At 40.2% G+C, this 72,089-nt stretch overlaps 1 protein-coding gene across 4 annotated transcripts; it reads right to left on the reverse strand.

The window, feature by feature from the left end:
• Positions 1-7,784: 7,784 nt before the first annotated feature.
• BTC (betacellulin) lies at positions 7,785-57,356 on the reverse strand. Of its 4 annotated transcripts, XM_040237075.1 has the most exons (7): positions 56,965-57,338; positions 30,999-31,097; positions 20,523-20,640; positions 14,322-14,468; positions 12,186-12,296; positions 10,123-10,160; positions 7,785-8,089 (listed from the first exon to the last, which is right to left on the reverse strand). In XM_040237075.1, the coding sequence occupies exons 1-5, from the start codon at positions 57,026-57,028 to the stop codon at positions 12,188-12,190; spliced, it is 537 nt and encodes a 178-aa protein (XP_040093009.1). In that variant the 5' UTR covers positions 57,029-57,338; the 3' UTR covers positions 7,785-8,089; positions 10,123-10,160; positions 12,186-12,187. The 4 variants fall into 4 exon arrangements, with proteins under 4 accessions (XP_040093009.1, XP_040093008.1, XP_040093011.1 ...); XM_040237074.1 differs by having other exon boundaries at positions 7,857-10,160; positions 56,965-57,356; XM_040237077.1 differs by lacking the exon at positions 14,322-14,468 and having other exon boundaries at positions 7,857-10,160; positions 56,965-57,339.
• Positions 57,357-72,089: the final 14,733 nt, after the last annotated feature.

Raw genomic sequence — 72,089 nt, forward strand, 5'->3', positions numbered from 1 at the left:
TACTTGATAGTATACATGTTTCAATGCCATTCTCCCAAATCATCCCACCCTCTCCCTCTCCCTCAGAGTCCAAAAGTCCACTCTACACATCTGTGTCTCTTTTGCTGTCTCATATACAGGGTCATCATTACCATCTTTCTATATTCCATATATACTTCCCAGAATTCTGGAAATAAAAGCAAAAATAAACAAATGGGATCTAATTAAAATTAAAAGCTTCTGCACCACAAAGGAAAATATAAGCAAGGTGAAAAGACAGCCTTCTCAATGGGAGAAAATAATAGCAAATGAAGCAACTGACAAACAACTAATCTCAAAAATATATGAGCAACTTATGCAGCTCAATTCTAGAAAAATAAACGACCCAATCAAAAAATGGGCCAAAGAACTAAATAGACATTTCTCCAAAGAAGACATATGGATGGCTAACAAACACATGAAAAGATGCTCAACATCACTCATTATGAGAGAAATGCAAATCAAGACCACAATGAGGTACCACTTCACACCAGTCAGAATGGCTGTGATCCAAAAGTCTGCAAGCAATAAATGCTGGAGAGGGTGTGGAGAAAAGGGAACCCTCTTGCATTGTTGGTGGGAATACAAACTAGTACAGCCACTATGGAGAACAGTGTGGAGATTCCTTAAAAAATTGCAAATAGAACTGCCTTATGACCCAGCAATCCCACTGCTGGGCATACACACTGAGGAAACCAGAATTGAAAGGGACACATGTACCCCAATGTTCATCGCAGCCCTGTTTATAATAGCCTGGACATGGAAACAACCTAGATATCCATCAGCAGATGAATGGATAAGAAAGCTGTGGTACATATACACAATGGAGTATTACTCAGCTATTAAAAAGAACACATTTGAATCAGTTCTAATGAGATGGATGAAACTGGAGCTGATTATACAGAGTGAAGTAAGCCAGAAAGAAAAACAGTTGTTTGTTTATGAAAAGTTGCATGGAGAACTGCTGATTTTAGTTCCTTCTTCCTTTTGTCAAGAACCAGCTCTGGGATTAGGGTGAGGGGAGTGAGCCTGACACTTGCTCTAGACCAAATTTAAAGGAGGTGCCAATGAACAGAGGATTGAAGATAAATAATGTGCAATGTGATTTTTTTTAATCAAAATTCACGCAAAAAAAAAAAAATCCACGATGAATAAACTATTTAAATTACAATTAAAGACCAACCAACAGTGGTTATTTATTTTACAACCTTGCAATATTATGCAACAGAAACACTCTGCCTCAGTCCGCCTGCAGTTCCAGGCCTGCTGCCATCAGGTCCCCAGCAGGACAAGTTTATGAGGACTGAGGAGAGCCTGTGAACAGAGCAGACAATGCAGACCTTTATCGACTAGTCATGTATATTCACATGTATAGTCATGCTTTGTTATTACAGAGTTTTCATTATATATTTTTTCTTGATTCAAAATGTAAAAGGATGTTTTGATAAGTGTACATAAGGACTCACATTTTTCTTTTTGCCCCAGGCCCCTGTATGTCACTGTCAAATAATCTAGTATATCACTGCTGAAAACTCATTGTACTCTTGACAATGTACACAGTGCCTTTGATTTGTGGTATACTCCATATGGTATGAAATGGGTACCACACACCCATTGACCATAGACATCCTAAACAACATTTGGCCCATTGGGAAGCATACATTCCATTTGGAAGCAGATATTCCTTTTGGTTGGATGTACACTTGTCCTGTTCATCACCATCATCCATACAAACATTATGTCAGAGCATTTAAAGAAGCATATTCTCCCCTCCTTAATCAATCATGGATTCCCTGACCCTCTCATCTGTACTAAGCCAGGCACTCAAATTTCTGTCTTCTGCATCCCACTCATTCTTCCAGCCCTAGATAAATACCACCTCTTCTGAGAAGTCTTCCCTAATCTCTAAATCCCTAGTCCATACTGGCAAGGAATTTTTTGTATGTATAAAACTTTCCTCCTTGCTGCTAGAGAGTAAAATTCTATAGGATGGGGCTAAGTCTAATTCCTTCTTTTATCCTGATCTCTTGGCACCATGCTGTGCATATAACTGTGCGAATATTCACTGGATGAATAACTAGAACTTATTTGGCTTTTTATTATAACTTTGTGAATATGTCTTTTCTCCTATTTGAAAGAAATACAGTGTATGTTGTTCTCCTTTCTACTCTCCCTGCACTTAACAACACTTTTATGCACATTCCTGTTGTCAGCTTCTGGTAATATTCAACCAGTTGGATTAGGATATGAAGGTAGTTTATAAAAATGACAAGTTTGATTTTAAACATGTACTGATGTCACATGAGGTGATGATATTACTATGAAAAAAAGTTTTGCTGCTGAAATAACATTTTCAATGTACTGGAAGGGTTTATAACATTGACATCTACTGAATGTTGTTTTAAAAATACTATTTCTTCATTTTATTGAAGGTAAATATCTGCCTAGTCCATGCTTAATCAGTGACAAATTCTAGATGGGTTTAAATTAATTAAGTTCCATTGATTCAAAGCACTTGAGCAATGTGGAATCAATTTGGGGTATTAGAAAAATGTTTTTAAATTAAAACTATTTGTATTATACTTCATTATTTGCAAAAGCTTCTGGACTAGGCAAATACTTTGCAAGCTCTTTATTTCCTCATATCTTTTGTGGCTCATAGAATTATTTTATCCTATCAAATTAAGTACTCTCCAGTAAGAGTGTTATGTGCATGCCTTGAGTTAGTATGCACGCCCTGTTGCTCAACCTATCTGTGTTTTAGTCAATGTCCTTTCTTATTTCCAGATATTTTAACAGGTTTAAGAAAAGTCAGCTAAGCCTGTTTAACCTGGCTGAGATGCTGAATTTTAAAAATAAATAAACATTTTCAGCTGGTTGTTGCAGAACCCTCTTATTTTATTCCTGTTCAGTTTTTGCTTTTTAAAACGTCTCAAAGTTTTGTCAGTCACATAGTCTTAGGGGGAATTTATTGAGCTAATTGGTGGACTCTAGAACAAATTTCTGTTTCTTTCCTTTTGGAAGGTAGATAATTTCAGTTGTACTTTTATTGCAGAGTCTGAGATACCAAGATAGTGCCAGCAAAATGTTTAGTCTAGAGACTGGAATAGTTTAAGCATTCTCTAGGTAAAGGTTCAGGTTTCCCTGGTGGCTCGGTGATAAAGAATCCTTCTGCAACGCAGGAGCCTTAGGAGACATGGGTTCAGTAACTGGATTGGGAAAATCCCCTGGAGGAGGGTATGGCAACCCACTTCAGTATTCTTGCCTGGAGAATTTCATGGACAGAGGAGCCTGTCAGGCTATAGTCCATAGATTCTCAAGAGCTGGACATGACTGAAGCAATTTAGCACACACACATACAGGTAAAATTTCAAGTAATACTAGTTATTATTAGAAAGATCAATAATATTAAGGATTATAGTGGTGATGATTCTGGTGTTTTCTGACCACTCTTATGGAAAGCAAGGAATATACCTAAGAAGCAAGTGACAATGATTTACTAGTAATATGGTCTGGCAGGGGACTAAAGCTTCCTGAGCCTTAAGTTCATACTTGCATAAATGTGCATGATAATTCTTACTGTGCAAGAACATGGTGAATAATCAATAGAAGAGGTTATTCCCAGGCCCAGGCTCAAACTATACTCAATTCAAGTAATGTTGAGCTTACAAGTGGTAAAAGTCCAACCCCAGTTCCAAAAATAACAAGCTTAACTCAGTATAGTTTAAAAATTATTAGCCCTTTTCATTACTTTCAATAGCATTGTAATAATTCTTCTTTAATTCTTCTTCTCATTGGGTACTTTCAAGGAAGAAACAGGGAAGGGAGAGAGGAAGAATACAGGGAGAGAAATGAGCAGGTACATAGGGCCAGTCACTGAGCTGGAATCTTTACCTAAACATGGCGTGTTCAGACAAGAGTAGATTGACATTCCTGGGGATCATGAATTCTTAAAAACACAGAGAGCTTTTACTGTATCAGTGCAGCAATTTAAGTTCAGAAAAGAATTCCTTGTTTTCCATAAGGGTGATTAGAGAACATCAGTATCATCACCACCATCATCCTTAGTATTATTGATCTTTCTAATAATAACTAATATTATTTGAACCTTTACCTAGAGAATACTAAAAATATTCCAAGTGCTAGGCTAAGCATGTTACTGGCACGGTCTCATCTAATTCTCTCAGCCCACCATATTTATTATTGTTTTTCACTTTGCTGATGAAAACATTAGTAAAGTTATGTAACTTGCCCAGGGGTTCATAGTAATTTACCTGGGATTGAAGCCCAAATCTGTCTGAATTATGATCTTGTGCTCAGAACCTTTATGGACCTTCTGAACTATAATAGTTCAGAAGCAAGTTTCTCCCAACCCTATGCTATTTACAGAATGATCAGGACCACTGACTGATTAGAGTTCAGATACTTTGGTGTGCAGTTGAAGCTGAGACAGAGGGGTGACTATACACAATGCAAGACCAGGTTATCTTCAGGAGTAAAACAAGACCAACCAACAAACAGAAAGCACTGTGCAAATTATTTTTTTAGAGTTGCTAGTTCTGGATCATTGAGTAAACCAATGTTCCTAGGGTATTAAAAAAAGAATATGCTAGAAACAGCTTTATTAAAATTAGTTTACACATGACAGTAATATAAAAATGGTTTTATAGAGCAAGTCAGAAAAAGGTTCTCTCTCACTTCTTTCTAAAACCAGCATATGAAAAAGTTTTCATCCAGCTTGGATCACAGAGCTTCAAAATATTTTATATTCTGCACACACCATACAAGAATAATTACACTTTCTGCAGCAAGTAACACTGAGTTCTGTATCTGTGAAGATCTGTTGTTGTTTTTTTTTTTACTTAAATAAGCTGAAAAAGGAGAAAAGGGAAAACACCTACTGAAGTACTTCTGTTGCACTTTTTTCCTGGTAGCTGAAAGTCAAGTAAGAATAAGAAAAAGTGGAAGAAAATGTCCTCGGAAACACATTTAACTAACATTTCCTTTATAATACAAGTACTGGCTGTAATTGTTGTATAAATGTTCCTAGATATCCACATTTTGAAATTTCCAATAGCGCAAACATAATTTATCTCTTGAAAAATAATTGCTGATTTTGTTTTTAGAGTTATATCATTTATTTAGCTTTCTAATACAGAATTTCAGACTACTTCAGACACCAAAAGCTGACAGTCCCAAGGTTGAATGGACTTGCAAAAGTGCAAACTAGATGTTATTATAAGATACACACTCTCAGAATCCAGTCACATTAGCAAAGAGACAGGAATAGACTATTCACAAGTTATGTTCCAGTGTCAGTGCTCAAATGCCAAAGCAGGTCACATGGGAACAGGTTTCTTTGCAGAAAAATACTTGGAGGCATAGAAGAGTCTTTGAAGAACAGATGTCCGAATGTAGCATCCATATTCATCAATCATAACAAAAAAGATTGTATAAACCAAGATTCTTGCACCGAAGAAACATAAACTTTTTTTTTCTTTTGCTCCTGATAGTTATTATTAAAATATGTAAATTACTTGGGGGTGGAAAGAAAACTGTTTCTCTCACCATATACTGAGTTCTGGGAATGCTCATCTTGAGTTTCATGCTCCAAGACAGTGGTACAGTTTGAAAGTCTGACCGTGTCCTCTGGATAACATAACTTCTTGGAAAAGCCCTGTTTTAAATTCAGTGCTGTGAAGGATTATATCCACTACAACATAAGCTAGTGACCCTGAGGACACTATTTGTCCACTGATGAGGTCCCAGGACCCAAGGTACTTGGCACTTAGTAGGTACTTAACAAATATTTTTGAGTGAATGAATGACAGCAATGCCCCAATATATTTAGGTTCTCATAATGTAGTGTATGGACTTCCCTGGTGGCTCAGAGGTTAAAGCGTCTGCCTGCAATGCGGGAGACCTGGGTTCGATCCCTGGGTCAGGAAGATCCCCTGGAGAAGGAAATGGCAAGCCACTCCAGTATTCATGCCTGGAGAATCCCATGGACGGAGGAGCCTGGTGGGCTACAGTCCACGGGGTCACAATGAGTCAGACACGACTGAGCGAGCGACTTAACTTAATGTAGTGTATGCAAACTATATTAAAATGAAGGTTTCATTAAGGCAATAGCTTGGTCTTAAAACCATGGGCACTAAAATGTGTCCTAGACTTCCTTCATAAAATTTGGCACAAACCTGGGCTTTTTCCAAATAATAGGTTATTTGACTCAGAACATTTTACTGTACTCTCTCTGTAACACCATGGGCAATAATATAGAGTAGAAATAATTCACTTCAGGAAGCAAATCAAAAGCTCTCTATCTCAGCTCATTGCTATAACAGTATTGGAAGCAGAAACATCTTAGCTCATATGCCCATATACTTTACCCTGTCATTTACAGGACATTCTGAAACAAGGCATCAAGCCTTCATTCTTTCTCTTCTCATATTCTCTCATAGTAATACCCACTAGTCCCTCCACTGCTAAGGCTTTCCAAGAAATTCTGTAGAATTTGTTAAGGATCCAAGAACTATCTGGCCTTACCTGGGATATGGGGTAAAGACTTTTATTCTCAGAGCCAGGCATTAGCTCAGATGTAATTTCCCTCCAGAATCTTCCATGATTCCTTCTCAACTGGCTAAGTCATCCTCCTCTCTGATCCCATAATACCTGAGCCTCTCTTATACCACCAAATTGTATTGAAATTATCACTGAGTAGCTATTTCCTCCCAGTAAATTGTAGACTGTCCAAGGGACCAAGTCCTATTCCTTCTTAGCATTTGTCACAGTGGGTGGTACAGTGCCTAGAATTACAGGAGATGCCCAATCAGTGCTTGCTGGACGGTCTACTCAATCTCCACGCTCCCCTACAATCGTTATCCTGAATGACTATACAGTGATCAATGGAATATCGTTGCTAGAAATGCTCCTCTAATTGAAGGCATTATTTGATAGTACTGTTTCATAAAGGATGTCATGTCTGCTTTAAGAAACTGTCATCCACAATCTCATAATACACTGGAGTTAATCAAGATCTTGGTTCCAAGTCATAGAAATTCAAATAGAACTAGCTTAAGCCAAAGGAGGAATTCATTATAAAGATACTGACAGGTCTCATGGAGGCTACACACAGGAATTGAATGAAGCTAAACTCTGAGATTGCACAGGACAGGAATTCAGACTGTCAGGAAATTCATCTCTCACCTTGGTTCCTCATTCACCAGTTTCTTAGCTTTACTGGTCCTCATGGAACAAAACATGACTGTCAATAGCTTTGAACTGCACATCTGTATACTCCAAGAACCCAAAGAAGGATAACTTTATTTCAAGTTACCAATTTCCCAGGAAATGACTCCAATTGGCCCAATTTCGTTAATTGCCCACCTTAGACCAACCAAATACAGCTGGTGCTCATGCTCAGTTGTGACCTACTCTTTGCAACCCCATGGACTATAGCCCACCAGGATGCCCTGTCCATGAGATTCTCCAGGCAAGGATACTGGAGTGGGCTGCCATTCCCTTTTCCAGGGGATTTCCCAAACCAGGGCTCAAACCCACATCTCTTGTGTCTCCTGAATTGGCAGAAGGGTTCTTTACCACTGGCACCATGGAGTGAGGTTGAAAAATAAGGCCAGGCTGCTGAGTAGCCAGTCTCATAAGTATCTATCACATTTTCACATTATTTAGTTTCCAAGGAAAATTTATGGTCAGAGTAAACTATTTCAAAGGTATTCATGATAGTTGCTATAAAACACAAGGTTTTGTAAGGCAATAATGTTCAAATTTATTTCTATTAATAATGTGTGGTAACAATAGAAAATTCCTAAGCAAATATATATTTGCTTTGTTTTAAAAATAAATTTATTTTATTACATGATAATACTGACAGTTTACATAAATGAGGTCATTCAGTATAGGCAAAAAAAATTATAAAATACATTTTAAAAACATAGAAAAATCTTTGAAGCTCTTTTTTCGTAGTTCAGATCTACCAAATTTCAAGAGACACATGTTAGCATCAAAACAAAATTTCCAAGCTTGAATTGCCTTGAGAGATTCCATTGGTCAACCAACCTTGGGTAAGGAAAGAAGAAACATTTATAGCATTTTTAAAAATTTTAAATGCTCTAATGAACGTTTGTTTCAAGCACTCTTAGTATCAGTAAAGACTGAGAGAAAGCATGAAGAAACTCAGAGGAAGCTTTTGCAAAGAGTGTATACAACATGAATCAGGTGAAATTGACTATTTCAAGGATGGTCATTGTTAGACTTAGTTCTTACTAACACTTGAGCTATTTCTGTGTTATACTTAAGCATAGCCTCATTCTCACTTGAAATATGGTGTGTGATTAAAAAGCAATACACAACTTCACCTTTTCTCTGAATTCTCTGCTTCATTTCAGGCATGGAGTCTACACTGCAAATTAGAATTTGCAAAGATTCTGGAAAAGCTCCTTTGCTGATACGCACAACAGCCAAACTGTAGTAATTTGAGGACATCTGCCATTAGTTTTTATAAATGATCCACATAGCCAATATAGGAAATTCCATATTTTATGGAATTTTGGCTAAATGTGCATTCTGCTTTTTCAGATTTAAAAAGAATCTTCATTAAATGTAATATGGAGTTGGAGGAGCACTGGCAAGATGGTCCCAAGTAACAGGTGACTATGGTCATAATTTGATTGCACTAAAATTCATCTGAGAGCAATCACAGGTACTGTTTTCTTGTGTCCTAAGTCACTTCAGTTGTGTCCGACTCTTTATGACCCTATGGACCATAGCCCACAAGGCTCCTCTGTCCATGGGACTCTCTAGGAAAGAGTGCTAGAATAGGTTGCCATGCCCTCCTCCAGGGCATCTTCCCAACCCAGGGATTGAACTTGTGTCTCTTAAGTATCCTGCATTAGCAGGTGGGTTCTTTACCACTAACGCCACCGGGGAAGCCCCAGAAGAACAAAAATGAGGATATATGCCTTATACATCCTGCCTAGGCTCTTCTGTGCTGTCCCTGACCATTTACCCCAGGATAAATAGCCTCTTCCAGTGCTTTATCTGTCCTTTAGCAAGCATAAACATTTATCTGGAGCTTAAAGATGATCATCATGCAGTTACTTTCCATCTCTGTCATTTTCCTAACTGTGGGACAAATCTGTTTGCTTTAGAAATGTAAGAATGCATGTATATCACTGAGAATTTACAAAGGAGCAAAGAAACATAATTAAAGTCAAGCCTATAGAAAGCATGATGGAACAGTTAACATATATCCAGGACTCTGCAATCTGAGTTTCTGCAGGAAAATGTACCAGTGCCTCAGTCATTACAAACACAGTTTAGTGTAAAGTCTTGGGTTATATTGTGCACTAGGTTGCAACAAATCCAGTGAACAAAAATGATGGTTAAGAGCAAACTTTGAACTTGGCTAAATATTGGTTCCAATTTCAGCTCCACCAACTCCTAACTCTAAAAATCTGGTTATATTATTTAACTTCTTGCATTGTGTCCACCTCTTTGCCACCCCATGGACTGTAGCCTGCTAGGCTTTTCTGTCCATGGGATTCTCCAGGTAAAGAATACTGGAGTGGGTTGCCATTCCCTTCTCCCGGATATCTTCAAGACCCAGGGATCAAATCCAGGTCTCCTGCATTGCAGGCAGATTCTTTACCATCTGAGCCACCAGGGAATGTCCTTTAGTTTCTTAGGGCCTGTTTCTATACATGAGAAATGAGAATCATAGGTTTTTGAAAGAATTAAAGGAAATAATGTATTTCAAACTCTTAGCACATAGTAAGTGTTGGATAAATGGTAGTTTTATTATTAATGCAATTCCTAAGATCTAAACTCCTTCCTACTCTTCTTTTTTGTTTGACTAGTAATTTTGGTGACAAAACTTAACTGGAAGTTTATTAAAATGTCCCTGCTTACCTGGGTGCTTTTCCCAAATACTATATAATAATAAAATTATTTATTATTATTACAAAAACAATAGTAAACAACACAAATCAACATTATGGACAAAAAGTAAATACATTATTTAAAATTCATTTTGCTAGCTGTTTCCTGAGATACATTCTGTCCATTTTCAAATGAGTAAGAAGATACTTTGTAACTTGCCATCAACCTGGAGTAATCTTCATAGACTGTAGGAAAAAGGAAAGAAAAAAAAAAAGAGCAAGCCATTAAAAAGAAACTTATTATGTAATTACAAAAAAAAAAAAACACACAAAACCCAACAGGAAACTGTGGGTACTCTGTGGGTATCTCTGTCAAGTTTATTATTAACCTCTCTATCTGAACCTTTATTCCTTTTCTTCTTCAAAACTCGTTCTCCTCAAGATTGAGGAATATATAAGGAAAGGGGGGAATTGCAACCGAGCAAGACACTATGGGGCCTTCCTGAGACCTGCCTTCACCCATATCCTCTGCTTTATGTACTCTCTCAAGTACCGAATTAATAGTATTTGATGCAAATTTCCTGACTTATTTTGCCAATGGGAAAACCTCCCACCAAATGGAAGAAGTTACCTACCTGATGACCCTGAACACGTAGCCCCAAGTTTCTCCTGGGGCCTAAAAACTGATAATGTTAATCCCTATGACACCACCATGCTGCCTCATCATCAGCCACTCAGAGAACTGTGCACAAGCTGATCATGTACCCAGCCATCCCACCTCCCACCTGCCCTTTAAAAAGGCTTTGCCAAAACCCTTGGGGAGCTCCAAGTTTTTTAGGACATGAGCCACGTATTCTCCTTGCAATCTCATAAAACACACACCAAAAACAAAAACCTCGAGTCAGCATTTTTGTCTTCAATTCATTCATGTCATTCTGATAATAAGCTAGAAGAACATTATAATTTCTTGACAATCATTTACTGTTTCTATTGTTCAGTTGAGCATTTCTGGAAGAGGAGATTTTGTTGGGCAAGCTATGGAAAGCCACCACTTTCTCCTGCTGGATGAACAAGGCAGTGTGTGGCTATGGTTGCTGCTAGCTTCTTCTATGACCTAAGAGGACTTAGCCAAGGATGAAGCCAACTCTTGGAATGGTAAGCAGAAAGGCAGAAATAATACTTCTCTGCATAAGAACTCTGGTACAAGCAGAATGTTCTCTTTCCTCTGGACTGCCAGTGCATGTGAGGCAATACATTTCCTTTATTTTAAACCAGCTTGGTGGAGTTTGATGCCATTATAGACCAAATTGCCCTGCCTGACTCAGCCAGCTATGCTTCATCTGCCCCCTGGAGCCTTCCTCTGCTCAGTACTCCAGGAGGAGCCCAGATTGCAGCCTGACCTATGGACTGCTTCACATGGGCTCCCCTGCCCCCTGAGTTCCTGTTGGGTTTGGCTAGTGAAAGGTACCTGCTGAAGATCTGAAGGCAAGAGGACAGAGGTTTGGGGATATTCTTCTCCCGCTTCTGCCTCCTTCCTTGTTTGGGTGCTGACCATGGCTATTCCCATCCATAGCTACAGCTTCTGCCTGGTGGCCCCTAGAGCACAGCCAGCTTCTCAGTGGCAAGGTAAGTGTTTTTCTGTCCTTTCAGGCACAGGTGGGGGACAGCCTCCAGCAGTTGCTAGACTCTGGGAGCCTCAATATTCCTATAGGTCCCTTCAACCCTGCCCTCCCAGCCCCTTCATCAAAATGTCTTTGTTGGGTCATCTGAGAGAATTTGTGATTCCTGCTGGGATCTCAAATGATGGAACATTTAAAAGGAGCCTTGAACAGTGCTTGGAATGTGATACATACTCTGTAAATGTGGTTATTATCAAAACACTGCTTTTGCTATTTCCTTTCAATGTGAGATGTCTAAACTAAAATCTTTCTTATTTGTGTCCCCAGATGAAAAATATAACAAATATCTTATAATATTTTATAAGAATATAAAATAACCACCACAACCACGCAGAACTAGAAACCAGACTGATCTAAGTGCACCAGAAAAACTGTGTAAAAGTCTATTCTATCACTGGTACCATGCAAAAGAAAGATATGATAAAGTCTTTTATCTGGCTTCAGATTCAATGGAAAAATTGTCAATTTATTTTTAGATGTTTTTAAACATAATCAAATTCCAATCAATGATTTAGTGGATGCAATTAAACCCTACTTCACCAGGCAAATGTCACCTGAAGAGCTCCCCATCTACTGAGTTTATCATACTTACCATTAAGCAATACTAGTCTCTTGAATATCATCATTTATAGGAGTTATATCTTTACCCAGAGTTTCCATTTCTTCTTCCTTCTTTCTTCTTTTCCGACGTTTCCGAAGAGGACTTGGAAAACAAAGTGTTAGAAATTAGAGTGGTCTTTTTAGTTAATGCAGTCACAAAATTAAACATCAAGAAAGCCTATGATCTTATTTCCAGACTGGTAAAAATGTACAGGTTCATTCAAAAAAATTTTTTTCGGTCTGTCTTAACCCATCCTTTTCTCTAGGCTCAAACAGCTACAATAGAAAAGCACAGAGAGAATGTAGTTATAGCTACATAGGAGGAATATAGAACTTGATTGTGTTTAGAGCTTATTAAGCACAGGAAAACTTTTCAGGTCAAGCCATTTTACAAAATAGACTGATAAGCATTATTTAGTATGTAAATAAAAGATAGTACAAAATGGAAACCGACATAAAACTAAGAAAATGAGGGTAATCTCTGAATATGTTAATTGTTTCTAGATAAATTAACTAAGAAATGTATTAGATATTCTGTAGTGCAGCCCAGTTTTCTTAAAATATGATACAAAATGAGTGTAGTAAAATAGAGCATTTCCCAGCTCTGCTCCAAACTTGGCATTCTAAAATTCCTTTTGCCATAAAGGAAGTAAAATGTTACAAATATCTATCAATTTTATAGCTAGAAGGAATCCTACAGATTATTTGTAAATGAGAGTTTAATCTTCTCATTTTACAGAAAATAAAATTAAAGTTTAAAGAGATTAAGAAGTTTGTCCAGGTTCTCAAATGTGTTTGATGGCACAGCTGGGACAAAAATCTCTCTAAACAGCTGGTAGCTGTGTTAACGCTTTTCTACCAAGAATGCTGTAAAGAAAGGAATCATGTAACACCTTCCTGTAATGAGAAACACAGTCTAAAGTACAGTTTAGGAGGCTTCTCAAGACATGAAGGTAGCATTTTAAGAAAATGCTTTTTTAGCATGCTGTGTGGGAGTCCTGGCCTGATAAAAAATTTGATGAGTTTCCAAAACTAAAGCATTGTACTAAGCCATTCTGTCTCAGAGAAAAAACAAGGATTTTCTTGATTAATAAGGTTGAGGTATATAATGAAAAATAAAGACAGTGCAGGCATCTTTTTAAATAAAATTCATTATTTTAATGTGACGAATAAAAAATACTTTTATTTCTATATTTCAAAGTTTTTGTGTAGTGTGTAGTTTAAGAAAAATATTGTTTAAACTATTAACAAACTTACATAATATGTGATGGACTCTAGGGCTAAATAATTGACTTTTTAAAATTTCCTTGGACTACAAAGGGATTAAACCTGTCAATCCTAAAGGAAATCAATCCTGAATATTCATTGGAAGGACTGATGCTGAAGCTGAAGTTTCAATCCTTTGGCCACCTGATGTGAAAAGCTGATTCACTGGAAAAGACCCTGATGCTGGAAAAGATTGAAGGAAGGAGGAAAAGGGGACGACAGCTCAAACTCAAGGAGACAGTGAAGGACCAGGAGGCCTGGTGTGCAGCAGTTCATGGGGTTGCAGAGAGTTGGACACGACTTAGCAACTGAACAACAAAACTGACTTTTTAAATTGATATATAATTGATGTATAACATTTTATTCATTTCAGGTATGATTTGATATTTGTTTATATTGAAAATGATCACCACAATAAGTTTAGTATTTAATATCCATCTCTACACTTACAAAATTTTTCATTCTTGTGATGAGAACTTTCCAGATCTCCTCTCTAAGAAACTTTCAAATATTCCAGACTGTATTATTAACTATAATCACTATGTGTACATTACATCCCATGACCTGTTTATCTGATAACTAGAAGTTTATATATTTGGGTCACCTTCATCCATTTTGCCCACTTCCTCTTTCTCAGAGTATTTATATAAATTTTATTTTAATTATAATAATTATGCTTAGAAAAATGACAAAAATCATGTCATGTGTGCTTCAGAATAAATGATGGTGAACTGTAAAAAGTAATTTAAATTAAAAAAGGGGGGAAGAGAAAAGGCAGGAAGGAGGAAAGGAAGGAAAGAAGATAGGAAAGGAAAGATAAAAGTTTTTAGACTTCCTTAAAATTAAATTTAAAAATACTTACTGACAGCATGTGCAGATACTGACCACCAAAATGATAAAAATTACCATAACTGCTATCAAACAAATCACCAAAATCTGCCCTCTGTCTCCTCTTAGGTAAAACAAGTCAACTCTCTCACATCTGGCCCCAGCATAGCCTTCATCACAGCTATAAAAATAGAACAAAAACAGGGAAACAAGTTCAAAAAGTAAAAGAGTTTTAAGAATCTCTACTATTTCTTTGTTGAAGAAATTAACACTTTTTTCATTACTTGGAATTAACAAAGGGTACAGTTCCTTTAAACAAAATGTGTTTAAGCTGTACAATCACTGTGTTTATGAGAAATTTCATTCTTTGCTTAAAAACCTGTCATCCTTTGAACATCATTAATAATATGTCTAAGATAAATAAACGGGGAGGGCAACACTAAAATCTACCTTGAAATTTTAGATTCTGAGTTTGAAAGGGAGGGGGTGATAAAAATCTCCTATACAGCACTCTCAAGTGTTTAAATAACCCCAGACAGGGAATTCAAAAATCCCCAGGATTTCCCATTTCATCAGAGGGCGATACAAAGAGTTTCAGTGTGCCTGAGTTCTCCTATTATAAATTCGATTTAAAGTATATGGTTTTATATGATCAAACATGGAACGTACACAAAGCTCTGTAAATGTTATTTTATGGGATTCCTCTCCACACACCTTCCCCCACCCCCTGGCCTCTCTTTTGATCTTCCACACATCAGTTCTGGTTCTAATGCTTGCAGAAGTCGCAGATTAGGTAAGTCTCTTCCATTCACCACCTCCCCGACTGCATCCCCTCAAAACACAAAAGATGTCCTGTCCAGTTCCTTTATCTGATCCTCTAAAGCCACAGTTTCAGATCCGTGCACCATTCCCTGTGTGCTTATTAGCTTGCTCGTGTTTGACTCTTTGGGGACACCATGGACTGTAGCCCATCAGGCTCCTCTGTCCATAGGATTTTTTCAGGCAAGAATACTGGTGTGGGTTGTCATTTCCTCCTCCAGGGGATCTTCCCCACCCAAGGATCAAACCTGTGCCTACTGCATTGCAGGGAGATTCTTTACCCTCTGAGTCATTGGGAAGCCCCACCTATCCCTCGCTCTCTAAAGGCCCCTTTGCTGCATGGCCATGGTAAAGGGAAGCAATCTGAAATCAGCAAGCTCTCCAAATGTCCCAATTCCCCTCTCATCCTCTCATCAACTTCATCAATACAGTCCTGAGTTGACCTCAACTTAGTGGATGCCCCCTGTCTGAAGTTACAGTTACAGAGACATTTGACCAAGCAGCACTCAACCACCTAAAATTCAGTAATCTGAGGACTGTCCATTGCAGTCTCTGACTTGTGTCAGATGCCTAAAGGATGCATAAAAAGTTTGTCTGAAGATATTTGAAAACCAAAATGATATGTTGTAACATCACTACTTTTGGCTAAAAAATATCTTTTCTTTTTTTCTCCTCAGACTCATGCCAAACACAAAGAGATACTGGTCATATACATAATTATTTAAATCTCAGAAAGATGAAGCTCTGCTTCTTAGAAAGATGACTGTGTAATTTCATGTTTTGTTGCTATTGTTTGTTTAAGAAGATATCTATTGCCAGGTCATTCTAGAGTCTATGTCTGACAAAAAGCCAAGGTAGTTAGTTCCCACAAAGCCTTATTTCTCAAGTAAGGAGGTCCCTGACTGAAGATATTGTAGCTGCTACAATGATTAAAAAAAAAAAAAGAAAAACTAGCTCAGTCACAGCCATCAGTTGAAAGATGAGGCTGTATGCAAGCAAAGGAGAAAAAAACCACCTAAGGCCATCTATTGCAAAATGACCCCAGGATGTATGAGGGAAAATTGCTTCCTGCAAGATAGCTAGACTCTTCATCACAAGGTCAAAATAACAGGAAGAGAGCTTAGAAATATCTGAAATATCAAAAAATCTCTTGTACATAGAACTGGAAATGGGGGGGAGAATCACTTTTAATGGCAAGTGTGGGAGGGAGGCTTTAATGGGTTTTTTTAAGGTTATAATTAAAATCTACAAATATAGTCTCTTCTAATTAGCTGGAATGTTTCTCTAACAAATTTACTAAATACTTCATTTTTAAACAACTTTGCCCATAAAGTACATGGAAATTACTTGCTACTCTTTTAGAATGTTTTCCTAATTATAAGCTTTGGTTTCAGTTACTCACCCATGCTTTAAATGAATGTCTCAGTAAGCAGTCCTTCCTATTAGTTATAACCCAGTGAAGCTATGTAGAAGGTCAAACCCTTACACAGCTAGTTACAATGACTCATGTTATTTCACTGCTCATCTAATTAATAATGTATCAGCTAATGGTCATTTCAGTGGGAAAGGAAGAGGAAAGGGTGAAAGATGCTAGCAAATGTTTAATAAATGCTGAGCAAATGAATGAGTTTTTATTTAATAAACATCTCATAAGCTAAAAATAACATTTAAAGATGCTATGATCCTTGAGGACTTTGGGATCTTTGTCCTAAAATAATCACTAGGCACTATTGTAAGAACTTTATAAGTATTAACTAATTGATCCTTATAACAACCTTTGAAGTAGTACTATTGACCCCTTTTGGAAGATGGAGAAACTGAGATATAGAGAAAGTAGGTGGGTGGAGCTAGGATTCAAATGCAGGAAGTCTGGCTCCCAAGTTGTCCAACCACATGTAACACTGCCCAGGGATCAAACCCTCATCTCCTGAGGCTCCTGCCTGGCAGGCAGATTCTTTACCGGATGAGCCATTGGGCTTCCAAGGTAGCTCAGGGATACAGAATTTGCCTGTCTCCTGCAAGAGACTTGGGTTCAAGGGTTCAGTCCCAGGGTTGGGAAGATCCCCTGGAGAAGGAAATGGCAATCCACTCCAGTGTTCTTATCTAGGAAATCCCATGGACAGAGGAGCCTGGCTGGCTACAGTCTATGGGGTGGCAAAGAATCGGACATGACTTAATGACTAAACAATAACAAGTGAGCTATGCCATCTAAAATAAAAGTTATGTATCTGGAAACAAATCATCCCTGTTCCTGGCGCCCCCCCCCCCCCCCCCAAAAAAAAATACTGAGAAGATTAAGAAGGGATTGAGTTATTTGAAACACACACTTTGTTTTTTTTTTTTTTAAATTTATTTATTTATTTTTGGTTTTTTATATAAAGACAGGAGTCCACAAACTCCTATGATCCCAAGCAAAAGGAGAAATTTCTGGTTTCCCAAAATGGCATAATCGCCCGTGGCAAGACAGTTTTTCCTGAATCTGTGCTACACCAAATCACCTAAAAGGTGAAGCCTAGTTGAATAGCTCCCATTCAATTCAATAGTACATTTATGGAATATTTACTCTGTGCTGGGTACCACAATAAATATTTTTGCTTGATGTATTATTTTGCTTAATTTTCAACACTTGACAGAAGGATATTATTATCTTCTTTTAGAGATAATTAAATGGCAACCCACTCCAGTGTTCTTGCCTGGAGAATCCCAGGGACGGGGGAGCCTGGTGGGCTGCTGTCTCTGGGGTCGCACAGAGTCGGACACGACTGAACCGACTTAGCAGCAGCAGCAAACACCCAGGAAAGGTAACCAACTCATTGTTAACGCTGCTCATAGTTGGTTGAACCAAAATCTTAGGTGTATTTTACTCCAAAGGCTCCAGTGTTCTTCCTCCACATCACCCCACTGCCCTCCTTGGTCTTGTACCATATCACCACTAAGTAGGTGTTCCTGGTTCAGATTAAAGCCTTGGATTTATTTGATATTCAGCACAGCACTAGATCAAACCTGGATCTCTTGCTTTGCAGGCAAATTCTTTACTTCTTTATTGTCTGAGCCACCAGGGAAGCCCCCAGCGGTAAAGAATCCGTCTGTCAGTGCAGGAGATATAGGAGACACCATTTCGATCCCTGGGTCTGGAAGATCCCCTGGAAGAGGAGATGGCAACCCCACTCAGTATTCTTGCTGGGAGAATCCCATGGACAGAAGAGCCTGGCAGACTGCAGTCTATAGGGTCTCACAGAGTGGGACACAACTGAAATGACTTAGCAGGCACGCAGGCACAGCACTAGATGAACTGTGACAGAGGGACTTGTTCATTTATTCATCAGACATTTCTTGAGCACCTAGCAAATTCTAGGCACTGTGCTCGGCACTGGAATATGAGAACGAATAAGCCATCATCCCTGCCTTCTAGGAGCTCACAGTCACAGAAGGGAGGTTCAGAGAAACCAACAGTGATACTCCAGGGGGAAAGAGCTTTTCATTGAAATGTGACTAGATCACTGAGGAAAGACATCCAACTCAAGTCAGTGCAGGGATCCAGGGCGAGCTGATGTTTGAGCTGTATCTTAAAGCTTCAATAAGAATAAACTTTCCAGACTATGAGAATAGCTTGTCTAATAAACCCTTCAAAAGAATGTAGGATTTCATAAGGACATTTGAGAATGTGGTGAGAGAAATGGCTGGAAAGTCAAGCCATTCAACTATACTTCAGTGAAAACATAGATAGATAGATAGATAGATAGATAGATAGATATAGATATAGATAGATAGATAGATAATCAAAAAGGTCAGTGAGAGGAGTGACTCAAGCTGATATTAGAGAGGAGACTAGAGATCAGATCTGCTGAGAAGCTATGATTATTCTGGAAACAAGAAGAGACATTTATGGTTCAAAGTATGATCATGACTTCCCTTACATATAGAGATGTCAGCTCTCCCTGAATTAGTTTGTAAATGCAATATAATCCTAATAAAAGAAAAACAAAATAAAACAACTGAAAAAGAAAGTTAAGGCAGCATTAGAGGAGCTCTGGACGAAATGGGTTTTAACCTCTGACTGAGGGAGACAGGCTGGGTAATTTTGTTGTTGTTTAGTTGCTAAGCCATGTCCAACTCTTTGTAACCCATAGGCTGCCAGGCTCCTCTGTCCATGGAATTTTCCAGGCAAGAATACTGGAATGGGTTGCCATTTCCTCCTCTAGGGGATCTTCCCAACCCAGGGATTGAACCCTTGTCTCCTGCACTGCAGGTAGATTCTCTACCACTGAGCCACTTGGGAAAACCAGGCAGGTAGATTACAGCTGTGGTTTTCATTCTCGAAGGCATCGATATTAAAGAACAATACATGTACAGACATAGGGACCAGTAAGAGAAATGTACTGGGTTAAGAGGCATTAATCTTTTAAAGATTCATTATATTCTCCCAAGCCAGTAAGCAATTAAATGAAATTTGAAAAAATCAACTCTATCTTTCCCAACACATGTAAGCACATTTTCCTTATTTCCTTACATTAGGCCTTTTTCTCATTCCCCTCTAAGTATTACCTATTTATATTGTTTTTTAATTAAATTAAATTATAATCTAACTTTGAAGAAGTCCTCAACGCTTCAATTTTCCACTATATCAGGGCTTGGAATCACTGTCCTGAGATACTTGTGGGGAAGGTGGGGGTGGGGAGAAGAATACTGGGGCGACTACACAGAAGAACATAAATATTCTATGAACTTTAGATTAAAATTATATTTTTAAAAAATCACCTTGTTCCTCTATGAGGTAAGGTCTCAGCACTTTAGCAAGACATCTTTAGCAGAAAATAAATATTTAAGATATGCAAAAAATTTGTTTGTGCCTGAGTAAAATTAAACTTGGACTCAATCTACCAAGAGTTGGAACGAGAACTCTCCTCCCAGTTCCCTGCTGCACTAAACAGGCTTTATGAATCTCTAAAAATAGGACTGATTTCCATGCACTTAATTGACACCTGCAAAAGTAGCTTTGAATTTGGCAGAAATTTCCTTCATATTTACATTCACAATGAACTACCTAACAAATGCCAGAAGAATGTGTTCGAGTTTGAACCACACCAGAGTTTATTTGAGCTGAAAAGCATCCTTAACACTAGACAGAAACAGTTTTGCTTGCTCAAGACAGCAGAGGAACCTACCCCCTCCCCGCCCCCAAGGCGATCTGGACTCTCACATGCTCAGATTTCAGCAAGAAAGTGTGCGTCAGTTTCTCCATAAGTCACTGCCCCTAAACAAATGGGGGGGGGGGGGGGGTGGGGGTGGGTACAACCAGGAAAACTGCACCCGACAGATGGCTGGGTGAGCTCAGACTTTCCACTCCTGTCACCCCGCCACCCCAAGCCAGCGCCAGTCTGTACCCCTTGGCTTGTAGACTCCATGCTCCACTTACACGCAGGAGGGCGTCTGCTCGGCCACCACGAAGCGACATCTCCCTTTAATGCAGTAATGCTTGTACTGCTTGGGGCACCGAGAGAAGTGGCCTCTTCGCTTTGGTTGTGTGGTGCTAACTGAAGAAGGAGAAATGACTCAGTAAATCAACTCACTTTAAATGCACATTTGTAAATATAATAGAATTATATTCCTACCAGTGTTTCCAGTGTTTCTATAGAATATACTCCAATTTCTCATTGTTTCTTCTCTCCACACTGGGATATGTCAGACTTTGGGGATCAGAAACTGGCCCTAGAGATTGGCTATTGGGGAATGTTATAGGAACGTTTCAGATTTTAACTCAGATTTCTGTTTAAATGACCTCTCAGAAATGTCAGGGCTGTTTAAAGGGTAAACATAATTGTGATAAAAGAGAAGATTGGAAAGATTGTCAGAGGTGTGGGGCTGATGGCATTGAAAAGAGAGGAGGGTTTTTGTTTGTTTGTTTGTTCGTTTGTTTTTGCTTTCTTCTTTTCCTTTTTTAAAACTTAAACACAGTACTTAATGCCAGATGCTGGTCACTATGCTTTATATAGAGAGTCACCCCTCAATATCTGAGGAGACTGATTCCAGGACCCCAGCTGATACCAAAATCCACAAATGCTGAAGACCCTTATATAAAATGGTGTTTACAGTCAGCCTTTGGTATTGCTTGGTTGGATCTCTGGTTGCCTGAATCTGAGGATGCTAACTGTAACCTGCAGATTGGGAGAGAGGGCTGTATTAGCTCATTTAATACTCATAACAGCCTTGTGAGGGAAGCACCATTCTAACTCCTACTTATGGATGAGCACAGCACAACACTGGGAAAGACTGAAGGCAGGAGGAGAAGGGGACAACAGAGGACAAGAGGGTTGGATTGCATCACCGACTCAATGGACATGAGTTTGAGCAAGCTCCGGGAGATGGTGAAGGACAGCGAGGCCTGGAGTGCTGCAGTGACTGAACAAGAACAAAGCACAACACATCGAGGATAAGTTACTTTCCCGCATCTCGCAGCGCGTATGTGGCAGAGCTGGGACGCAGACCCAGGCAGTCCATGCATTTGACTGCTCCACTCTGTTAGGCAGGTAGCTGCTCCCTGCCTGAGGCACCCACAGGTCCTGCTCCTCTGAGTTGAGATTACCCTACTCATTGGATCCCTGGAGGGCTTTTCCTGCTCTGAACGAAGAAAAGACTGGAAGCTTCATATCCAGGATTTTGTTCCCTATACTGACTTTTTTCTTACCTTTTAGAATCTTAATTGCCTAATTTTTCAATTAGGGGAATGGGGGGATAATATGGAGCAATTTCTCCATCATTTACCTGTAAAAAGTTTCAATAAACAAGGGCTGTCAAGACAAACACTAAAAAAAAAAAATGCTAACTAGCTATTTCATGGGTTGATTCATAATAAACACCTACCCACACCCAGAGAAAACAGCTAACTAGCCAGCTGACCCAGAGTCAGACTTTCCATTGTCATGGTATGACCAACAGCTTGCAAGACTCAGACACCTGTGAAATCAGAAAGCCCACAGTGGTCACCGCAGAAGAGCATTTCACACTAGGTTTGGTATGGCATCTGGCACCCCAATGACGTTAAACAATCCTTTTAGAGACAGCAATGACCACTAAACTTTTAATTAATATTATGAAATGAGTAAATATATAGCTTAGAGATAGCAATGACCACTAAACTTTTAATTAATATTATGAAATGAGTAAATATATAGCTGCCCAGGGTCACCACAAAGGACACTCGCAAAGAACTCTGGATGATCGATACAGAGGAAATTCCTAGGATGCCAAGTCACAGAGTTTCAGAGGGTGGAAGAACGTTGCAGAGGAACTGGCTGACCTGGTTTTGGTCGGTGACTTGATTACCAGTTATGCTGACTGCTTGTGCGTGCCAGACATTTGCTCCCATGCCTGCCAGTCAATGGGACTCTGATTGAAATTTCTCCCATAAATAACTGCAAAGCATCTCAAAGGCAAAGATCTGTGTATTTTGGCAAATAAATTGATTGAATGAAAATCAACTTCCATTCATTGAGTATATCCTCTTTCCAGAGGCCAATAGTAAGCATTAGAAAACATCAAAGAAATAAGAGATACCCTATCTAACTAGCTACATTGGCATGATAGAACAAATTTAATTCAATAATAAGCAACAAACCAGTAAAAACAACCATAGTAACCACATAAACAGTGTGATACACTGGAATCAGTGGAAAAAACACTGGCTTAAAAGGAAGGAAATCAGTGTTTCATTTTCAGCTCTGCTTTACAAGAGCCATATGGGTCCAGGCAAGCTAATTAAGCTGTCTGAGCCTCAGTTCCATCATCTGGAAATTGAAGATGATAACATCTACCTTAAAGGGCTGTTGAGAGGCTCAAGTAAAAAAATACATGTGGAAATTCTTAACTTCCCAGGTGGCGCTATTGGTAAAGAAGCTGCCTGCAATGCAGGAGACCCAGGTTTGATCCCTGCCTTGGGAAGATCCCCTGGAGAAGGAAATGACAACCCACTCCAGTATTCTTGCCTGGAGAATTCCAGGGACAGAGGAGGCTTGTGGGCTCCAGTTCATGGGGTTGCAAAGAGTCAGACATGACTGAGCAACTTTCACTTCGCTTCATGTGCAAATTCCTAGCAAAGTGCATGGGACAATAAAGTCCTTGGTAAATGAGTTGATTCTAGAATCTTGAAAATCTTGACAATTCTAAGAGAAGTCTTGCAGCAGTACAAAGAGGGCTTATCTAATTAAAAAATAAATTCTGGACAATGCAGATTTTTTTAAGAGATGCAAGCATGCGTGCTCAGTCATGTCGGACTTTTTGTGACCCATGGGCTACAGCCAGGCTCCTCTGCCCATGGGATTCTCCAGGCAAGACTACTGGAGTGGGTTGCCATTTCCTCCTCAAGGGCATCTTCCTGACCCAGGGATTGAGCCAGAGTCGCCTGCATCCCCTGCATTGGCAGGCAGATTCTTTACCATTGAGCCACCTGGGAAACACTTTTAGGAGATGGTGAGCATGCAACAGAGTTGTGGAGAATTTCAAGAGTGAAAACTTAGCCTTCAGGAATATGCCAGCCTTATGCAGGAGGAGGGAGGCAGATTTAATAGACGTGGAAGAGACCTGAAGGAGAGCAGCCAAGGATGGCTGTGAATGGAAGTCAGAGACCTCAGATGTCAGCAGGCTGAAGTTTTACCCTTGAATGAGGTGGGAGAGAGTAGAAGAAGGTTCTTACAGGTTAAATTAAATGGTATGTGTGAAAACTAAACCGTGAAGCATTTTGCCAATGTATTAGACAATAAAGCACAGAATGGATTAAAGTAAGAAGATGCCAAGGGGGAAAGGAGGAAACTAAGGCATATCTGAGCCACGCAGACATACATGATACAGGCCGGGGGCAGGGGAATGGAGGGCAAGGAGATGAATAAAAGAATAGAGAATCATCAGTACCATTTCCATCATAAAATACAGAAAATTTAAAACATGATTGATACAATAAAAGAAAAGAACAGGTAAGAACGAGGACCTACTGTATAGCTCAGGGAACTCTACTCAATACTGCATAATAACCTATATGGGAAATGAATCTGAAAAAGAATATGTATATGTATAACTTCATCACTTTGCTGTACAACTAAAACTAATACAGCACTGTAAATCAACTACACGCCAATAAAGAAGCAGTGAGACTTACTGACTGATCTGCTGGGCTCCAGAAAGGTCTTCTCTACTTTGTAAAGCACACCTGACTTTAAATATAAGCTATATGGCTCTGTATCCTGAACTTCACTAATTCCTCTGGCTGCCATGCCCTGCTAAACATAGCCAGCCTTTTTAATAAACACCATACAGAGCAAGATACCAAAGAGCGCCTTAACCAGCAGCTGCTGGATGCAGTGATTTGATCAGCCTCGGTTCATCCAAGCAACACAAATCCATGCCAGCAAAAGGGTTGCCAAGTCCTGTTTTGATTGCTCACAGAGTTCTCTCCTTTGCCAAATAAGCATGCCCTTAAATATTCCCAGCATTATTTGGATTTAAAAACCCTTCCATGTCACCAAGCAGAAAACGTCCTATGATTTCTCTATGGAACTTTAAAACCTGGAAGAAAAATTAATCATACATAGTGCCCTTCCCACTCCACACTCCCCCGCAAAAAAGCTAAATGGGAGCCTCTCTCTCTTGCATGGAAATGAGAAGGCTTATCAGCATTTCCTCCTTTGAAATGCACCTAAAATTCCAGTTGCTTTCATCTAATATTCGTCAAGGTCACATTTTCTGAAAATTGAACAGCTGTGAAATCCAACATTTTCGCCTATCATGAGACCTGATGACATACGGAAGGGGACAGTAAAGCCTATCCTTCCATTCCAGAGATATTTATCAAGAAAAAGGAAAAGTTAATCTTATGACAAAAGAATGACTAGTCCTACGTATTGTGTTTCTATTGACAAGTGAATGGCATGGTCTTAAAAAATGTAACAGTTATAAAGATTCCTCTGATACTGAGGTTTGTTTGCTGTTATTTAGTCACTAAGTTGTGTCTGATTCTTTTTCAACTCCATGGACTGTAGCCTGCCAGGTTCCTCTGTCCATGGGATTTCCCAGGCAAGAATACTGGAGTGAGGTGCCATTTCCTATTCCAAATACTAGGGGTGGTGGAACTTAATTGCTCTTTTTCCCTCCTACTTGCTCTTTTCCAACTCACACTCCCCAAACCAAATCATTTCTCTGGGAATGAGTTTGTTCCACAAAATTACATGGGAAACTTGTATGTACCAGATCACAGCACAATCGTTTAAGTGGATGGGCACGGCAGGTAACATATCACACAAACTCTTCATGAGAAACAGTATTCCGAAGATTCTACAGCCAATTAAATAAGAAACCACCAGGGCTACTGGAGGTCAATGATGTCAAGATTTGATTCCAAGAGTTAGTAGAAGGGATCAGAAGTAAGAATATCTTTCTTTGACAGTATGGGCAGGTAGATAAGAAGTGGTCAAATTTTCGGGGTCATAAGAATCATTAGAAGAGACGTGATGGATTCTCTTGGGCCAAACTAAAGTGGAGGAATACAGCAGACACCCAGATAACCTAGATTAAACATAGAATTTTCCTCATTTTGATAGATGCTTTGATCAAACAGTATGGTTCTTTAGTCTTTCTGTGTGTATGTGCTAAGTTGCTGCAGTCGTGTCTAACTCCTTGTAACACTATGGACTGTAGCACCCCAGAATCCTCTGTCCATGGAATTCTTCAGTCAAGAATACCAGAATGGGTTGCCATGCCCTTCTCCAGGGGACCTTCCAAACCCAGGGATCAAACCCGTGTCTCTTACGTCTCCTGCACTGGCAGGCAGGTTCTTTTCTACTAGCCCCTCCTGGGAAGCCCTAGTCTTTCTGTACTTGATTCTTATTCTCCAGCCAAGCAGGCTTTGTCATGACTTTGTGATTAAAACTCTTCACAATTAATACATTAGGCTTATTTTCATAAAATCGTCCCTTACCTATTCTGATAAGGCTCATGAAAAATCTATTTAATGATTTTTCAAATGATATCAATATCAGCAACTCTTCTGAAATCAATTACTGGGATAATGCTTTTTTGGTAAATTTCATTACAGTATTTATAACCTCTTGTATCTCTAAACCTTTAGTTAAATACATAGTTAAATCTCTATGTAAGAGATTTAAAAGAGGGGAACTAAATTCAGGCTTCCCTGGTGGCTCAGATGGTAAAGAATCTGCCTGTAATGCAGGGGACCCAGATTCGATCACTGGGTCAGGAAGATATCATGGAGAAGAGAATGGCTACCTACTCCCATATTCTTGCCTGAAGAAATCCACGGACCGAGAACCCTAGCAAGCCAAAGTCCATGGAGTCACAAAGAGTCGAACACAATTGAGCAACTAACACTTTAAACTTCTCAACTTTTTAAATTTTGAGATAGAAGTCCCACAAATGTTAACAAAGAGAGAGAGGAAGAAAAAAATCATTATAAATTGACCTTCCTACACAGATATCTGACCTAAAAAGAGGGGGAAACAATCAGTGCACTGAACAGTTCAAACGGTCACAGCAGAATCTGGAGAAAAGTTTCCTCTTAGACTATGAAGTACAGCCTGAGACTTTAATATTTTAGACATCTTCCCAGTAGGGACTTCTTCATTTTACAACCTTCTTAAACCAAGAGGGGAGGAAGAAGGTTTTATATTTTTTAAGTTAATTTTTCTTCTTATCTTGATAACTATCTCCATAGGACAGAGGAGTGTAAATTCAGGATGCTCTTGAAAAAGTGCAACATCAGAAAATGTATTGTAATTGAGGATTCCCATTTGTCTTACATTCAATGCCGTTTTTTGTCAAAATGTGAATTGGTCTATTTCTCCAGGAAAAGAAAAATAAATCTCACAGATGTACTTGTTACCCTCCTGAGCTTCTAGGATATGCTTATACAGAGGGCCATCAGGCCTCATCAGCAAGTCTTTTACCCAGAAGGACTGTGTCAACCATTTGTGAGCTTACAGGAGTGGACATTCACTTATAGCTGCACTTTTCATTCTAGCCCTTTTAAAGGAAGAAGAAAGAATTCAGTGTTGAGATTTGAGTATATTTCATATATGTAAAATTATTCTTGGCTAGGAGGTAAATAAGAATGGACAGGAAAAAAACTGCATTTCTTTTTGTTTTTCAAGAGTGTATGTGATGCCTCCTTTGCTCATTCTCCCTGGCTGGTTTGACTTCAACTCCCTCAGCTCCTAAATTTTGCAATGCATGGAGGTGCAACACTTTCTCAGCTTTTCTCCTTGCTCCTCTTCCTCTCTGGGGGTTTCCTGGCTTCAAACAGCTTAATGATAACAATGCCCAAATTTATTTCCATCCCAGATCTCTTCCTCCCATGCTAACATGTCTAACTGGCATTTCAACTTAACACTTCCAAAATGGAACCTAGGATTTCCACCCCCTCAAATCTTGTCCTTCCTCATCTCAGTAAATGGCATCTACCTCTTTTTTCCTTTTATCTTTGTGACCTCATCTTTGACCATTTTGTTCACTGCTGTATCCTTGGCACTTGGAACAGGGCCTCCTGTATAGTAGGCAGCTCATAAGTACTGACAAACTGAATAAATGTTTCACTCAAGGTAGAAAATGATGGACTAAAAATGGAATGCTTAAAGACTGGGGCTGTTGGCAAGTAAAATCCTGAAATCATTTAGAAACAAGAAGGACTCTTAAAAATCATTTAATTCAGGGGTCCGCAACCTCCAGGGTGTAGACTGGTACTTCCTGTCAGATCAGCAGCATTTGAATAGAAATAAAGTGCACAATTGGCTTCCCTGGTGGCTCAGAGTAAAGAATCTGCCTACAATGCTGGAGACTTGAGTTCTGTCCCTGGGAAGATCCCTTGGAAAAGGGAATGGCAACCCACTCCAGTATTCTTGTCTGGAGAATTTCAAGGACAGAGGACTCTGGCAGGCTACAGTCCATAGGGTCACAAGAGTCAGACATGACTGACTAATACCTTCACTTTTTCACTTTCAAAGTGCACAATACAAGTAATGCAATTGAATCATCCCCAAACAACACCCCCATCCCCAGTCTGTGGAAAAATTGTCTTCTCTGAAATCCATCCCTAGTGCCAAAAAGGTTGGGGACCACTGAAATTCACTTCTTTATTTTACAGGTTCCAAATTAAGTCTTTGAAAGCTTAAGCAATGTGCTCAAGGTCACATAGTTACTCAACAGAGACAATCTGCTCCTGTTTTACATTAATTTCTCTTTCAAGAAACTACTGCCATTTGCACTTTCAAGCAATTGTTTTTTTCAGAATTTTTCTCATGTATTGAGCATTCTGGTCTTCTAAAGTGATTCTAGAATATTACCATGGAAATTAACAATACACATTCTAGAGCCAGTCTTTCCAAGTTCATGTCAGGCTGCTCTGCTTACCTGTGACCTTAAACAAACTAGGAAACCAACAATTTATAGACTGAAAGGGCAATCTACAGCCTCTATAGAAAATAGCAAGGAGTTTATTCAAAAATTTTAAGTGGAACAGCCATAGGATCCACCACTCCTGGATATTTATCCAAAAATCAGGATCTCAAAAAAGAAGCTGCACTCCCATGTTAATTGTAGCATTTTCACAATAGCCAAGATGTGGAAACAAGCAAAATATTTATCAAGAGATGAATGGATAAAAGAAATACAGTATATACAGACAATGGAATATTAATCAATCTTGAAAAAGAAGAAAATTTTGCAATATGCAGCAACATGGATGAACCTGGAGGGCATTATGCTAAGAGAAATAAACCAGTCACCAAAGGACAAGTAATACATGATTCAACTTATATGAGCATCTAAATATCCAAATCCACAGAAACAGAGTAGAATGGTGGTTGCCAGGGGTTGTGGACAGAGGCCTTGTTTGTTGTTCAAGGGCTATAAAACTTTAGTTCTGTAAGATAAATAATTTCTAGAGATCTACTATCCAACATCAGAGTCTATAGTTAATAATATATGCTAAGTCATTTCAATCGTCTTCAACTCTACAGCCCTATGGACTGTAGCCTGCTAGGTTCCTCTATCCATAGGATCTCCCAGGCAAGAATACTGGAGTGGGTTGCCATGCCTGCCTCCAGGGGATCTCTCTGACTCAGGAATCAAACCCAGGCCTCTTAGTCTCCCACATTGGCAGGGGGGTTCTGGGAAGCCCCAGTAATATTGTATTGTGCACTTAAAATGTTGTTAAAAGTTCTCATGATAATAACAAAAATTAAAAATAAATTTAGGAGGATAAGTAATATTTTTTAACCCTGTCAGTCATCAGATTACAGAATAATCTCCCAAAGGAAATGTGAAAGTGTCATTTAAGACATATGAAATCAGACTGAAGGAAAGCACACACATAAAGTAGACTTTGTCCTTCTCACTACACAGGTGACAAGACTCTCACCATCATGATCTAAGACAGCCATGGACTCCACAGCCCATGGGCACTCTCCAGACCATGCACTAATGGGAGGGAGGAAAGAGGAAAGTTGGGCTAGAACTGATGACTCACATCAGGACGACTTGCTCAGTGTGTTCCTGGCTCAGTTACAACATCCTCAGGACACTAGGAAAGGAGTATTTGCACCAGGTCACCATACTGCAGCTCAGAGAAGTTTCCAGAGGTTCTTCTCCACTCTGCCCTACTTTCAGAATTGGCCTATGTTGTGTTGTGTTTTGTTTTGAAATAAGAAACGGCCCCTGTAGAAGATCAGACCATACAATGTGTAAATGACAGACAGACCTTAGACCAGAAGTCAGTCAACTGTGACCCCAAAACCAAATCTGGTTCACAGCTTGTTCCTCTAAAAAAAAGTTTTATTGGAAGACATCCAAAGCCATTCATTTGCATACTGTCTATGGCTGAGAGTTGGACTGTGAAGAAAGCTGAGCACCGAAGAATTGATGTTTTTGAACTGTGGTGTTGAAGAAGACTCTTGAGAGTTCCTTGGACTGCAAGGAGATCCAACCAGTCCATTCTAAAGGAGATCAGCCCTGGGTGTTCTTTGGAAGAACTGATGCTGAAGCAGAAACTCCAGTACTTTGGCCACCTCATGCGACGAGTTGACTTATTGGAAAAGACTCTGATGCTGGGAGGGATTGGAGGCAGGAGGAAGAGGGGACGGCAGAAGATGAGATGGCTGGATGGCATCACCGACTCGATGGACATGAGTTTGAGTGAACTCTGGGAAATGGTGATGGACAAGGAGGCCTGGTGTGCTGCGATTCATGGGGTCACAAAGAGTCAGACATGACTGAGTGACTGAACTGAACTGAACTGATGGCTGCTTTCAGTGGTAGAGCAGAGTAGTTACAAAGAAGACCATAAGCCTCTCAAAACCTCAGTTTTTACTGTCTGACTCTACTAAAGCTGACCTCTGCCTCAGACTAATAACTTTGAGAATACTAATTCAAGCATCTGTAAGGTAAAATATGTTTTAAAAATCGATGACTTCTTCTCTTCTTTTGAGTTATAAAATAGAAAATAAAATTTGAACAGAATGTGCCAACTTTCTATGAATCTAGTCTAAGATATCACATGATGCTAGAGGCTGGAAGTCACATCTATGATAGAATGAGAAAGACCTGAGTGTGAATCCCAGAATTGCAGTATACCAGCGGTGTGACCTTTGGCAATTACATATTCTTTCTAGCTTCACCTTGAAAAAAGTAAAAAGTGTTACTAGCTCATAGAGTTCTTGCAAGGAGTAAATGCATTACTGTATGTAAAGCCCAGTGCCTGGTACATTAGCAAGTGCTCAAAAAACTATCTGGTTTTATGATTACTGTATTATCAACAACTTAAAATTTAGGGAAGTCAGCTTTCTGAGATTGAATACAAAGCTGATGAAATACAAAGACATCACTAGTTATGCATTACCTGGGCAGTTTTCTGCATGGTCTCCACAGAGAAGGCCATCATTTTCAGGACTTCTGGTTGAATTCCCATCTGCCAGAACACAGTGGAGGATCACTAGACCTTCAAGTTCAAAACAGAACCAAAACAAACATGAAACCTTGAAAACGTGCTCAAGACAAAAGAGTCTATCAAAGTCTCGACCATTTATGAAAATAACAAGCCTATGGCTCCCATTTCCAAGTTATTCTCTTGCATCATGGAAGTGTGCCAGCATGTCTCATTTTTTAAGCTCAAGGCTCAAGACAGAATTTTCAAGCCAGTATCACTTTCTGGGCTTCCCTGGTGGCTTAGACATTAAAGAATCTGCCCACAATGTGAGAGACCTGGGTTCAATCCCTGGGTTTGGGAAGATTCCCTGGAGGAGGGAATGGCAACCCACGCCAGTATTCTTGCCTGGGAAATCCCATAGACAGAGAGAGGAGCCTGGAGGGCTACAGTCCATGGGGTTGCAAAGAGTCAGACACGACTGAACAAACAACACACACACATCACTTATATCTGATGAGACCTGGCCCTATTAGTAAGAAGACTTAGCCATAGCTGTGATGGAGCCTTATCCTATAAGCAGAAGAACAAAGGGAGTTCTCAGCCACCTGATGAATATGCACTGGTGAGCTTCAGGGAGGAGGGATAATGAACCCATGTGGCAATGTATTTTCTCCACTGGTCTTCACACACCCAATGCTTCTCAAGTTTTAACTACTCAGTGTGCTTCCTTCTGGGGAGATGCAAACTAGATATTCAATTCATAGGAACTATTTTAAAATTTGAAGTCCCTCCAGCTTAGTAACTCTGTCTCTGAGAAGTACAGGCCTCATGGAAAAGCAGGGGGAGGAAAGGAACACTGTGCTGAGGTTAGGAAAGTTTAGAATACAAAGGGTAGTCCTTGCAGGGATTCTGATTCAAACAAACCAACAGTAAAAATCACAGTAAAGATAATCAGGGGAATCTGACAATCTTAGGAAATTGTTAGAGTGTCAAGTGTGATAGGAGGAGGAAATGGCAACCCACTCCAATATTCTTGCCTAGAGAATCCTGTGTACAGAGGAGCCTGGTGGGCTCCCATCCATAGGGTCGCATAGACTCGGACATGACAGAAGTGACTTAGCATGCACGCATGCATTAGAGAAGGAAATGGCAACCCACTCCAGTGTTCTTGCCTGGAGAATCCCAGGGATGGATGAGCCTGGTAGGCTGCTGTCTATGGAATCGCACAGAGTCAGACACGACTGAAGTGACTTAGCAGCAGCAAGTGTGATAATGATATTGTGGTTTAGATTTTAAAAACAGAATCTATATCTCTTAGAGATATGTATTTAAATACTTATTAAAGAAATTAATGTATCTCTGATTTGCTTTAAAATAATCCAACAAGGGAAGACAGGTGTGTGGCAGTGAGGGAAAGGCATAGGTGAAACAAGATTGTCCACATATCGATCATTGTTGAAGCTGGGTGGTATGTATGTCAAGGTTCACTCTGCTCTTGTCTCTACTTTTACATATACTTTAAAATATCTATAATAAGAAGCTGGAGAGGAGAGGGCAGAGGAGGAATGATGAAACTGCTTGGGAGCTGGATGATCCTGAGTTCATAATCTGTTTTTGCCACTTTACAGCCATGTACCATGGGCAAGTTTCATAACCTCTTGGTTTCCTCATCGGCAAGATGGAGATAATTATTATCCCTTCTTCAGAGTGCTGTCGTGAGGCTCCAACCAGCTAAGTATGCAAAGCACTTAATGCAGTGCTAACACTTAATCAGTACTCAGTTAAATTATTAAATCAGTACTCAGTACTCATTATTACACAACTCGTAGGAACAGAGTTGGAGAAGGCAATGGCAGCCCACTCCTGGAAAATCCCATGGACGGAGAAGCATGGTAGGCTGCAGTCCATGGGGTCGCTAGGAGTTGGACACAACTTAGCGACTTCACTTTCACTTTTCACTTTCATGCATTGGAGAAGGAAATGGCAACCTACTCCAGTATTCTTGCCTGGAGAATCACAGGGACTGGGGAGCCTGGTGGGCTGCCGTCTATGGGGTCGTACAGAGCTGGACATGACTGAAGCGACTTAGCATCAGGAACAGAGTAACTTGCAAGAACAAAGTACCTTGCCCACTGATTGTGTTGACAAGGTTCTAAACTCCACATGTCTTTCAAGTACAATTAAGCTCAACAAACATCCACAAGCACCCCCAAAACACACCTGTGGGCAGGAAATGCCCTATCCTCAAACTCTTCCAAAGCTGCTAAGGCAGGTAATCAGCCAACCAAGTAATCAAAACACAAAGCGATAGTATTGTACCAGATAACAATAGAATCTAGAAAGTTCAAAGGCTGAAAGAGTTTCAAAAACAGTTTTTTCAAAACAGAGAGTTTTTTCTATCTCTATTGAATTGGGGGGAAAATTTTTTTTTTTTTAAAAAAAGAGGTGGTACCTAGCATTGGAAACAGTGAAGAGAAAAAGAAACTCATATCCATTGATAACAGGCAAATTATTACTACTTTCCACAGGACTTTTAGCTTTTAGCTAAAAGCTTAAAAATTGTACAAGTGCTTAAATCCAGTAATCTCATTTCTAGCAATTTTTCCCAAGGAAATAAATTAAAATACATAAAAAGATTTCACTAAAAAATTTCTACATGTGACATGGCTTATATAAAAATTAGAAATTGGCCTAAATATCTAACAATAGAGAACTGATAAAAGATATAGGAAATACTTCCATGTAATAAAATGCTCTTCAGTCATAAAAATTTGTTTCAAACATTTAAATATATCCCTCAGTAAGAGAAGCAGTTTATAGAACAGTAATTAGTGAGATCTGAGTGTTTTTTTTCTGCATGTGTTCGTGATAAATATAAAAATATCCACATAGATAAATAGTTTTTAAAAAGATGGGTAAGTAGATAGAGTTGCCCACATGGCTAGAAGAATTTTTCCTTAATTATCCTAATTTGCACTTTCTAATTTTTCTACTTGACTATTCTGTTTGTTGAAACAAGAAAAAAGGAGCAGCCCAAATTAAAAAACAAAACAAAACACAATTTGGCACAATTTGGATACCAAATTTCTATATATTTTTCTGCCTTTAACCCTATTACCTAGCTCCTCCTTTCACACTTAGAACAAACCAGAAACAGTCATTTAAGACTTCTCAAGTACAGGAATTGTATATTTCCCAGCTCTGAAATCCTATTTAACACAGAGCATAAGGGATCTTCAACAAATGTTGATAGATGAGCGATCTTAGATTAATCTATGAACATACAAAACAAACATTAAGTTCAAAGATCCCAATGTCAATGTTCAGTGGAAAATTTTATCCTTTTTTATTATAAAACAGGTTAAAATCATTTTTAAAACCCCATATATGGGCTTTCTTCATGGGTAGAATCAGAGGCATTAATTCTTCAGTTAATCTGTTCTGATGATGGAAATTGAAAAAAAAAAAAAAACTAAATCTCATAGAGATTTACCATCTGCAAACTAAGGATGGCAATATCTTCATCTTAGGCATATTGTAAAATGTAAATTAACATAAGAAAAGATACACACAGGGCTCGGCAGATAGTGTACAACTTTTAGTCTTCTTGAGCTCCTTCCCTTATCACTTTATAATTTAACACAACATTCTTTATTCCCACATGACAGAGGGAGTCCTGATTCCATGGAAATCCTGCAGGGGCCTCCGAACAGGCTGTGCCCAGGCTGTCTTCTGTTAAGGCTCACTCCACATGCTGGCATCAGCTGGCAAAGAAATTCCACTAGGGAGGGCCCCTGGGAGGACCCCTTGGGTTAGACATTCTCAGGCTAATCAGACACCAAGTTCAAGGCTCTGGTATGAGGTACACAGTTCCTCCTACTCCCATGCAATAATCTTCATCAGCTGGTGGTCATGAACCAAATGAAGCTTGATTTTGAAGAACAATTTACTTGGGCTGCATAGTTTTTTAAAACTGAATCATGATGGTTCATATCAAGCCTGGATTTTTCTGCTTCTATTTAAAAAGTGGAAGTCTGAAACACCTTCATAGCAACAACTAGCTGGAACCTAGTAGCACGTGACCTCTTTAAATGCCACAGACTCCACCAGGCTTGCTGAGTTCATTTATTTTAACTTCCTAGACCCTGACAGGAATCTGAGCGTGTGATCCATATGGAGAGTCTCAGAAATCAGAGAAGTGCTCACAAAAGCATCTACTCAATATTGAAGGCTGCTTCAAAGAGAAAGGTTGCTCCTGTTTCATCCATAATTCAACAGATATTTATTAAACATTTTGGGTTTGGCACTGATGCAAGACACTGAATGTTCAAAGATAACAAATATTATCACTACCTTCAAGGAACTCATATTCTCATAAGGAAGATCAACACACAAATCTATAAGATATAATGTGATAAGCAGAACAAAGTTAGCATGGGAATAACACAGGGTGGAGAATCAATTTGCATACCAGCAAAACCTTCATAGAGAAGGTGAGAATTACAGTGACTTTTTAATAGGTAATAAATGCTTTTTTAAAACATCAGTAACTTCTAGAAAACAAATACTGAGTTATTAAGATAACATGATTATATTATATTGCTTCAGCAGTTGACAATATTTATGTGGTAATGATAATGTAAATACTGATGAAAGTGAAAGTCGCTCAGTCATGTCCGACTCTTTGCAACCCCATGGAATTCTCCAGCCCAGAATACTAGACTGGGTAGTCTTCTCCAGGGAACCCAGGGATTGAACCAAGGTCTCCTGCATTGCAGATGGATTCCTTACCAGCTGAACCACAAGGGAAGCCCAAGAATACTGGAGTAAGTAGCCTATCCCTTCTCCAGCGGATCCTCCTGACCCAGGAATCAAACCATGGTCTCCTGCATTGCAGGTAGATTCCTTACCAACTGGGCTATCAAATGTGTCATAAAATCAAGACCAGTAATTATCCAACGTAGACCATGTAGAGTAACTAGTTGTGCTTAATCGTTATCTATCCTTGCTCATCATTAAGTGTTTTGAGTATTACCCTTATAGTCACTATACTGGAATGAGAAGAGAAACTCAACAAGTCTAAACTTGACAACTCAAGAAATAGTATTATAAACAAATGGTTTAGCAATACAGAGGTAAATACAGAAGAAGCACCTTAAAGAGTCAAAAGTGGTTGATTCTAGCAAGGTGAAGAGCCAGGAAGGCAGGAACAAAGATCTGCTAGTCAATATTATGATCTTTTTAGCACTATTTGATTTTTTAAAATCTGTGTATGTGTATTACTTTATTAAAAACAAAATTAATTTTTAAGAAAAAGACAACTAAAATTGTAACTAACCAGGGCATTCTAAATGAAAGAGACAACTTATAAAAAGGCATGGCATGAATAATAACTTGTCCAGTTCTTTGGAGGGTGGGTGGGGATTGTGATGGAAGAAAAGATTGGAGGGCCTGTAGGTCACAAATGGCTAAGAGCCATGTTAATTACTTTGGATCTGCTTCCCTGGTGGCTCAGACAGTAAAAAAAATCTGCCTGCAATGCGGGAGACCCAGATTCCATCCCTGGGTCTGGAAGATCCCCTGGAGAAGAAAATGGCAACCCATTCCAGTATTCTTGTCTGGAAAATCCCATGGACTGAGGAGCCTGGAGGGCTACAGTCCAAGAAGTCACAAAGAGCTGGACAGGGCTGAGCAACTAACACTTTCACTTTCGTGTAGTTAAAATGGGATCATTGAAAAGTTTTAAGTGAGAACCATTGTGATCATCTGTTTTTCCACTTTGAAAAGGTTCCTTTAATACCAGTACAAGTGATTCAGACACACCTAAATGAAGGTGGTGGCAACATAACCATATGGAGAAGAAGAAATGAACATGAGAGATATTCACAAAGTGAAGTATAAACAAAAAAAGACTTGGTGACTAATAAGCTAGAGTAGGAGGTGGGGTAAAAGGAGTCTAGGATGACTCCAGAGTTTGTGACTAGAGTTACTGGCTGGATTGTGGTACCAACCACAGGTATAAGGTATACAAGGAAACAAACAGGTTGAGGATTGCTATAGACTGTTTTGTTGAAACCTAATCTTGAATGTGATATGACTAGGTCGTGAGGGTGGAGCCCTCATGTTTGGGATCAGATCTTATGAAAGACACCTCACAGAGCTACTTTGCTCCTTCTGCCATGTGAGGACACAGTAGAAAGATGGCTGGCTATGAACCAGGAAGCAGGCTCTCTCCAGACACTGAATCTGCTAGATATCTTCATCTGGGGCTTAACAGCCTCCAGAACTGTGAAAAACAAATGTTTGTTGTTTAGAAGCCACCAAGTATATGTTATTTTATTACAGCAGCCCAAACTGAATAAAATAGGCATGGAGAAAAATTCAGTTTTAGACATTCTGAATCTGACATGACTGTGTCTCATTTACAAATAGTAGATGGACATTAGATCTGGAACCCTGGAGTGAAGTCAAAGCTATAGGTTCTGAATTTTGGAGTCATGAAAAATAAACTGGTATTTAATGGCATTGATATGGATCTGTTAGAAAGAACTATGTGAAAAGAAAAAAAAAGCTGACTAAGCATACAATCCTGAAAAACAAACAAACAAACAAACAAAAAAACTCAGTATCACAGAGGAGCAGAAAGAGAAGAGCTCTCAAGGGATCAAGAAGGAACAGCCACAGAACTAAGAAGAGAAGTTTCCTAGAAGAATTTGATCAACTGTATATGGTGACTCAGCAGTAAAGAACCACCTGCAATGCAGGAGACTTTGGTTGGATCCCTGGGTCAGGAAGATTCCCTAGAGGAGGAAATAGTGACCCACTCCAGTATTCCTGCCTTAAAAATCCCATGGACAGAGGAGCCTGGCCGGCTATAGTCCCTAGGGTTGCAAAGAGTTGGACATGACTGAGCAAAAGCAGGGATAAAGGCTGATGGAGAATTAAAAATAAAAACTGAAATATATGCATTAGATTTGAAAACCAAAAAGCACTAACAATGTCTTGCTAGATAGAAATGGCATGAAATGTGTGCAAATAACTGTAGATTACTCTTCAAAGATTAGAAAGGGAAGGGTACCATTCATCAATATGTACAGAAAAGAGAATTACTTTGCTTTCATCTTTATTATGAAAGATAATTGACAGGAAGATGCCAAAGGTACAGGGGAGAGGCAAAGGATGAGTTAATAACAGAAGCAGAGAGTTTGGAAAGTTTAGCCCAAAAGGCAGGGCCACTGCAATTGCAAGGTAGTCCTTTGCCATCAAAGTTAGCAGTTCTGGAAGGTATAACTCTATTTCAAGTGAATGAAAAGTCCTTGGTGAATAAAAGCATAAAGATATCTTATATTCAATATGTCTTACCTCACTGATCAAAGAAACACACGTTCTGGTTAAAATGAGTGGGAAATATCTAATGGCTTTCTCCACTTTCACACCACTAGCATTTTGGGGCTGGGTAATTCTGTTTTAGGATACTATGCACTGTACTATGACTAGCAGTATACCTGGCTTTTGCCCACAAAATGCCAGTGTCGCCCCCCTCCCTTCCTCCATCCAACCCTAAATGTCACAATCAAAACTATCTCCAGACCTTGCCAAATGTTTCCTTGGGTGAGAAATTACATTGGTTGAGAACCACTGAAATTCTCTTCAAACCATTTTAATGTTTTTTTAATCCAAAACATAGCTTTCATTTTTAAAATACATTCCTTTAATCTAATTCAACTGCATAGCTTCAAAGGCTCAAATTTTGACTTAAAAAATTTCTTAGGGAAAATGCCATTATCTTATGGAAAGATCACCAGGCTCAGTCATTAATTCACCACTTGACCTTGAGTTAATTAACATACTATCCTGACCTTTTTCCTCAAGAAAAAGTGCAATCAAAGGCTCTCTGCCTATCCCATGATCTAGTTCACAAAAATCAAGTGAAATAATTTAACAAAAGAATTTTTAAAAGAAGACACATTATTAAAAATTATCTTTATCAGAGAACCTATGGATTTTATTTTAGAGAAAATGAAAGAAAGTATGATCCTAGATGTGGAAAACATAAGATTTCATTCAAGAGTCACAAATTATATTAAATTTTAGAATTAGTAAGAACCTCAGAGGTATTCAAATCTCCTACCAACCAACTCTCATGGCTAAATTGCCTCAGTCATGTGTGACTCTTGCAACCCTATGGACTGTAGCCTGCCAGGCTTCCCTGTCCATGAGACAGACAGGCAATACTCCAGGCAGGAATATTGGAGTGGGTTACCATGGCCTCCTCTCTGGGATCTTCCCAATCCAGGGATTGGACCCGTGTCTCTTATGTCTCCTGCATTGGCAGGTAGGTTCCCACTAGCTCCTGGAAAGCCCCCAACCAACTCTTAGCTTCTCTATAAAATATCCCCTGAGAGAGTTCATTAAGCTCACCTTTAAAATTTTGGCACAGAGACTTCACTCTCTTCTAAGGCATCCCATTTCAATGAGACCATTCATCCATTCTTTCGATCATGGTCATTCATTAAAAATAAATATTAAGCATCTATTTCTAAACCTCTGTAAATGCTTCCTTATGTTGAACTAGTTTTTTCCTTCCCATAATTTTACTCTGCTAATTGGAATCACATAGAATAAGTCTAATCTCTCTTTCTCATGACAGATCCTCACATATTTGAAGCCAGAAATCAAGCCTTCCTGAAAGAATTTCTCTTCCTCAGGCTAAACATCCTGGTGACTTCAATCATATTTTACCTAAAGTCCCCAAGACCTCTCATAAACCTTCAGTTCTGTTCAGTCGCTCAGTCATGTCTGACTCTTTGTGACCCCATGAATCCCAGCACACCAGGCCTCCCTGTCCATCGCCAGCTCCCAGAGTTCACTCAGATTCATGTCCATCGAGTCAGTGATGCCATCCAGCCATCTCATCCTCTGTCGTCCCCTTCTCCTCCTGCCCCCAGTCCCTCCCAGCATCAGGGTCTTTTCCAATGAGTGAGCTCTTCGCATGAGGTGGCCAAAGTACTGGAGTTTCAGCTTTAGCATTATTCCTTCCAAAGAAATCCCAGGCTTGCTCTCCTTCAGAATGGACTGGTTGGATCTCCTTGCAGTTCAAGGGACTCTCAAGAGTCTTCTCAAACACCACACTTCAAAAGCATCAATTCTTCGGTGTTCAGCCTTCTTCACAGTCCAACTCTCACATCCATACATGACCACTGGAAAAACCATAGCCTTGACTAGACGAACCTTAGTCTGCAAAATAATGTCTCTGCTTTTGAATATGCTGTCTAGGTTGGTCATAATTTTTCTTCCAAAGAGTAAGCGTCATTTAATTTCATGGCTGCAGTCCACCATCTGCAGTGATTTTGGAGCCCCAAAAAATAAAGTCTGACACTGTTTCCACTGTTTCCCCATCTATTTCCCATGAAGTGATGGGACCGGTTGCCATGATCTTCGTTTTCTGAATGTTGAGCTTTAAGCCAACTTTTTCACTCTCCTCTTTCACTTTCATCAAGAGGCTTTTTAGTTCCTCTTCACTTTCTGCCATAAGGGTGGTGTCATCTGCATATCTGAGGTTATTGATATTTCTCCCGGCAATCTTGATTCCAGCTTGTGTTTCTTCCAGTCCAGCGTTTCTCATGATGTACTCTCATGATGCATATAAGTTAAATAAGCAGGGTGACAATATACAGCCTTGATGCACTCCTTTCCCTATTTGGAACCAGTCTGTTGTTCCATGTCCAATTCTAACTGTTGCTTCCTGACCTGCATACAGATTTCTCAAGAGGCAGGTCAGGTGTCTGGTATTCCCATCTCTCTCAGAATTTTCCACAGTTTATTGTGATCCACACAGTCAAAGTCTTTGGCATAGTCAAGAAAGCAGAAATAGATGTTTTTTTCTCTTGCTTTTTCCATGATCCAGCGGATGTTGGCAATTTGATCTCTGGTTCCTCTGCTTTTTCTAAAACCAGCTTGAACATCAGGAAGTTCACAGTTCACATATTGCTGTAACCTGGCTTGGAGAATTTTGAGCATTACTTTACTAGCATGTGAGATGAGTGAAATTGTGCAGTAGTTAGAGAATTCTTTGGCATTGCCTTTCTTTGGAATTGGAATGAAAACTGACCTTTTCCAGTCCTGTGGCCACTGCTGAGTTTTCTGGATTTGCTGGCATATTGAGTGTAGCACTTTCACAGCATCATCTTTCAGGATTTGAAATAGCTCAACTGGAATGCCATCACCTCCACTAGCTTTGTTCGTAGTGATGCTTTCTAAGGCCCACTTGACTTCACATTCCAGGATGTCTGGCTCTAGGTGAGTGATCACACCTTTGTGATTATCTGTGTTGTGAAGATCTTTTTTGTACAGTTCTTCTGTGTATTATTGCCACATCTTCTTAATATCTTCTGCTTCTGTTAGGGCCATACCATTTCTGTCCTTTATTGAGCCCATCTTTGCATGAAATGTTCCCTTGGTATCTCTAATTTTCTTGAATAGATCTCTAGTCTTTCCCATTCTGTTCTTTTCCTCTATTTCTTTGCATTGATCGCTGAAGAAGGCTTTCTTATCTCTTCTTGCTATTCTTTGGAACTCTGCATTCAGATGCTTATATCTTTCCTTTTCTCTTTTGCTTTTCACCTCTCTTCTTTTCACAGCTATTTGTAAGGCCTCCCCAGACAGCCATTTTGTTTTTTTGCATTTCTTTTCCATGGGGATGGTCTTGATCCCTGTCTCCTGTACATCTCCTGTACAATGTCACGAACCTCATTCCATAGTTCATCAGGCACTCTATCTAGCAGATCTAGTCCCTTAAACCTATTTCTCACTTCCACTGTGTAATCATAAAGGATTTGACTTAGGCCATACCTGAATGGTCTAGCGGTTTTCCCACTTTCTTCAATTTGAGTCTGAATTTGGTAATAAGGAGTTCATGATCTGAGCCACAGTCAGCTCCTGGTCTTGTTTTTGTTGACTGTATAGAGCTTCTCCATCTTTGGCTGCAAAGAATATAATCAATCTGATTTCAGTGTTGACCATCTGGTGATGTCTGTGTGTAGACTCTTCTCTTGAACCTCATAAACCTTACATCCTCCTTAAACACAAGGTTAAAATAAAGCACTACTTTACATGGTTCGGCAAAGACAGAGTGGGGCTCTCAGCCACCACACTAAAGGCACCATAACAGCCCCATAGCATATCAGCCCTTTTAAATTATTCCATTAATTTCAGGGGTTTTATGCTGCTTAGAATAAAAAGAAACTCCTAAATTTCTTATATGCTAGAAGGCAGTGTACTGATGGATTTTTTGTTCCTTTGTTTTGTTTTGTTTCATTTCAATTTTCATCTAAACATGAATTTTCACTTGTCCCTTTATATTGCATTAAATTTTAGCTGTCATTCAAATATTTCACAATCTCTTTGTTTTCTTATTCTTTCATTCAATCTATTATCCATGTCTCCCTACTGCACATGACCTGCAGAATTCTCAGATGCATTCAAGCAATAAAAACAAAATAACACACAAAAAAGTTAAATTAGTGCACTTACTAAGTGACTAGATATTGAGTCTGTATTTCTGGGGTTGGTTTTTAAATGGTGAATCTACTCATAAAGACAAAAAGGAAAAGAAACTTAATTCTACTTTAGTGAGTCAAAGCTCCATTTACTTTTCTGCACTTTGAGATTCTCAAATTAAAAATTATGGAATGTATTAAAAGTATTATCCCCATCAGCCAGCATAGAGAATGAAGTCATTGGGAACAATACAAGCATTCAAAGAGACACAGTTTGACAAGGAGCATGACCCGTCATCTCAAAGCTACTGCTAATGCTGAGGTAAGTCAAACACCAGCTGGGTCAACTATTTAAAAAGATCAAATGTGACCAAACCAAACAGTCACATACGTTGTATTTGCCTCATCGCTGAGCTGAACTTTCCATTTTTAGACCCAAGTGCATTTTATATTTTTAAAATAAATATAACAGTATCACAAAATGTCCATATATCTATATTCTGATAATTTAGGACATCTACTTGTGTCTACTAAATCCAGTGATTTCCTGTAATATCATATCAACCTTATTTTAGGATTCAAATCAAACTCCATGTCCCATTAGGCAATCCAACTGTAAATCAACAGAATATATCAATTTACAAATACAAGCAGAAATCAGAACAATATTTCATAGTCAAATTCCCAAACGTTCATTTATATTAGAGGGATTAATAAGAAAAGGATATGTTTGGAGTCAAATGGAGCTGTATTTGAATCCTGAATGTACCTTTTATTTTACCAGCTTTGTGATATGATTAAGTTACTCAACATTGAACTACAGGGTGTCCATCTACAAATGGAGGCCCATAATACATGACTTACAAGGTAACAATTTAGCTAGCTGCTTAAAGAAACTGGAAAAAGTAAATTATCATTATTAACCTTGACAATACCTGTCACAATATAGGACTCAACAGAATAGCAGCTATGGGACCAAAAGCAAAAAATTCTTATTACTCTAGTAAAATACAGATTCTCATTCTCATTAATGGATACTGACATTTCTACATTTATGGTGTGATTTGCCTCGTGTATAAAGTATTCCTATAAAACAAACTACAAAAGATAAATAAATGTACATATACCTATTACACTTCTAAAGTGCAAGATGAAATGTGTTCAGTGAGAAAAACCTGCATGTTGGTCTTTTCACATGCTGTTTTTCTCTGGTGTTTTTTAAAAAATAATTAACATGAACACACTTCAACCAATTAATAGAAATACATCATCTTATGCATTTATGTTTCTTTATATTTTCAATACAGTCTGTCAGCGACTCAGCATGTTGTTTATGTCAGATGGGTGCTACTGATTCAGTTGGTTTGTTAAATAAGTCAATGATACAAATATAACAGATAAATTCAGATCTTAAATGATACTATTTAGCAATCAAATGTATTATATATCTAATTTTTAATTTCTGAAAAATAAAATTAATAAAGTTTTAAAATTTAAATCAATGTTAGTCAATGTTAGAATTTAGGCAGCTGGGAAATTTCCCCAATGTATCTCTATTGTTAAAAAGAAAAACAGAATCCTAAGTATGCATACTATACACAAAAAGTATTTTCTACATCCAAAAAGAGGACATGTCTAAAATGGATTTGAAAAAAATATTCAGGGGTAGAAATCCTTTTTAACACTGAGCTTGTGGGTGGCTGAGTAAAACAGTTTGAAATAGATTAAGTTTGACATTGATGTTCTCCTCCATCTTTTGGTGACTCCTTTCCTATCCTTTTTCATTGTTGTCTTTTCCCCTCCTATAAACCAGTATCCTCCTATTGCTTTAACATTTCCCCTAATAGAACATAATTTCTTCCTGCTACTGCTACTGCTGCTACGTTGCTTCAGTCGTGTCCGACTCTATGCGACCCCATGGACTGCAGCCTACCAGGCTCCTCCATCCATGGGATTTTTCTTCCTAGATTTCCCTTTCTAGATGCATTTGCTTTCAAAGCATACCTGCAAAAAAAGAAATTGTTTAACTCAACAGAAATATTCTAGAACCAAGTGCCTCAACTGGGTCTTCTGGGAGGCTGAGGTACAGATTAAGGGATTATCACTTTGTTGGGGATGTACAAGCTCTGGGTCATGAGAATGAGAAAAAAGGAAAGGAAGCCGAGAAGGAGACAATGCAACGTCGTGAGTGTACCCATCACTCTGGATGCAGCTCCAGAGTGAGTCACAAAGACAGAAACGAGTGACACGTTCGCTCATCCACGGTCTATGTAAAAAGTCTGTAAAGGAACTGCATCTTGAAGTGGCACAACAGGAGAAAGAATGCGGGAGGAATTTCTCTTCCCCAGCCACTTCCATCACCCATTTCCCACTGGATGAAATTTACCTCACTGGGTGCTGCCTGCCCCTCTCTTTGGCCCCTTGGTGAGTGAGAGGCTGGAATGCCTGCCCTGGGACATGGCCTTGTATCTAAGTCCCGAAAGAGGGGCAACCTGGTATGAATAGAGAGTAGATCAAGGGACAAGGGAGGTAGTTGAAGAGCCCTTAAGAAATGCCTGACTTTGTGTCCCAATATAGTGGAGTATTTGGTGGCATCAGAACACCTCAGAGGGAGCCTTGTTCCAGGACAAGGAGAGATTTTTCTAATATCACACCACCGGAAGGACTATGTATTCTTAAAAAAATGAAAGACACGTTCCGGATTTTCAGGGCTAGGAGAGGAGGCCTAGAAAAGGGTAGAGAAAAAAATGAGAGTCTTCACAAATAGTTTATATCCATTCAAAATAAGGAAAGTAGAATATCAACTCCTTCCTCCTTCAACACAAAATTTTATTCAAAATGGTAGAAACAATATCTCAGTGTTTAAGAAGGACTTAGAATGATGGATTGTATATATTTAACTCATAAAAGAACCCCACTATAATATTTTTAAAGCTCAGAAGGGGAAGCAATGTAACAACCTGTCATATATAAACTAACTCATATATCTGAAAACTGTCAACACAATGCCTTTGCAGTAAATCAACCTTTCTATTTTGGCCATTGACCATTATTAAATCTATGACAACAATGACTAAATTGAATAAGAACCCTATAGTAACCTCGAGTTTGTTTCTTAGAAATCATCAGTTGTCAAAACTTGACTTTTTGAATCCTATTCCTTTATGATAAGGCCAGACAAGACAGTCAGACATTGTAGCATTTTAAATGAAAAGCTCCAGGCTCACTGAGTTTCCATAATAGTTCAACAAGAGGAAGCAAAAGGAACCAAGGAAAAAGAAAAATGTGTTATCAAGGAGGATTATCTGAGTGCAAAATGAAGAGGAATAGTGAAGTTGGTCTCTCGATCGAGCGATAACACAGCCTCTGACCCATGAGGAAACAGTCATCAAACTTTAATAATGATAAAGAAAAGAACATAGGGCTTTAGAGTAGATGCTCACCCAACCTAAAAAAGTCCTAGCAGTTAGGCCCTTAAAATAAGTTATGGTAAGTTAACCCAACTTAACATTAAGCCATTATTATCTTTATTGATCAAACCATTTGCAGAGACCAGAAATATCAGTCAGTCAATATCAGACAGCATATTTATAAGTGCCAGGGCTCTCCTGGTTGGCTCAGATGGTAAAGAATCTGCCTACAATGCAGGAGTCCTGGGTTCGATCCCTGGGTCAAGAAGATCCCTTGGAGAAGGGAATGGATATCTAGTCCAGTAGACTTGCCTGGAGAATTCCATGGACTGAAGAGACTGGTAGATGACAGTCCACATTGTCACAAGGAGCTGGACACAACTGAGTGACTAACGGTAAATAACTATAAAGAAAATAAATTCTAATAGCATTCCAAAAAGAGGCAAGCTGTTGAGCTGAAGAAATCACTGGGAAGAGTTTCACAAAAGAAGTTGGAAACCAAACTGAAGCAAAGGTAATGACATAGAAAGGAGCTGAGTATGCTCTGGGGGACAATGCGTAAAGATGTCCAATCAGAGTGAAGAATTATACACAGAACTATTAAAAAACAAGGGCCTTCTTGATGTGTGTGGTGTGACTGTGAAATAATTCAATTGATTTTCTTGTGTGACCTATGAAAATAAGACTCATTAAGAAATAGTCACACCTCATATTTCTAATTGAAACTTTGCAACCTCTGTTCACCACATCCTGAATAAAGCATCTGACTGATCTAGAAAACCACTCAAGAAGTATTTAACAGGGGTGGATGCTGTTGGGTAGAAATCGGTAAGAAAGAACAGAGTGCATTTTGTTTATTATGCTTCTGTCAAGGCCAATGAAAAGTGTATTCATTTCATCTGGCATCTAAGTCACATTTTTGTCCTTCTTGCCCTCTCTTACAGGGTAATTTTCATTTACCTAAAAGTGAGTAGAGAATCTTCTCATGGAAGTTTCCTATCACAGGATGGCAATTTTATAAATGTGTCTCCTGAAATAATAACATTTGAAATTTTAGTCAACAGAATTTATCAATTATAGTTATGTCAGGGTTTTTTCCCTTCGCAATAGGATCCCAGGTGATAATTATTATCCCAACAAATGGTAAAATAGAGTCCAGAGTCTTTAGGGCAAAAACTGAGCCTACGGCATGGGATTGATACTATATCGCAGGATATACTCTCATCACATCATATGAGGGGTACATGATACTGTATTGGCATTGTTGGTTGTGTTACCCTTGATAATTATAGCTGTGGAAAGCCATGGCTGTGGAATACAGTTTGGGGCAGGGAGAGTGAGGGAACAAGTGATTTTCTTGTTCAAATTCTTTACCATTGGCCCCCAAGGTCTCCAAAGGTCCTGCCTCTTCTCCTCTCAGGGAAATCAGCCATCAGTTTCTTAGTTTGAAACTCTATCTACCAACCTCCATAGTATCCCCAAAGTGAAGTACCATCATAGTAATATCCATCATTCATAGAGACATAAGAACCCTCGGTGGTCATTTGGTCCAACTCCTACCTCACCTAGGAATCACCTCTATACAACCTTCCTAAATGCCACCCAAACCACAGACATATCTAGGCTCATGAAGCTCACCACATCCCAAGGCAGCTGATTCTATTTTTTTCAGAGCCCTACTGGGAGAAATTTTCCTAAATTAAGGTGAGAGTATCTACTATGTACAAGAATCCTCAATTCTATATTCCCTCTGTACTGGGAATATAGCTGTGAACAAATCAGATAAAAACCCCTGACATCATGAGTCCCATTTACATTCTAATGGAACTGTTGAAAACATGGTTATGAGGCAGATTTCTGCTTCATTTTTTTCCTTTGCATGCTTCCAGTGGTGAATATGATAGCAATTTCCTTTGATCAAAGTACAAACAACACTCCAATAGGCTTAATGAACACAATGATTCTATTTTTCCTTTTTAGACACATCTATGAAATAATTTAAAAGTTATCTACATATTCATAAAGTTAAGAATATTAATAAATTTTGAGCACTTTTTAGCCAATTATCTGCTAAAATCTTTTCCTGCATTATCTTATTTTATCCTCAATACACTCCCATGTCTCTAGACGGTAAGTACTACTATCATTATTGTCATTCTATAGATAAGAAAATGCAGCACAGAGAGACTAAGTAACTTTCTCAACCTTTTAAGACAATTATTATGGAACAACTTAATATTTATGCAGGGCTCTTGGCTCTTTAACATCTGAAGAAGTTATTCTGCCAAAAGAAAACTTTTCTAAAACAACCAGGTTATTTTCCATTTGTCTGACATTTAGAAATGAATTTTGACATTGCATCATCATTCATTCTTCAAAAATGACAGTTTATTCTCTTTATATAAGGTAATTATTTGCATAACTCTCAGTAAATGAGACAACCTCATTTTGATGAGATTAGAAGTATCAAAATTATCTTGTAAATATTTTATTTTTCTCTGCTAGTGAAGAATGACTTTTTATCTGATTCACCTTAAGATGCTGGGTTTGGGGGTCAATGTTGGGCAAGTGCTAGAAAGCTTCTCATTGCACAAAACTAGGATCAAAATTGGCGGTTGGAGAAGAATCCATTGAGACTTTTTATTTTTAGAAAGCAGATAAGCATTTTGCAGCACCATTTCTTACATTTGTTCCTTCCTATCAAAACCAGCCAAAATAGAACTCTTTTTGAGAATTTGTAGCTATTGCCTGTTTCATAACTAGTGGGAGGAGGAATTTGAGAAATAAAGGCAAGAAAAAGTTTTCCCACTGCTTGGTAGGTGCTGATTGTATTTTAGACCCAGAATCAAAATATCTACAATTTTTAAAATAATAATTTCATCTATGCTTTCCAATTATCCATTATAACAGCCCGTGTTAATCTAGAACTAACTATATTGCAGGCACAGCTTAAGTGCTTTATGCAGTAACTCACTCAGTCCACATAACAGTCTCAGTTCTGTTGCTGTCAGCTTCTACAGATGAAGAAATTGATGCCAAGAGGGTTTAAGAGATTTGTCCAAGATGAAGGAGTTGTTAAACCACAGCGCCAGAGGAGTCATGCCTAGATGGTCCAGCTCAGAATCTATACTTTTGCCCACAGCATCACATTGACTCAGGATATGCTCTTTTTACTCCTTCTCAGTAATAGGCCTACAGATGCAATCAGGGGGAATCTAAAGCGAGATCACCCCTCTCCATCTGCACTAAGGAGTGTTCCCCAAGGGTCACAGTGTTGCAAGCATTCCAGGAAAGTGCCAGAGTCACCCAACAGGTTCAGATTTGTTTAAGGACAGGATCAGACTAGGATGGTCAAAGTGATTTTAGGCACAGACCAAAGGAAAACACCTGGCCTGATCAATGCCAACTGTTCACTACCAGCTGGAATGGCCCGGGCCTGGGACATGAGTGGGCAGGTTTCCTGGCTGGGAGGAAGAGCCAAGAGTCCAAGAACCTGAGGCGTAGCCCGAGCCAAGGATGCCACAGATGTGCAGGTAGGCAGCAGGGAGAGCAAAGATGGTAGGAAAATAAATGCTTTTTAAATAAGAAGAACTGAGTTCCTCTTAAATACAGCGATACATATTGCGCTTTAGTGTTCTATCCTCTGCTGTCTTTCTCATTCAGCCACAGATACTTATCTACTGTGATCCAGGCATTGTCCCTTCATCATCATTGTTCAGGCTCATAAAGCCAGAACAAGTTACTTAACGCCTCTATGCCTCACATCCTTCAACATAAATGGGAATCATCATTATGTCTAGCTTGCGTGTTCAGGGGATAGTGTTACATGGATGAAACCAGATATGACACACTTAGAATAGTGCCCAACATGCATACTACATAATTGCTCTGCTATTATTTTTGGTGTAAAGATCAGTGAGGTAATGGTATTAATATGAAAACACTTTATCAATTGTGAAGCTCTCCAGAGTAGAAAGAGTTATTATGCTGAGATTTCATACCCAAGGTTAAGCAGATATCTGAGAACATAGCGATGTCTTGGGTTAGTCACTCTAGGAGATTGGACTAGGCAAATGCCAGAAACCCAGTAGGAAGGTGGTCATGAACAAGTCAAGTCTTGCTAGATCACTTCAGTCATTTCTGACTCTTTGTGACCCTATGGACTGTAGCCCACCAGCCTCCTCCGTCCATGGGATTCTTCAGGCAAGAATACAGGAGTAGGTTGCCATTCCCTTCTCCAGGGAATCTTTCCAAGCCAGGGATTGAACCAGTGTCTCTTACATCTCCTGCATTGACAGGCAGGTTCTTTATCATTAGCACCACCTGGGAACCCCCAAGTCAAGTCTGGGTCTCCTCAAATGGCCTCATTCAGCTCTGATGAGAATTCCCTGTCCTTTCTACCAGGCTGTTTGCATTAGAGGAAGAAATAAGCCTTCCTCTCCTACTCTGGACAGGCCTGAGCCATTGGCTCACAATGCTAACATCTAACCATCAAGGAATCCATACAGTGGATAGTTATGAAATACTTCGACATAATATTAGATAAGTCAGAGACTCCCTCAATACTAACAAGTCAGACTGTATTCAGCCTCCACAGCAAATCTATCTCAACTTCTATGGGAACCATCAAAGGTTTTCATGTATTTAATACTAAGCAGAAACCCATAAATAACCAAGTTGTTACTCCCAGCTAATGAAACACACATGTGTTAGGAACAGTTCTAATCATATAAGAGAGCAAGTCACCTCACACCTCACAAAATCCAAAGGGCATTTTCTTTAATGAACCAATGGAGAATGCCCTGAGTCCAATGCATTTTCCTCCCTGCTTTAAACACCTGCTCTAAAAGCCTATATTTTGACTGATGAGATCTGCCCTTGAACCAAACATGTGAGACACAAGTAGAAGTTCTGAACCTAAAACAGAAGTAAACTTACTATTTGCCAAATAAAGTCCCTTTGTGAAGGCATCTCTAGCACCACCGGAGGCAAGTTCCAAGTAAGAAGAGATGAAGAAATGTGTCCTTCTACATCATCTCTGAGTTGTGAGCATGTTTTGGCAACAAGAAACAGCTGTTTTCTTTACTGAACCTACTCCTCCCTTCATGCCTGGGCACTGTCACCAACAGCCACTTGCACTCATTCATTCATTCATCCAATAACTGGCATGTTTTCAGCTCCTACTATGTGCCATGCACTTTTTATACATCTCAAAGATAAGGCTAAATTAATGAATAAATCCATGATTTTGCAGAGCTGTTGTTTAGTCACAAAGTCATGTCCGATTCATTTGGGACCCCATGGCCTGCAGCCCACCAGATTCCTCTGTCCATGGGCTTTCCCAGGCAAGAATACGGGAGTGAGTTGCCATGTCCTTCTCCAGGGGATATTTTTGACTCAGGAATTGAACCTGCATCTCTTGCACTGTAGGCAGATTCTTCACCACTGACCCACTGGGGAAGCTCTTTGCAAAGAGAAATGCTATATCAGTAACTCATCCTATTATACAACCAATTGGGGCACTTTGAAATAAGAAGCCTGGATACAAACACTGTCATACTTTCTGTCACTGTTTTGGAATCAGTGATTCTGGTTTGGAGGTCAGGTAAATACTATACTGTGTGTGCTCAGTCGCTTCAATCGTGTACAACTCTTTGTAACCCTAATGACTATTGCCCACCCAGCTCCTCTGTCCGTGGGATTCTCCAGGCAAGAATATTGGAGTGGGTTTCAATGCCTTCCTCAAGGGGATCTTCCGCACCCAGGGATTGAACCAGCATTTCCTTCGGCTCTTGTATTGCAGATGGATTCTTTACCACTGAGCCACTGGGGAGGCCCAAATGCTATACTATACATCCTTTAAAAACAAACATAAAGAATGAATAAAAGTACTTCTTGGCTATTTGACTTGGTGTTGCTGATAATCAATGTAGGTTATTGCTTAACTGATACTAGTTAAGATGGAATACCCCATCTCTCTCCAACCTTCTAAAAAATCTTTTGTAAATAAATATAGCAAGTACAGATTCATGTGAGCTACCAAGATTCCTTTTTTAAGATACAAATATGCCTGAGCAAGTTAGCAACCATTAGCAGCACAAAGTATAGCCATTTTAATCTGATTGCTTTCCTCTTAAATTTTATTTTGGGAGACTCTTGACCAACTAGAATATGGATTCTTTGTAGATCCAAGGGTTGTCTACAAATTTGGAAGTGTATCAGGATTATGGATTAAGCCTAAACTGCCTGCAGTTCAGATTCTGGATAATCTATTTGGACCGCCCTAGGAAGACACTAATTGTAACAGCGTGCTATGCCCCTTTGCTCAATCAAGTCTGACTCTCTGGGATCCCATGGACTGTAACCCAGCCAGGCTCCTCTGTCCATGGAACTTTCCAGGCAAGAATATTGGAGTGGGTTGCTATTTCCTATTCCAGGGGATCTTCCCAGCCCAGGAGTTGAACCTGTGTCTCTTGAGTCTCCTGCACTGGCAGGAGATTCCTTATCACTGTGGCAAAGCTGATAATCATGGTTTAGATGGGAGCCTCTGGCTTCAGTTTGGTACCTGTTTCACTGACTCACCCCTAACCTAGGTTCCTAGTAGTATTCATGCCTGTGTCCTGACATGAGCTGGCTTCTATTAGTATGTGTGTTAGTCGCTTAGTTATGTCCAACTCTTTGCAACCCCATGGACTGTAACCCACAAGGCTCCTCTGTCTATGGGAATTCTTCAGGCAAGAATACTGGAGTGGGTTACCATTTCCTTTTCCAGGGGATCTTCCTGACCCAGGGATTGAAACCCCATCTCCTGCATTGCAGGCAGATTCTTTACCATCTGAGCTACAGGGAGGGTGGGAAAAAACAAGGGGAGGCTTTCCCACTGGGCTCTCCACAAATTTCAAGAGCACACGGAACTGGGGCGAGCAGTCTCAGCAGAGATGGAGCAATGCCCAGGCTGTGGACAGACACAGGTACTCTCTTTCCTGGGCACCTTTGACTTTAGCACAGATATTTGCAGGCCAAGCTTTGGCAGAGCCATTTTCAGTGGGCACAACAAAGCCTGTCTGCAGTACTGGGGTCTTTCTTGCAGAATTATTTGGGAGTTTCCGCACAACAACTGAGACTGGAGCAATAGCAAAATTTGATTTGTAACACTTGTTAATATGCAAGTGTGGCCTATGAAACCTGGAATTTTTGAAAAGGAAAAAAAAAAAAAAAAACTCCCAAGGCTTTTCTAAGCCAAAAGGCATAACTGAAGAGGCAAACCCTAAAATCCTCACTGTGTGGGCCCTCAGCTACTTCCTTTCTATAATGAGAACTTTACTTGCTGCCACCTACCTGCTTTACAACTTAGAATCAGATATTACATCATGAATACATTCATATCTTCAAGAAGAAAAAAACAACTTACATATATTAATGGTGTAGATGTTTATAAGGAGTAGAACATATTTTTGATCTTAAAACTCATTCATTGTTTTTTATAAAGCATTTTTTGCCCTTTTTCACTGGTTAGGATTTTAGCTTTAGTTTGTTACAGCAATGGAAGGAGAAATTTATAAGGAATCCAACTTCTTCAAAATTAAAAAAACACTTTAAACAAAGTTATTGCCCTTTTACTATATTTATCAAAGAAAGGAGCATACATGATTCTTTTTGTAAAGATAAAGTTTATAGGAAACAAAACCCATTACAAGAAACAAAATTAAATGTTATTGTAGAAAGATTTTTCTCTTAAATTCCCAGGAGAAATGTTGGTTAAAGATCAGGAGAGTGTTGGAACATCCCTGGTGGTCCAGTGGCTAAGATTTCACACTCCCATTGCAGGAGGCCCAGGTTTGAACCCTAGTCGGGGAACTAGATCCCATATGCCTCAACTAAGAAGAGTCCACATGCCATGACTAAAGATCCTACATGTCTAACAAAGATCAAAGATCCCAAGTGCTGCAGCTAAGACCCAGTGCAGCCAAATAAATAAATATTTTTTCAAAAGATCAGCAAAGTGTCAAGATGATAAGGACCTTAGTCTCATCTAAAGCAATCCCTTTACTTTACAGAATGAGAAAAACAATGCCCAGAAAATTGTAGTTTACAGACATCTCAGAGTCATGGAATGGCAGAGCTGGAACCAGGTCTCATGTCTGTTCACTGCCAGCTCTCAAGGCACTTTTCCTATGAGACACACACACACACACACACACACACACACCCTAGAACATCACACAAGCCATTGCTCACATTCTTTTCAAGAAGTAAATAAAATAACATGTGACTTAAATTAGAAATGAGACTTAAAAATTAAGTATGTGTGAGAGAAATAGAACCACTTAATGGAAACACTGAGGTCAACAAATTACATCCTTTGGCATTTTGCAAGGAGTGGAGCCTCTTAGGGAATCTAGAGACTGAATTCAATTCACTAAGCCAAACATTCAACAAGACAGTTGCACACTTAGCTTACCCTCAGTTACAACAGCCCTGGATTAGAGCTCTGTTTGGTTTTGCTTTTTCATTTCTGCCTTTTGACAAGTTTTGAGAAAAAAATTAAAAAGCACCATGTGATAGTTAATAGGAAAGAATGCCCATCAATCTGGAATAGTCATTTCTACTATAGCCATTTCTGCAGGCACATCACCCTAATCTTTGTCCCAAATCAGCTCTTGCCTGGATTATATCTATGAGACAATCACGTACTCTGGCCCCTTCTCCTTTCACACTGCACTCCACTGCCAGGCTTGTCTCCTTAAATCATTGTTTGCATTATATCACTCTGTATTCAAGACCTATGATGGTGTATGTTTAATTGTTTATTGACTCATCAAAATATTTTAATCTGGCTTCTTTGGGCTCTTCATAATCTGTCTGTCTCTCATCAGTTCTACTTTCTGGCAAGCAGACTCCAGGAAATTGATCTCATTCCCATCACCAACACTTTGGTAAATACTTTTCCCCCTTCTCCTGCCCTTCTCTCCACTATTTCAAATTGTGTGTGCATGTGTATGTGTGTATGTGTCTGTGTTTGTGTGCACACACACTCAGTCATGTCCAACTCTTTGCAACCCCATGGACTGTAACCCACCAGGCTCCTCTGTCCATGGGATTTTCCAGGCAAGAATACTGGGGCAGGTTGCCATTTCCTTCTTCAAGGGATCCTCCCAACCCAAGGACCAAACCTGTGTCTCTTGGGTCTCCTGCATTGGCAGGTGGATCCTTCACCAACTGAGCCATCAGGAGGCCCTCCCTTTCTCTTAACTATTTCAAACCCAGCCAGGCTCTAATCCAACCCTCTCAAGTCCTCCATGCAGCGTCCCCACTGCTCCATTCCTCCCTATTGAGTTCTCCTTTCTCTGATTTCATGACATTTTCTCCTATTGTTTCATATCTGTTAGTCCTACATTCCTAAACTTAACATATATCTTTTAGGTTAAGAATCATGTTTTAAGACTCTTTTGAGCCCTCTTCCCACCCCCATCCTAATATGCTCTAGCCTCTTGCTCACTGTAGCAGATTCTCAATAAACACTTTGACAGTAGGACAGAACAGATAAAACAGAGGAAGAGAATGCTAGTTTCACCCAAGCGATGCTGGTAAAAGCATAGTACTGTCTCTAGCCCTACCTCTCAGGCTCACTGCCCTTCTTCAAGCTTCACATCACTCCATCTCTAAATTGTTTCTGACTTCTCCCTCTGCAGGCTCTGTAAATCAGTTCTTCCTCTCTAACCATGGTCTAAGTCTGATCTACTTCCAACCAAGGCCATGACACCTTTTAGGCACCAATCTTACTCCAAGAACACAGCCAAATGGAAGTTTTCATTTAGACCTCACCTCTTTTCCTCCATAAGAGAAAGCCCAGTCCTTTCCAGACTGGAAGATAGTGTCCTCTTCACACAGACACTTCAGCTGTCACATTGGTGCCCCAAGGCCAGATGTCCCTCCCCCTCGTCCCAGCCATGACTACAGAATATTGCCAGTTGCCCATCTCTCTGCCCACACCCCCTACCTCCAACGATCAGGATGCAGAGGGGACACCTTGAAGTAGTAGGATCTTCCCACCTGAGTATCTTCCTGCTACTTTCCCATACTGGAGGGCAAGGGGAGCCTTGCTTCCAGCTGTTTAAAGTCGGCAGCATCCAAAGTTGTAGCTCTCTTTCTGCCAGCCCTGACTCCCAAGGAGGTGGGGAGAGCCTCCAGGGAGTCCCAGGCACCCTGCCACTCCTTCCATTAACCACTCTTCCCTAACAGGTGACCACAGTAGTCCCTAACCTACCCACTCAGGTTTCACCTTCGAGGTGAAGAGAAGTCTTCTCTCTGCAGTTTCTCCTTAAAATAGGAAATCATATATTCTAAGTGGAGCACCTATTTGTTTCATCAGTAGTACTAGCCCTCAGTGAAATACCTCATCTCCCCTTCCTTTACTTCCCTATCAGCAACAGAAGACCCAGAAGACCTCAAAAGTTGAGTCTTTTTTCCTCCCCTTCTCCTGTTCCCCCTAACTTGGCCAGCAACAAGGGAGTGTAATAATTCTTCCCCGGCCCTCTTCAGCTCCCTCTGCCTCCCAGGTCCTCCCCCTCCTACCTCTAGTACCGCCCAGGGCGCACACACAGGCAAATAGCTCTCCACCAGGCTCCACACTCCCCAAGGCCTGCAACGCCAGCCAAGGAGTTCCTTTTCCTCCTCCTCCCCGGGATGTCTTCTAGGTCTAGTCTCCTAGGCTCCCACTTTCGTGGATTTCCTTGCCACCACTCCTCGCTCGCGGGCATCTGCGCCCCTGCCCTCCGCTTGGCCCCCGCCAGCAGGATCCTTACCGCCCTCGGGCCGCCCCCTGGGCCCAGGGCCGCCGCAGCAGGTGCAGCCCCAGGTGCCCAATTGCTGGATCCCCGAGCTACCCAAAATCGTGCAAGTTCTTCGACCCGCCCCTGCCAGCCGCAGGGCGCTCTCGGAGTCCAAACGCCAGCGCGGAAGATTTGCCCTCCTTGCGACTCCACCCGAGACTCTCCTCCCGGGTCTCCAGTGCCCAGTGCGGCCACTTACCCAGGGCGAGGGCCGGGAGCAGGGGCAGGGGGCTGGCGCCGCTGCCCGGGGCGGCCCGGGCCATCAACCGCGCTGCGGGGCCGCGCAGCCCCTAGACGAGCCTCCCGCCTCCTCCTGCGCCCCCTTCCCGAGCCGCGAGCGCCCGACCGGGTGCCTGGAAACGAATGCCCGGAGCCAGCAGGAAGCGAAACTACTCCCCAGGCTGGCACCCGGGCTACCGCGCGGGCAAACACCCAGGGCAGGCGGCCGGGAGGTTCGGCGAGTGTCGCCGGGAGGAGGGAGCCTCCTATTTATCCTCACTCCCGTGGCACACACCCCACCGACCGGGCGCAGGACTCCGCTGCGGTGACCTCCACGCCGTTCCCACCCAAGTTACCCCACACCCACACCCACACTCCGGGACACTTTCGGGCTGCCCTGGGGCCGGCTCACCCACTCCCCCTACTGGGTCGCACCTGGCGGTTCATTTCCCTCCCCCGGGGAAGTCGAGGAGGTTGGGAGGGCACCTGGAGAGGTCCTAGATGTGGGGCCTGCGGGCGGCCCAGGGGGAGGCCGGCTCTAAACTCTTGGAGCCCACGGGGCGAGAATCAGAGCTCCGGACCTCTCTGGAATTCCAGGTTCTCTTATTTCAGCCGATTGTTGGCGTCTTGGACAGACCAGAGCCAAAACTCACTGTGGTTAACCTCAGGCATTTCCCAATTTACAAGCTTCTCTTTTCCGTATATAATTAGTTGAATATCTGGGAGTTTGGCCTCACCAGGAGCTACTTTAAGCATGTCACATATATATTTTTTACGTCTCCATTTACTCGTCTATTCATTGCATTTTCATTTATTTATTTAATTCACGAACTCTCCTGGATCCCTGGATCTGGACGATCCCCTGGAGAAGGAAATGGCTACCCACTCAGGAATTCTTGCCTGGGAAATCCCATGGACAGAGGAATCTGGCAAGCTCCAGGAACTGGAGTTCATGGGAGTTGCAAAAGAGTCCAACACTACTCAGTGGCTAATCAACAAGCAACAACAAAATAGATCTGTTAGAATAAGGAGAAAGCCTCCGGCTTGCCAAACACTATCTCAACACTCCTATTCTTGAAGGAGAGGTGGGATTTGACGACTCAGCATCAAGCATCTTCTGGAACACAAAGGCACCCTCACAGCTTTCAAAGACAAAGGCAGCGTTCAGTTTTACCTTACATGATTAATATGTTCATCTCCAAAATAACTAAAGGGTACAGCAGTTTTCATACTGATCTATGCTCCTCCTGTAAGATCAACATGTGTAATCACGCCCCTTCAATACAGAAGTTTATTTCTATAGCATCCAAAAGTCCAATAAACATTCATTTACATAAAATATGCTGTTCAGATATCTTCCCCTTCTTCCCCGCTGTTTAAATTAAATAAATTATTATGTGCTTTTCTTCCATAAGTGACAGTTCATTTCAAAACCAATTCACGTTGTTTTAGTGCAGCAGGCAACCAATATATCCAGAGGAATAAAAATCAGTTGTTCATTTCCAGAATCCCATTCTAGCCCCCACACAACAGCTCATAAAGCATCTTTGGGAGGACAGGCATGAGGTTCAGAAAATTCAAGGTTGTGAGACAGACGGTTACTGCACCCCAGATCAAAAAGGCAAGAGCACAAGAAGCTCAGGGTTCACGTCATCTCCCTTCTTTTCGTCTCCATCCTTCCCTTTTCCTATCTAATATTCTCTCTTTCCCTCTGGTCAGGACCCTAGATTAAGGGACCTTTCAGTCCGAGATGGCACCTTAGCCAACAATTGTCATGGTATCCTCAACCGAACCTTACTGTTTTATTTTCCTTCTCCATAGATACTAATAAAAAATAAAACGAACCTAAGCAAAAAATACCAAATGTTTGTCGACTGTTGTAAAGTGCCAAGATTTTGCATAGATGGTCACCATTCATGCCATTCAGATGGTATGAAATTAACTTTTCAGGCCAGTGGAGTATGAAATAGTGTACTTTAGTATATTAACTAGACCAGATAAACTAATAACCTTTCCTAAGGGCTTTATTTACTCCCAGAAGTAAAATAAGTACTCCAGAGAGTAGGCCTTCCAAATTTCCTGGCACCAAAGATTCAGGCTCTTCAAGATCAAGGAACTTTCTCTTTCTTTTCGTTCCTCTTGCCTGCCTTCCTTTTGGACTTCCTTCCTCCTTTCTCTCCCTTCTTCCCTTCCTTTTTCCCCTTCTCTTTCCTTTCCTCTTCCTCCTTCTTTTCCTCTCTCTCAATTCACCCGCCATGGGGGAAGGTAAATCTGGGTTCCAACCACTAACTTTGAAAGAGTAGGAGATAGGAATTGACCTTCATGAGGCCTCATTTGTGTAACTGAGGTGTGTCTCAATGCTTTAGACTATAAACTGAGCTGTTACTAAGAGAAGTGAGAGGCTAACATGCAGGAAGGCCAGGGGACTCCAAACGGAGGAAATAGGCTGCAAGTGTCAAACGTGTCAAACATTTTTTATCTAAGCGGCAGGAGGAAACAAACTAGTGATACTTTTTTTTTCTTTCCCTTTTATATACCAATTTAAAAGGAGGTTTCTCTTAAAATACTGTATTGCCATGATGACACCTGATTCCACCTGAAGGTAACTATTCTCAAACCTTGAGTTAACCAATGCATTCTTCTTATGGAAATATTTGTCTTAAGCTATGTTAATGTACTATGCATTTACCCCAGACTCTGTCTTCAAGTCGGTATGGCTCAGAACCAACTTGACAAACCAGTATGTTATACTCAGACATTGTTCCCCTAATCTGTGTAAACGAAACTATTTGTCTGGTAATCTGCCTTTCTACATGATTCATGTCAATCGTTTTATGGCCCAGGATGAATCCTCTGGTGCCAAGATTACCCCAAAATACATCTTTTGGATCAGGGGTCTGGTGCTATTCTGAGTTTTAAGACATTCCTTTCTTTCATTAACAAACTGCTAGTGACTATATAGTGTAAGTAAGTGTGTTAGTTGCTCAGTTGTACCTGACTCTTTGCAACTCCATAGACTGCAGCCCACCAAACTCCTCTGTCCATGAGATTTTCCAGGCAATGATACTGGAATGGGTTGCCATTTCCTTCTCCAGGGGATCTTCCCAACCCAGGGATTGATCCCGGGTTTCCTGCACTGCAGGCAGTTTCTTTACCAACTGAGCTACAAGGGAATCCCATATAGTGACTATATAACATCCAGCTAAAAATTAGTAGGGGAGTATTCTTTCTGCCCCCTTCTGATGCCTATGTCAGAAGCTTTCTCTAGCTCCTTTATACTTTAATAAAACTTTATTACACAAAAGCTCTGAGTGATCAAGCCTCTTGTCTGGCACCGGATTGAATTCTTCTCCTTCGGAGGCCAAGAATCTCAGTGTCTTTTCGTAGTTCACCAACAACCTTTCAGAAGAATGGGTCAAATCTACAACAGAGTTATAAGGTAGAACTTGTGTCCTCAGAATCCTCAAGCCAGGAATTTCTTGAAAGGTGTCTTTCCTCTGCCAGCTTTCAGCTGGTCTAACCAGCCCTCTGGAATCTTAGCTGGGTGCCTTTGAATTCCTTTAAGCATCAATTTTTCTCTTCCCACACAGAGTGGCCTCCAGTGGGGACACTCCTCTCTCTCCTCTGGACAGTACAAACTAAGCTTGTAGTTATTTTGGGCATTTGTGGTTATTGTGGTTATTATGGGACACAACACTTAAATGGACACAGCAGTGGTGGTAGACAGGAAAATTCTGGAACATATCCATTCAAGATCAGCACGTATCCTCCAAATTATAACTTTAAGGTATTCAAGGTATAGGAAGATTTCCTAGTGGTCATAAACATTGTTTAACTCAATAAGAATAGGTAAATAAAAAATACATTAATGGTGAATATAATGTTTTTATAGTAATGATAAATATTATGCATTGTAGATTATTAAAAATTAGTAGTATAATCTATGTGCTCAGTCGTGTTCAACTCTTTGTAAACCTATGGACTGTATTCCACCAGGCTCCTCTGTCCATGGCTTCCCTGGCAAGAAATACTGGAGTGGGTTACCATTTCCTCTTTCAGGGGATCTTCCTGACCCAGAAATAGAAGCTACATCTCCTGCATTAGCAGGTGGATTCTTTACCACTACCACTGCTAGTGCTAAGTCGCTTCAGTCGTGTCTGACTGTTTGTGATCCTATGGGCATTCGCCTGCCAGGCTCCCCTGTCCATGGGATTCTCCAGGAAAGAATACTGGAGTGGGCTGCCATTTCTCCAGGGGATCTTCCTGACCCAGGGATCAAATCTGTGTCTCTTAGACTCCTGCAACGGCAGGCAGGTTCTTTACCACTAACTCCATCTAGGAAGCCGAGGTTTTCAAATATTCTTGAAACTATTGAATAAGTCTCTAAGGAAAACCAGTGAAAAATCATGCCTAAAAGCTGTCTTCAGGTGATCTTGTTTTACAATCTAGTCTTTTTTGGGGGAAAGGAGATTATTACTTTTTTTCTATTATTTTCTATTTTCTATGATTCTTTTTTTTCTATTTTCTCATACCTTCTTCTTCAGTCCTTCAGGCATTCAGTTTTTACATGTATGCCTCAATCTGACTTGCTCTCTTTTTTAAATAGCAACTTAATGGAAGTTTCAGTTCAGTTCAGTTCAGTCCCTCACTTGTGTCCGACTCTTTGCGACCCCATGGACTGCAGCATGCCATCCAACCATCTCATCCTCTATCTTCCCCTTCTCCTCCTGCCTTTAATCTTTCCCAACATCAGGGTCTTTTCAAATGAGTCAGTTCTTCTCATCAGGTGGCCAAAGTATTGGAGTTTCAGCTTCAACATCAGTCCTTCCAATAAACACCCAGGACTGATCTCCTTTAGGATGGACTGGTTGGACCTCCTTGCAGTCCAAGGGACTCTCAAGAGTCTTCTCCAACACCACATAAATCTCAAATATAATCGTCTCTGTGATATCAGTTTCAGCTCTCTGTTACGAGCTTTTCCTCTGACCATATTCATAAACACTTGAAAAATAAAAAATCTATGCTTTTGTACAGACCCTAATTGAGACTAAGTAGGCAAGCACCTAAGAGGCATAATTTTAATGCTGTATTATGGCCAGGTCTTAAACAACCCTCCCTAATACACCTGGCACAGTGGCTTCATCCCTTCCTACACAGTTATATTTTCCCATTAGGGTCGACACTCCTCTATGTGGGACAAAAGAGTGGAATACTCTGTACAATTGGTTTTGGAGTTTGTTTAGTCTGTTCATATGGGAGTCTGTCACTGAATGCCTGGATCACAGATTACTCATTTGAAGTTTTATAATCTATATAAAATGTGATGGTAATGATTGACATAGTTTTTATGAGATCATAATGATATATATTTCTAAGGCAAAAATTTGGCATATTAGAAATTATTCAGTGTATTAGAGTTATGTTATTTTGCAATCTATGTACTGGTTACATAGGGGAGAAGAGTAAGAACTGGCTTCCTTCACTAACCCTCTCTTACATAGTCCTAGCAGAGGGAAGGAAAGAGCACTGAGCCTAAAATTACTCACTAGGAAAGTAACAGTGAGCCTAAAATTCCGTGAATTGGGGGACTATTTGTGCCTCTGGAACTCCCTTAGTCCCCTCTGACCTTCTTTCGTTTGGTAGCTTCAAACTTACCCCAGGATTTGGTGCCATCGTAGCAATCATTGGAACAGAATGTTAGAAGCAGAGTTATTAGGAGAGAATGTGGAAACACATCTGTGGGAATCTCAAGTCCTAAAGGCAGACATTACAAGGCATAGTGGAAAGTATTAGGGGTAAAAAAGAAGGAAGTGGGATAAAGAAATAGAAGTAACATTATTGTGGGAAAGCTTGCAAATAACTGGCCAGATAGAGAACATTCTCCTGACCCAAACAGTGGCAGAACTGTCCCCCTAACACACACAATTTTTTTCCACTCTTGTTCCTATCTTCTAGTTCATCAAACATTGAATTCCTTACCTTGCACCATGCATTGTATTAGGAGGTGGTGGTATTACCCAAATGAACACAACTAATGTGAGGACATTTTTCTTGTAGCACATTTCACCCTATGTGGACACACTTATTGTGGACAAAGTGAATATTCCTAAATCCTCCCTGCTATAAGTCCCCCTCACAGGAATTTTTTCAGCTGAGTTTACATGAGTTTATCAACCCACTGCCAGAGTAATAATAACAAAAACCACTTATTGATGCTTATTGTGTGGCAGGTACTATTTTCAGCACTTTACATGCACTAACTTTTTAAATGACAGGTGAGGTTGTCTAGTGGTAAAGAAAGCACCTGCCAACGCAAGAGGCATAATAAACATGGGTTTGATCCCTGGGTCAGGAATATGCCCTAGAGGAGGGCATGGCAACCCATTCCAGTATTCTTGCCTAGATAATTCCATGGACAGAGGAGCCTGGTGGGCTACAATCCATAGGGTACCAAAATAGGTGAAGGAGTGTGTCAAGACTGTAAATTGTCACCCTGTTTATTTAATTTATATTCAGAGTACATCATGCAAAATGCGAGACTAGGTGAATCACAAACTGGAATCAAGATTGCCAGGAGAAATATCAAAAGCTTCAGGTATGCAGATGCTGCTGCTGCTGCTAAGTCACTTCAGTCGTGTCCGACTCTGTGTGACCCCATAGACAGCAGCCCACCAGGCTCCCCTGTCCCTGGGATTCTCCAGGCAAGAACACTGGAGTGGGTTTCCATTTCCTTCTCCAATGCATGAAAGTGAAAAGTGAAAGTGAAGTCGCTCAGTCATGTCCAACCCTCAGCAACCCCATGGACTGCAGCCTTCCAGGCTCTTCCATCCATGGGATTTTCCAGGCAAGAGTTCTGGAGTGTGGTGCCATTGCCTTCTCCAGTATGCAGATGATACCACTCTAATTCGGAGAAGGGAATGGCAACCCACCCCAATGTTCTTGCCTGGAGAATTCCATGGACAGAGGAGCCTGGCTACAGTCCATGGGTCACAATGAGTCAGACATGACTGAGAGACTAACACACAACTCTAATAGAAGAAAGCAGAGAGGAACTAAAGAACTTCTTTGATGCAGTTGAAAGAGGAAAATTAAAAAGCTGGCTTAAAATTCAACATTCAAAAAACTAAAATCATTACATCCTGTCCCATCACTTCATGGCAAATAGAAGGGGGAAAAGTAGAAGCAGTATTTTCTTTTCTTGGTCTCCAAAGTAACTGTGGATGGTGACTGCAGCCATGAAATCCAAAGACACTTGCTCCTTGGAAGAAAAATTATGACAAAATTAGACAGGGTATTAAAAAGCAGAAACATCACTTTGTTGACAAATGTCCATATAGTCAAAGCTATGGTTTTTCCAGTAGTCATGTACAGATGTGAGAGTTGAATGATAAAGAAGGAAGGGTGCTGAAGAGTTGACGCTTTTAAATTGTGGTACTGGAAAAGATTCCCGAGAGTCCCTTGGACAGCAAGGAGATCAAACCAATCAATTCTAAAGGAAATCAACCCTGAATATACCTTGGAAGGACTGATGCTGAAGCTCCAGTACTTTGGCCACCTGATGGGAAGAGTCAACTCATTGAAAAAGTCCCTGATGCTTGGAAAGATTGAAGGCAGGTGGAAAAGAGGGCTACAGAGGATGAGGGGGTTAGATGGCATTATCGACTCAATGGAGTTTGATCAAACTCCAAGAGATAGTGAAGGACAGGGAAGCCTGGAGTGTTGCAGTCCAGGGGGTTGCAAAGAGCTGGACATGACTGAATGACTGAACAACAACTTTTCAAAAGCTCATCAAATATACTGTGAATTATGTACTTTTATTATTCTCATTTCACAGTGAGAACATTAAAACACCAAAGTTAAATAAGTTGCCCAAAGTCACGAAGCTGATATAAGGCAGAGCTATGCTGTATAAGCTCACATTCTGAATCCCGAATACACTCTTCACACCCAGTGACCTAGTAGTAGTAAATCGTTGCCTCTGACTTTGAGTAGCTCAGATACTTGTGGAGAGTGAGGTCAATCCTCTAGCTACCTGCTGGGAGTCTCATTTGGGAAAAACAGTGTGTCTGATGAGTTCTTCACTTGACTTCCTGAAAAATTGCATCGTTTCAAAATATAGAGAAAAAGATGGGGAATTTGCTGAATTGGATATAAATTCTAACTCACAAGGTAAGATGGGCTGTAAAGTTAAGAGCAAAATAAAACATGGGAGAAAAATGACTATGCAACCCTAGAATTAGTTATGGCCACTTAAGGGAAGACTAGCATCAGCTACATGACATCAATTGAAAGAAGGCAGACTTCCAAACGTAACCCAGAGGAAAACAGTCATGGGAAGAGGGCTTGAGAAGCTAAAAAGGACGAATGTTTCAACAGAGTTAAAAGCTCTCAAAAAAGCGATTCCTTATGTAATCATTAACAATTTCAGTTAAAATTAATCTAAAACCTGGAGGAGAAAGCACATATTCATGTGCAGACAAAAGTGATTGTCATCGAGCTATGGAAATAGCCTCTGAAGAGGCTGAGATGTGTGAAAGTGACTTGGGACCACAGAGCTCTCATTATGTTCATAATGAAAATTTCAAAGAGGGGCACTGCCAATTGTTCACTATGGTGCAACATACATGAATCTCTCACACATGTGTGCGTGCATACACACACACATGGGGTTTTTTTTTTTCACTTTTATTGGGATTTAATTTTCTTCTGCCAAGCAGATTTTTTTTAAAAGAGCATCTGAAGAGATATCAGCATTCACAATTTTCTTTTTCTTTTTTAAGCCGACTAGTATTTTGTTGTATGTACATACCACATTTTCTTTATCCATCCGTTTGTGTATGGACATTTAGGTTGCTTCCACATCTCGGCGACTGTGAATAGTTAAGCAATGAACGTGATAGGAGTGCCAATGTCTCTTCAAGATCCTGATTTCAGTTTTGGGAGATAAATACCTAAAGCAAGATTGCGAATTCATATAGTAGTTCTATTTTTAACTTTTTGAAGAAACTTTGTATTGCCTTCCATAGTAACTGCCCTATTTTACATTCCCATCAGCAATGAGCAAGAAATTCTAATCTCTCCTCATCCTCACAAAAACTGTTATCTTTTTTGTTTTAACAGCCATTTAGCAGGTGGATCCTGCAACATGCCTCACCAGGGATGAATCTGGAAGACATTATACTAAGTGAAATAAGCTAGTCCCAGGAGGAAAAATATTGCATGATTTCATTTACATAAGGTGCCTAAAGTAGTCAGATTCATAGTCAAAGTGTGGAGCAGTGGTTTCCAGGAGCTGGGCAGACAGAAAAAAAGGAGTTACCAATCAACTGGCATGAAGTGTCAGTTAAACAAGATGAATAAATGCTACAGACCTGCTGTCCATTGAACCCATAGTCAACAATAACATCATGGACACTAACAATTGTGTTAAGATGAGCCTGAATTTCAAGTTGCGTTCTTACTACAATAAAGCAAAATATAAAAATAAGAAGCCCAAGATGAATGTAGACATTTTGAGAGAGTTTGCAAATCCTTTGATGAATTCAAGTGTTTTGATTCATATGAGTTATATTCCAAGACACTGGGGAGGAAGAGGAGCTATTAGAATTCTAGGTGAAATCAATTCCAAAAGAATGAAGATAAGGAAATATATTTTTAGTGTTCCTCAAAGGGAAGAATGTGTATCTCCTCAATGATAAGTTGCTAAACTTAATCAGACTGGTGAGAGTTCTTGCCTCTATTTCACAAATAATAGTTCTTTCTGGGTTGTTTAGCTTTACGCAGAGAGAATAGAGGCAAGAAGAGAGGGTGGGAAGGTGGCTTGCGTGATAGATTTTTTCAAATATTTGAAGAGTTGTCACATGGAAAATGAATTCTATTCATACGGCTTAGTCCCAGGGGTTGCAACAAGGACCTAAGGGTTAGAGGGAGATGAATTTGGATTCAATATAAAGAATATCTGTCTAAAATTCTACAGAGAGAATAGATTTCCTCAGGAAGTAATAAGTTCCTTGGCACTGGAAATACACATACTATGAACTGTAGAGGCAATTCAAATAATTTCATCTCATTCCTAACCTGGAGATGCTCAGATGCTAAGGCTAGATGACTTTAAATGGGCCTCTTCAACCATAAAATGCTAATACAACATTGTAAGTTTTCTTCCTTCAATACTCTTTTAAAGTGACCAGATGGACACTAAGAAACCATTTCTGCTCAAATCTGCCATGAAACTAGACACTTAAAAAATAATTTTGAAAACTAATTAACATACAAATGGCTGTGAATTCTACTTATGCTAGACTATCTTTTAAATTTAAATTGCAACTTAATTTAAAATTTAATGTAAAACTAGTACTTTTAGTTTATGGCCCATAATATTTATGTGATCACCAGCTGCCAAAGAAATAAGAAATAAGTAGTAAAATGTACTTATTACAAATCATGGTTGATTGGTCTCACAGATGATACAGTTTAACAATTTCTGCTTTCTTAGCCTATCAAGTACAAGATGCTGTCAATTATCAAATAATTTAAATGTAAGTTGCAGAAGGTTACATTTTGACACAGTTCAGATCACCATCTTTAAGCTATCTATATTATATATTTTTAATGTACTCCCAGAGGCACAAAATGGAGATTTAATTTAGGGGTATAACATAAAATTGCATTTAAATAAAGTAAATATTCCCATGAACAAAGAAATCTAAAGGAAAGATTCTTTTTAACTACAGTTGATGCCCAAGAAGATGAAATCTAAGACTGCAATGTAGTCTAGACTGAAAAGCTGTTATGGAGACTTCCAGCTGTGATGACAAAAGACATTTGTAAATCATAATAACTTCTAACTGCTGTATCCTTTTCTTTGGGCAGTGTCAAAGTGGCAAATTCAAAAGAAAAATTCCCTAGAGTGAGTAAATAACCTTAACTTTCTCCCTTCAAATGTTCCTAATTTAAGATTTTATATTTTTATGAAGTGTCTTTCATCATGTACCTCCTTCATCCTCAAAACGCCTTGGAAGCATCCATTCTAAGCTGTCTCTTATAGCCTTTGTTTATAAATAAGATATAAAGAAGTTTTATAAAGCAAGCTTCAGCATTAGAACTAGAATCAAGGTCTTCTGCAACTGAATCCAATAGATAACTTAGTATACTGGATCCTTCTGCCACCCTAATGCTGACAACTTCATTAATAAAACCTATTTCAAGCAATTTCAGACTTGCAAATGTCATTGCCTGTCATCCCACAGGTAAGATCGAAAGTATGCCCCTACTTTAGAAATTTACCTAGCAGAAGATGGTGAGGCAAAGAAGCTAAAACATTTATTATACAAACCCTCCCTCAACCCTCTCAAGTTTTATATTTTCACCATCTCTCTTGGTTTAAGGATATATTTTTCATGGCAGTTATTTTCAACTATATCCTTTATTATCGTCTGAAAGACTTTCTTCCATGAATCAAAATGATAGCTCTGAAAAAAAAAAAACAAAAACACAGTGTCTCTTGGAGCTTTATAAAGAAAACGTTATCAAAAACACTTCTGCCTGGAGAAGAGACTCAAGCTCTCTGCACCATCTTAATGGCCACTTATGCAGTGCCCGGCTCAGAAAGAAGGAAATAAAATAACTAAAGATGGAAAATATTATCTTCTCTGCCCCGCCACTTCACCGCCTGATTTTCTGCTTCATTTCCAATACTATTGCATTAACTCGGACCCTTATCATCTCATGCCTGGAATAAGCTTCTGATTTTCCCAACTCCAATATTATTTCTCTGCTTCAGTTCCCTCATGTGTAAAGCGGAGAATAATAATGATTCCTCTTTCAATTGGATTGTTGTGGGAAATAAATGAGTGCTGCTGCTTCCGCGTCACTTCAGTCGTGTCTGACTCTGTGCGACCCCATAGACGGCAGCCCGCCAGGCACCCCCGTCCCTGGGATTCTCCAGGCAAAAACACTGGAGTGGGTTGCCATTTCCTTCTCCAATGCATGAAAGTGAAAGGAAAAGGGAAGTCGCTCAGTCATGTCCGACTCTTCGCGACCCCATGGACTGCAGCCTACCAGGCTCCTCCATCCATGGGAATTTCCAGGCAAGAGTACAGGAGTAGGGTGCTATTGCCTTCTCCGAATAAATGAGCAGATACATAGAAAGTGTTTGGACTACTATCTGGCACACAGTTAAGCACTCAGTAAATGTTAAGTAGAAATTTACCCTCTATGCGGCAAGACTGGTAATTCCACAATGAAAATCTGAATATATCCAGAATCTATGTTTCTTATTTATTCTATTGCTACAACTCTGGTTCAAACCACCATCATTTCTTGCTTAGATTATTGTAAGAGCCTCCTCACTAGCTTTTCTGCTTCTGCTCTGGAGAGGCTGTGCTGAGCTCAGTAGCTGAATGGTTATTTTTAAAGCGATGTGTCAGATTTATTACTCCTCTGTTTCTCTCTCTCTATCTCTCCCTAATGGCTGTTCATCTCTCTAAAATATAAACCAAAGTCCTTAAAAGGTCTGTAGAGTTCTGCTCAGCCCCAAGTCCCCTTTCCATTACTTTCTTGACCTCATCCAGTCCTCCCACTTGATTTAACTCCAGCCCTCAGGCCTCTTCCAGATTCTGCATACTGACCTGGTCTGCTCTCACCTTCTGGTCTTCAGACCAGAGCTTCCTTCTGCCTGAGGCATCTTCCTTCTCCCCACACAATGCATTATTCACTCCTTGGCTCCTTCAGATCTCTGATCAGTTCAGTTCAGTTCAGTCACTCAGTTGTGTCCGACTCTTTGCGACCCCATGAATCGCAGCACACCAGGCCTCCCTGTCCATCACCAACTCCCGGAGTTCACTCAGACTCATGTCAATTGAGTCAGTGATGCTGTTCAGCCATCTCATCCCCTGTCGTCCCCTTCTCCTCCTGCCCCCAATCCCTCCCAGCATCAGAGTCTTTTCCAAAGAGTCAACTCTTCCCATGAGGTGGCCAAAGTACTGGAGTTTCAGCTTTAGCATCATTCCTTCCAAAGAAATCCCAGGGCTGATCTCCTTTAGGATGGACTCGTTGGATCTCCTTGCAGTTCAAGGGACTCTCAAGAGTCTTCTCCAACACCACAGTTCAAACGCATCAATTCTTCGGCGCTCAGCCTTCTTCACAGTCCAACTCTCACATCCATACATGACCACAGGAAAAACCATAGCCTTGACTAGACGAACCTTAGTCGGCAAAGTAATGTCTCTGCTTTTGAATATGCTATCTAGGTTGGTCATAATTCTTCCAAGGAGTAAGCGTCTTTTAATTTCATGGCTGAAATCACCATCTGCAGTGATTTTGGAGCCCCCAAAAATAAAGTCTGACACTGTTTCCACTGTTTCCCCATCTATTTCCCATGAAGTGATGGGACTGGATGCCATGATCTTCATTTTCTGAATGTTGAGCTTTAAGCCAACTTTTTCGCTCTCCTCTTTCACTTTCATCAAGAGGCTTTTTAGTTCCTCTTCACTCTCTGCCATAAGGGTGGTGTCATCTGCATATCTGAGGTGATTGATATTTCTCCCAGCAATCTTGATTCCAGCTTGTGTTTCTTCCAGTCCAGCGTTTCTCATGATGTACTCTGCATAGAAGTTAAATAAGCAGGGTGACAATATACAGCCTTGACATACTCCTTTTCCTATTTGGAACCAGTCTGTTGTTCCATGTCCAGTTCTAACTGTTGCTTCCTGACCTGCATACAGATTTCTCAGGAAGCGGGTCAGGTGGTCTGGTATTCCCATCTCTCTCAGAATTTTCCACAGTTTCTTGTGATCCACACAGGCAAAGGCTTTGGCATAGTCAATAAAGCAGAAATAGCTCTGATCACCCTCTTTCAAATTGTATCTCTTCCTCCTCCTCCCAAGGCCACCCTTAATCTGCACTATAATTTTACATAGCACATTTGGCCTATCAACATACTATATTGAGTAACTTAATGATAATATATATTGTTTCCCATCAGTGGAAAGTAAATTCCAGTTGTTGTTGTTTTTTTTTTTAAAGATTCCAGCCATTTTTTTTCAAATTAATTAATTGTTGGTTGCACTCGATCTTTGTTGCTTTGAGGTCTTTCTCAAGTTGCAGTAAGTGGGGGCTACTCTTTGCTGCAGTGCAAGGGCTTCTAATTGGGGCTACCTCTCTTGTGGAGCATGGGCTCTAGGGCGTGTAGGCTCAGTAGCTGCTGCACGCAGGCTCAGAAGCTGTGGCACACTGGCTTAGTTACTCTGCAGCATGTGGAATCTTTCTGTACCAGGGATCGAACCCATGTCCCCTGCACTGGCAAGCAGATTCCTATCCACTGCACTACCAAGAAAGTCCAGGACAAAGATTTGTATCTCTTGTACATTGTTCAGTTCAGTTCAGTCAGTCGTGTTCGACTCTTTGCAACCCTATGAATCACAGCACGCCAGGCCTCCCTGCCCATTACCAACTCCTGAAGTCTACCCAAACCCATGTCCATCGAGTTGGTGATGCCATCCAGCCATCTCATCCTCTGTCATCCCCTTCCCCTCCTGCCCCCAATTCTTCCCAGCATTAGGGTCTTTTCCAATGAGTCAACTCTTCGCATGAGGTGGCCAAAGTACTGGAATTTCAGCTTCAGCATCAGTCCTTCCAATGAACACCCAGGGCTGATCTCCTTGAGGATGGACTGGTTGTATCTTCTTGCAGTCCAAGGGACTCTCAAGAGTCTTCTCCAACACCATAGTTCAAAAGAATCAATTCTTTGGCACTCAGCTTTCTTCATTGTCCAACTCTCACATCCATACATGACTACTGGGAAAACTATAGCCTGATATGACCCTAATTCCTGGAAGTATGCCTGGCATGAAATACCTTATTCGGTAAAAGTGAAAGTCGCTCAGTCGCGTCCAGCTCTTTGCGACTCCATGGACTGTACAGTCCATGGAATTCTCCAGGCCAGAAAACTGGAGTGGTTAGCCATTCCTTTCTCCAGGGAATCTCCCCAACGCAGGGATAGAACCCAGGTCTCCCGCACCAGGGAAGCATAGACTGAACACATGGATAAATGTGTTGCCACCCTGCTGGATACCCTTCAATACTTCCCCATGGCTGGGGATCAGT

Source organism: Oryx dammah, unplaced genomic scaffold (genome assembly GCF_014754425.2).
Source record: "Oryx dammah isolate SB20612 unplaced genomic scaffold, SCBI_Odam_1.1 HiC_scaffold_3, whole genome shotgun sequence".
NCBI classification, from domain to species: domain Eukaryota; kingdom Metazoa; phylum Chordata; class Mammalia; order Artiodactyla; family Bovidae; genus Oryx; species Oryx dammah.

Excerpts from the sequence above, each read along its gene's own strand:
- BTC (XM_040237075.1), bottom strand. The coding sequence starts at position 57,028 with ATGGCCCGGGCCGCCCCGGGCAGCGGCGCCAGCCCCCTGCCCCTGCTC. Across the intron at positions 14,469-20,522 it reads GAGCAGACGCCCTCCTGCGT|CTGTGATGAAGGCTATGCTG; the intron begins GTAAGTGGAGCA and ends CTATTTTTATAG. Across the intron at positions 12,297-14,321 it reads AGTATCTGCACATGCTGTCA|TCCTCTTCGGAAACGTCGGA; the intron begins GTAAGTATTTTT and ends TTGTTTTCCAAG.